The sequence below is a fragment of the Podarcis liolepis genome (genome assembly GCF_965112155.1).
Source record: "Podarcis liolepis genome assembly, chromosome: 7".
NCBI lineage: Eukaryota > Metazoa > Chordata > Lepidosauria > Squamata > Lacertidae > Podarcis > Podarcis liolepis.
The window spans coordinates 24377305-24447282 of NC_139561.1; the positions used below are offsets into that span (position 1 = coordinate 24377305).

General features: G+C 46.0%; 4 protein-coding genes across 5 annotated transcripts in view; 1 reads left to right on the forward strand and 3 right to left on the reverse strand.

Annotated features, from left to right (window-relative positions):
• The first annotated feature begins 1245 nt into the window (after positions 1–1245).
• Positions 1246–25123, forward strand: LOC310711306 (putative glutamate receptor). The gene is made up of 12 exons (XM_083513104.1): positions 1246–1586; positions 1863–1927; positions 5047–5154; positions 10326–10357; positions 12424–12486; positions 12711–12890; positions 14553–14779; positions 16272–16363; positions 16540–16757; positions 19039–19264; positions 21694–21941; positions 23713–25123. The coding sequence occupies exons 3-12, from the start codon at positions 5082–5084 to the stop codon at positions 23806–23808; spliced, it is 1455 nt and encodes a 484-aa protein (XP_083369230.1). The 5' UTR covers positions 1246–1586; positions 1863–1927; positions 5047–5081; the 3' UTR covers positions 23809–25123.
• Positions 23094–52968, reverse strand: PANK4 (pantothenate kinase 4 (inactive)). Of its 2 annotated transcripts, none has more exons than XM_083512986.1 (19): positions 52742–52968; positions 47063–47145; positions 46153–46361; positions 44452–44635; positions 43854–43946; positions 43429–43582; positions 42345–42526; positions 41353–41434; positions 40106–40206; positions 39661–39816; positions 38936–39048; positions 36839–36926; positions 35747–35898; positions 33660–33715; positions 31799–31848; positions 29469–29573; positions 29027–29127; positions 28425–28493; positions 23094–26406 (listed from the first exon to the last, which is right to left on the reverse strand). In XM_083512986.1, the coding sequence occupies exons 1-19, from the start codon at positions 52875–52877 to the stop codon at positions 26193–26195; spliced, it is 2328 nt and encodes a 775-aa protein (XP_083369112.1). In that variant the 5' UTR covers positions 52878–52968; the 3' UTR covers positions 23094–26192. The 2 variants fall into 2 exon arrangements, with proteins under 2 accessions (XP_083369112.1, XP_083369113.1); XM_083512987.1 differs by lacking the exon at positions 52742–52968 and adding an exon at positions 51193–51316.
• A 3308-nt stretch (positions 52969–56276) lies between these two features.
• On the reverse strand, positions 56277–58746 carry HES5 (hes family bHLH transcription factor 5). The gene is made up of 3 exons (XM_083511298.1): positions 58655–58746; positions 58205–58370; positions 56277–57868 (listed from the first exon to the last, which is right to left on the reverse strand). Exons 1-3 carry the CDS (start codon positions 58706–58708, stop codon positions 57612–57614), a joined length of 477 nt encoding a protein of 158 aa, XP_083367424.1. The 5' UTR covers positions 58709–58746; the 3' UTR covers positions 56277–57611.
• Positions 58747–68968: 10222 nt separating this feature from the next.
• The window catches only part of LOC310711757 (transcription factor HES-5-like), a 2569-nt gene continuing 1559 nt past the window's right edge, over positions 68969–69978 (reverse strand). The window contains exon 3 of the mRNA XM_083514006.1: positions 68969–69258. Coding sequence (XP_083370132.1) covers positions 68984–69258 — 275 coding nt within the window. The 3' untranslated portion in view covers positions 68969–68983. The remainder of the gene's footprint in view (positions 69259–69978) is intronic.

Genomic DNA, 69978 nt, shown 5'->3' on the forward strand with positions numbered 1-69978 from the left:
GCCTTCTTTCCCCTTTCAGCTTTTCATTTCATGAAAAATCACTGCAGACATGCATACTCGCCACCCATCTGTGAGCAGCTGATGCTTTGCATTATTATGTCAGTTTTTGCACACACATATTCCTGAAAAATATGTAACTGCCAAGTATTGAACCAGCCCATGCAGTTCAGCAACTGACCTTTGAGAGTCATGTAAAATTATTAGAAGATCATCATAACAAACTGGTCGCAAACCAAGACATAGCTGATAGAATTGCAGCACTAGTTGGAGGATTCTTCTGAAGTCTGTTACGTTTTAAAAGAAAAATTGTTGAACTGTTTGGAAATAGTGTGGGTATAAGTCAAAATTGAGGATATCCTTATTTGGGTGGGGGGAATTCTTTGTATTACAATAAGCCTAAAAGCCAAAGCACTGAACAGCAGGTCTTGCTGTATAAAATGAAAATGTCCTTAAGACAGTCAATCTAGAGATGGAAGTCCTATCCTCACAAACATTTCCAATACAAAAGTATTGCCTTCATCAGGCATAGGCAAACTCAGCCCTCCAGATGTTTTGGGACTACAACTCCCATCATACCTAGTTAACAGGACCAGTGGTCAGGGACGATGGGAGTTGTAGTCCCAAAACATCTGGTGGGCCGAGTTTGCCTATGCCTGGCCTTCATTGTTTAAAACACCTTTTCTTTCTTGTTCTCCATTTTTGGTGCAAAGTTTAGTTTGGTTTAAAAGCAGGACCAAGTTGTGTTGCAGGCTAGGAGGCCTAGAGCAATCGTGACCAGTGTGGCTAACTACATATCTTTCCAAGTACATAATCACTTTGGGTCTAGTTTTCTAGTTCAACCATTGAATGCACTTGCAGAAAACAGGGATCATGACATTTGCACTCCAGAAAGCAACCTTTCACAGAACTGGGAGTTAATTGCTTCAGCGGTTGGGGTCGGAGGAATTACGATACAATTGTAAGGGGAACACGGTGTTTCAGTGCTACCCACATAGCTAATACACACCATGTACAAAAGTCTAACTCCATTAACACCTGAACACAGTGAATGAAAAATACATTTCCCTCGACAGAGCATGGTTTTTTGAGACACAGAGGCCAGGCTGGTGTGGATGAACACACTCTTTGAAGCAACAGAGGTGCCTGTACTGTATATTGCACATGTATCTCAGCCTTCTTTTCTGAACTAACCGTTGGGGGTTTTGGCAGCATTTTTAGGGTAATGAGGCAATGTGTAAGCACAAGGAAGCCCCTCTTTCCCCATCACTGATTAAAGCCAAGCATCAGTGTTGGGGAGGTGGGAGAATCATATGGGTACAGAAGGATGCATGCCTCACTTTAAAAAATGTAATAAAATGCTCCTTGCATGTAGTAATTTAACATGCCAGTGATCAATCTACACCAAGATAATACTTCATGTTTTCGGCAACAACAGCAGGCAGTGTCATCGCTTTTAGCTGTTTCTTCCTTGTAAATTTGACCTTAACGAAAACCTGGAATCTCTAACACTGACTGAAGAGCAGCAGGAGGAGTCGGACAGAAGCATTAACTGAAAACAAGCGGTGCAATTAAGAAACTGAACCCAGGTAAACCCTCATCCCCAGGTACAGGAATGTGTTATGATTCCCTCTTTATGGGGTGAGCAGCTGTGGGGGTTCATCTCTTTCTAAACCATGCAGTGAGGTGACCTCAACTGAGTGTGAGTGATGGGGGAATTAAATGCCATGCAAAGTGTTCTCCCAGCTGCAAACTGAAACAGCATTCCCCCCTTTTGGACTTTTTCACTCCCCACTGGGGCTCCTCCTCCTCCGAAATGGGCAGGAGGGTCTGTGGTGTGGCTGATTTATGCAATCATTCCTCAGTTCCTTCTTGCTGGGCTGCTGTTGCTGAAGAGCTGTCCGTCCCGGGCCGAAAGGAGCCGCCAACTGTAAGTGAGATGAAACAAAGTCAGCTTGCCTTTTCTATTCCCCCCTTCATTTTTCTTTCCTGCCTGGACACATTTTTTTTTTCCTTTGCAAACATTCAGCACCAGATGCTGTGAACTTAGCAAGAACATAATCTCTTCTGCCTGGCAACACCCCCCCCCCCCCGGTTTCTATTCCATGCAATCTCTTTTCTCTTGGTAGGGGGCTAGAGTTTTGTCTTCACTCTTTCATGTTCCAGCTAATTTAACATTTTAAAAATGTGCATCTTCAATGCAAACTTGGAAGGGAGTTTGGATGTGCCTCAATGCTCACTCAGGAAACTTTCAGTTAGAGGCTGTGACAATATTCGGGTAGGATTTGATCACATGCTAGTAAATGCAGGCTGCATAATTCTTACCTGCTACACTCAAACAAGAAAGAGAGGACTTTGGGCAATAAGAATAAATTGCTGGGTAGCCTCCCTGGAAACAGCTTAGAATGGATGCCTCCTATATAGCCAATGGTGTCTAATCTTCCCGCAAACAGATCGGGATGAATGATGAGGGGTGGGGAGTTGTCTTGAAGTGCCTTCATTGCACAGGTTGTCCTATAAGTGCTTTAATCTACATTGGGGATGTGTGACAGGACTGTGGAAGCCTGATTAATTTGGCCTCCAGGTTAACAGTTGAGGGTAGCAAAGTGACCGTCCAATGTGACCCAATGCAAAATGTCAAGGTGGAATCTGCAAAGGAGGGGTTGAGTTTGGTTTGAAGCTCATGGAATCTCTTGCAGAGCCTGGATCCTCCCTATTTTGCAGGGTGTCCCAGGGACTGATCATTTTTCTGGACTTTACGCGTGTGCCGATTGCCTCAATCTTATTATTTAAAGCTCTGTGAGATTTCACATGTAGAGTATCATCCCCCCCCCCACCTGTACACAGTAGGGCTGGAGGGGTAAATTTGATCAAGTTTGCATTTCGTGATCTTCCCTAATCTGCATGTCGGAAGATGAAATGCAAAAGTGAAACAGATGCTTTTCTTTAAAATAAAAATAAAAATCACATTTCTCCAGATTCTGCGATATAGTTTTCCAGCCATGTGACATGTACACAAATGCAAGTTACTGAGCAAAGTTTTGCATAAAAACACATCTGTTTGTGATGGTAGAGTACAAAAAATGCACTGTACTGGAGAAAATTGCTTTGCAAAACTCTGTGTCTTAGGCAAACTGCATACAAAAATGTGTGCATCGGAAGAAATTCACACTAAAATGCTTTTGAATCTTCAAGAGGACTTTTTAATATGTACCGTATTTTTCGCTCTATAACACGCACCCGACCATAACACGCACATAGTTTTTAGAGGAGGAAAACAAGAAAAAAAATATTCTAAACGAAACAGCGGATGTATGATTTTTGTGGTTCATGCTGTGGCCACAGACATGTGGTGAGTTTGGGGTAGCCCAATGCAAAAATCCTGAGGATCCATGTGGATCCATGCTTTGTAACCACGTTTTTGCACCACTGCAGCCCCAGGCAACAGTGGGTGCGTGATTTTTTTGGTGCAAGCTGTAGCCATGGACATGCTATGTGATCTGATGGTGAATTTGGGGTGACCCAGTGCAAAAATCCTGAGGATCCATGTGGATCCGTGCTTTGTAACCATGTTTTAAGTGGGGAGGGAAGAAAAAGCACCCAAGGGACAAGGAACACGCGTGGGGTGGGTGGAGAAGGATGCTGTTAATAATGCAGAAGAGGGGTATAAGAGGAGAAGGCTCCTCTCCTCTCCTGCTTTGCTGTGTCAAAGCAAGCCACGGAGGAGGGAAGGAAGGGGAACCATGGAGCCTCTGCTCACGACTGCAGCAGATCCCCCTGCCATCCGTAGGCATTCGCTCCATAACACGCACAGACATTTCCCCTTACTTTCTAGGAGGAAAAAAGTGAGTGTTATGGTGCAAAAAATACGGTATTTAAAAAAATAGCAAACTGCTGTGTACATGTGCAGAACTAACCTTAAGATTGGAAAATGGGAAACAAAGGGCTGCATGCAACTAAATTCCAGAGTAGAGCCATTGAAATTAACAGATCCATGGTATAATAACATGCCCCATCTAGACCAGCATCCTGTTCTCACAGTGGCCAGCTGGGCGTCTGTGAGAATCCTGCAAATAGGACCTGAGCACAAGAACTCCCTCCTTGCAGTTTCCAGAAACTGGTAATGCAGAAACACTTTGGCTCTGACACTTCAGTGGGTCAACTCTAAGTTGGATTAGCATGGGACACAACCCTGGGAAATACAGTGGTACCTTGGTTTACGAACTTAACCTGTTCCGGAATTTCGTTCTTAAACCGAATCCATTCTTAAACCGAGGCGTGCTTTCCCTAATCAGGCCTCCTGCCGCCGGTGCCCTTCCACCACTCGGCTTCCGTTCTTAGACCGATGTAAAGTTTGCAAGCCGGGACTCTACTTCTGGTTTTGCAAAGTTCATAAACTGAATAGTTCGTAAACAGGGCTGTTCTTAAACCGAGGTACCACTGTAGAGAAATTGACAGGTTTGGCCATCCATACCTTTGCCTCTTTCTCTAACTCTCTTGCTTCCCTGAGTCTCTCTCTCTCTCTCTCTCTCTCTCTCTCTCTCTCTCTCTCTCTCTCCATGTACGCAAGTACAAATCATTTGAAATGCATGCCCTCCTTCTACACAGATCATAGTTTTGGAAGAGGACTGATGTGTAACTCCCAAAAGTAATTTCCTTCCAGCAGATCACCTCATCCTGCTGTGACATTTCCCAAGAGAGACTCGCATAATTCTGGGGGTGCAGGGGAATCTTGTAGTACAGTCCTGCTAGGACTTTATCGCTTTGGAGATCTGTTCAGACTCACGACTGAATACCCTCCCTGAATATTAACAAGACATAGAGACGCAAAACTTTCCCGCATTTAGAAATGAGTGAGTGAGAGAGAGAATGCTAAGGCCAGACCCATCTTCCTTGGTGCTTGATTTCCATGGGGATTATTTTGGGGGGAGAGGCATCCTAGATTTCATTCCGTTCCGCTGCAATGCTTATCTTTCCCTGCACCAACAGATATGCCCTAGACCTGTGCAATAAATTGCAACAGCCTGATTTGCATTTTGCTGCCAACAGAGGCTCCCCTGATCAGTAGCAGTGAAGTTGAGCTGATGGACAAAACCCTCCGAGTCGCCTTTGGCGTGTGCACCACTCTGCTTTTGCTGGGGAAACCGAACTGGATAGGTGAGAAAAGAAAACTCTTCTTGAATTCTGTGACCCAGTTTACAAAAGCTCTTCCTTTGCGATGCTGAAGGCCTCAGGTTCAGTCGGAAGCCTCTCCTCTGTGTGTTGCACGCTAAGGCCAGAAGCTGAAATGGAGGTGCAGGAGAGGAAGGTGCCAGGCATGATGGGTAATAGAATTGTAGCATTGGAAGGGATCCTAAGGGTCATCTAGTCCAAGCTGGGATGGGTCAGGACAATATGGGATTTGGGGGAGGCAACTCCCATCTCTTGCGGGGGCACAATTCGTGCCAGCACTGTCTGTTAAGAATTTGGGTGTAATCTTCGACACCTCCCTTTCCAAGGAGGCGCAGATTGCAGCTATAACAAAGGCATCATTTTTTCATCTCCGCCAAGCTAAGCAGTTGGCTCCTTACCTCTCCTGCCCTGACCTAGCCACTGTGATCCACCTGACAGTCACCTCCAGACTTATTGTAACTCACTCTACGTGGGGCTGCTCTTGAGACTGACCCAGAAACTCCAGCAGGTGCAGAATGCTGCGGTGAGACTCCTTACAGGGTCCTCGCAGCAGGATCACATTCACCCGGTGCTATACCAGCTGCACAGGCTCCCGGTGGAGTAGAGGATCAGGTTTAAGGTGCTGGTTTTAACCTTTAAAGTCCTATACGGCCAAGGACCCTCGTACCTACGGGACCACCTCTCCTGGTATGTTCCACGGGGGACCTTACGGTCTTCAAACAAAAACATCTTGAAGGTCTCGGGCCATAGAGAGGTTAGGCTGGCCTCAACCTGAGTCTGGGCTTTTTCAGCTGTGGCTCCAATCTGGTGGAACGCTCTGTGTCAAGAGACTAGGGCCCTGCGGGACTTGACATCTTTCCGCAGGGCCTGCAAGACAGAGCTGTTTCACCAGGCCTTTGGCCAGGGCATAGCTTGACCCCATCCTTTGGCAATCCTCACAGAACTCTAGCCCAATGGTTGCCATTAATCTGATTTGAACTGATTTTATAATGAAATGATTTTAGAATGTTGTATCATTTTACTGTTGTTAGCCGCTCTGAGCCTGGCTTCGGCTGGGGAGGGTGGGATATAAATTATTATTATTATTATTATTATTATTAAGCCCCAGTAATGTGGCAATTCTCCTGCCAACCATCAGTTTGAAAGCATGAAGTGCAAGTAGATAAATAGGTACCACTCTGGTGGGAAGGTAAACAGTGTTTCCGTGCACTGCTCTGGTTCGCTAGAAGCGGCTTAGTCATGCTGGCCACATGACCCGGAAGCTGTACGCCGGCTCCCTCGGCCAATAAAGCGAGATGAGCGCCACAACCCCAGAGTCGGCCACGACTGGACCTAATGGTCAGGGGTCCCTTTACCTTTACCTTTAATGCGGCAATTGCAGCTAAAGAATCCCAAACAAATGGTCATCCAAAAACACCCAATGAAGGAGAGCCCATCACCTCAATGTACTCTAATCATATGGAATTTCCTGCCACAAGTTGCATCAACAGATCCTAGTCTGACTCAGCATCCTACGTCTTAAGAGATGGGCTGTAAGTCAGTGGTTAGCACATCTGCTTTGCATGCAGAAGGTCCTAGATTCAACCCGCCAGGCAGGGCTGAGAGAGAGACAGAGTCCCATCTGAAATTCTGGAGAGAGCTGCTGCCTGTCAAGGTAGACAACACTGAACTAGATAGACTAAAGGTCTGACTCGGTATAAGGCAGCTTTCTATGTTTCTGAGCTCCTGGAGCCTCCATATCTGACCTTGTAAGCAGAATGTTGGACCATATGGTGCGATTCAGGAAAGGGTTCCTTAAAACTTCCAGCTGTCTTTGGGAAATCCTCAGCACACCTGAGGCCATACCATATCAGAGGGCAGGTGGAGGGCCGCATACCTGTCCCTGTGGCACAAAAGAAGGAAGAAAATGTACCTCCCTACATGCAGAATATTAGCACCTCAGGGTGAAGGGTGCGTTAGAAACCTTCCACAATCAGGGAAGCTTTGAAATGTGGATTATTCAGATCCTATTCACCATAAAGGTAAAAGGTAAAGGACCCCTGGATGGTTAAAAAAGGTAAAGGTACCCCTGACCATTAGGTCCAGTCTTGGCTGACTCTGGGGTTGCAGCGCTCATCTTGCTTTACTGGCCAAGGGAGCCGGCGTACAGCTTCTGGGTCATGTGGGCAGCATGACTAAGCCACTTCTGGCGAACCAGAAACACCGTTTACCTTCCCACCAGAGTGGTACCTATTTATCTACTTGCACTTGACGTGCTTTCAAACTGCTAGGTGGGCAGGAGCTGGGACTGAACAACGGGAGCTTACTCCATCGCTGGGATTCGAACCACCGACCTTCCAATCAGCAAGCCCAAGAGGCTCAGTGGTTTAGACCACAGTGCCACCTGCTCCCATGCATGACCAACATGAATAATAACAAAAATATGCTGTGCTTTAAAGTCCTAGCAATTACCTTGAAGACTGACTCAGATATTCTGTTTGCAAATTCAAATATAAAGTGTTGTTTATCTTGCCGAAAGCAAAGTTTTTTTTCTTGGGGGTGGGGTGGGGAGTGAAAATCTGATTTCAATAACTGTTTTGAGCAGATCGGCTTAACAAAATTATCTTTATTAACTTCCCTGCCACCCCCAAGAGAGAAGGTTTTGATTTATTGAGGCAGGTTTTGCGAAGCTCATTTCCACGCAGCTGCAGTGAAAATGGTACAAAGTGTTTTACTTTGATCTAGTTGTTCTGCGGGAAATTTTCATAATTGGCAGCTCCACAGATCTCTGGGAAGTTTGAACTTTGAAGAATTTACAACGCTGCCATTCTAGGGGTAAAAGTCCAGCTTAGTTTGCTATTCTCCCAGAATTAGAAGGCTGCTCTGTTGTTTTCCTCTGTGTGCCAAAATACGTTTTTGACGCTTGGCTCGAGAGTTTACTTCCCAGAGGAGCTCCTCTTGCTGTTTGATGGATGGCATTTGCCAAAAACATTTGAACAGAGGTGGGAGATCTGCCAGGAAGGGGCTAGGGAGACTGGGAGATGGGGAGAGGGCCGTAGCTCATTGTTATGGCACCTGCTTTGCCTGCGCAAGGTCCTGGGTTCAATCCCCAACATCTCCAGGTAGGACTGCGAGAGAGACCTCTGCCTGAAATACTGGTGAGCTGCTGCCAGTCAGTGTAGGCAGTGCTGAGCTATGTGGACAAATGGTGTGATTCAGTACAAGTCTGCTTCCTATGTTCCTGTTCCTTGGACCAGGCTGGTTGCAGTATATTGGCCTGGGCACTTTCTTCTTCTGCATCCTCTTTAATAAGTTGTAACCGTACCGATGGATAAACGAACCTCCCTGAGATTCCATAGGCAATAACTAGCTCAGTGGTGGAACACACATTGTGCATGCAAAATGACCTGGGTTCAAATCTGGAATCTCCCATTCCCAAACCCTACAGCCATGTAGATGCTATTGATGGGTCTACTATGGTACGACCTGGAATAATATGGAAGATTTGTATTTGGCACCCGGCCAAGGGAGGTAGCTCTCAACTGGGAAGGAACACAGGGTGACCATTTAGGCGTTGCCAAAAATCAGAAGAAAGGAGAACGCAGATTTGCATAGCATTTGCATATGTTCGCTGCTTATGTATAGTTGGCAAATTTAGAAGCAGACTATAATTTAAATACATCTCACCCTGGTGGGTTAGGCTGGGAGCAAGTGACCCTATGCACCAGCTGAGTCTTGCTGTTGATGGGCCTTGTGATCTCTCCTTAGAGTTATTTACCTTAAATCAGCCTTGATCCCTCAAATGCATAAGGACACAGGAAGCTTATAATGAGGAAGTTGCCTTAAACAGTCGTATACCATTGGTCCATCTACCTCAGCATCATCCACACTAACTGGCTCTCTGGGGTTTCAGACCAACATATCCCTCAGCCGATCTGGAGATGCCAGGGCTTGAACTTAGGAACTTTGTCACGCAACACAGATGTTCTGCAGCCTTCCCTTTTGCAGGACAGTCCTCGGCAAAACAGGACACATGGGAGGGGGCCAACTCTGAATCAATCACACCTTCATTCCTTGCTCGTGCAAAGCTCCCTGATAGGCTACGATCTCTCAGACACGGCTCCCTAATTGGCCAGGACATATGACACACAGGATGGCCTGCGGCACAGTCTCATAATTTCATATCAGCGCCCCCCCCCCGAGAAAGCTGCACGGCGTTATGCTCTGCGGCTTCTCCTGCTTTGTGAGGTTTCCGCTCACACATGCCACCTTGCGCCTCCTTTCTCCACGGTGCTTGTTCTGGGATCCCAGCAGAAAAGACCAGCGTTTGGATTTGGGCGCTGTACAAATGTCCCTGTCACGAACTTTGGCCATGGCTGCCATGCGATTATTTATGGCTCCTTTCAGGACGTTGCCTTTTTCTTTAAAAAAAAGCAACAACTAAATAATAAAAAGCTTGGAGGCATTCTTCTTCTTCTTCTCTACAATGGTGCTTTGAGCGCCCCCCCTTCCCACAGTGGGGGGTACTGAAGGCTTCAATGAGGCCACTTGTTCCCATCCAAGGCCCCTGCGCAGGTCTCGGAAAAGGAGCCCGAAGGAACTCCTGCTGGCTCAAACGAGCGGGTGCTGAATGGGAACAAGGGGGTTCCTTTGAGCCTTTCTGTAGCTCCATGGAGAGCTGTCGTGGTGTGAGTAAAAGCCCCTTTTGAGGAGGCGTAATTTAGAGTTCAGTCCAAGATGGAGGAGGCAAAATTGATGAACCTTTTCTATAAACAGTATAAAAAGAGAGGCGGGAGGGGTAGGGCGGAGAGGGAGATTTGGTCCCCAGGATTCTGGAATGTCCTCATCTCTCTGCCAGGCAAGCTGGTATTTTGATTTCCTCAGGCCAGAGTTGGGGGAAGCTTTTCCAGCTCAGGGGCTGCCCTGCCCTATGGACAGCCTTCTGGAGGCCACATGCCAGTGGCACACAGGTGGGAAGATGTGCAGGGCATCAAATGCAACATTCACCTTGGTGCAATGGGGAAGTTTTTACGCACACTTTCTGTCCTCTGCCCAGGCAAGCGAGGGGCATTATCAGAGTTTGGTGACCTTCCGCTTGCAGGATGGCGGACCTCCATTGATGGTTGCAAGAATGCGATAAGTTCACTGTTCCTTTGTTGTTGTTTTTTAATTCACAGGTGCTGCGGAGGATGGGGATTCTGTCAGCAGGGTACGTGTCTGTCCCTTTGGGTGCGTGTGGATTGTCTGGGGTAGGAATGGATTTGAACGCCAGTGTTAGATGCTGAGCCAGGTTATCCTTTTTTTAAAATAAATATTTTTTATTAGATTTTCCATTAAAAAATTTTTTTTACAAAATTATACATCCATTTTTAACTTAAACCCTTTTTTCCAGAACTTCCCTCAGCTTGTCAGATAATTTTCCGTTTATTTTTTATCCTCGTCTCACATTTCCCAATATTATATTGCACTCAAATACTCTTAATCACATCATATTTTTTAAACAATATTTCTAACAGTAATTTCACAGAGCTTCTTGAAAGCCAACAAACGTTATTTGCTCATCACAGAAATTTTTGATATACTCTGTAAATTTCTTCCAGTCCTCGGAGAATCTCTGGTCACGTTGGTTCCTAATTCTCCCCGTCAATCTGTCCATTTCTATGTATTCCATCAGCTTCATCCTCCATTCTTCTTTCGTGGGCATCTCTTCCTGTTTCCATTTCTGTGCCAGCAAAATTCTGGCTGCTGTTACTGCATACAAAACTAATTTCCCATCTTTTTTACTAATTTCATTATCCGGTATTCCCAACAAGAGAGCTTCTGGTTTTTTAACAAAAGTATATTTCAGCATTTTCTTTAACTCATTATAGATCATCTCCCAGAAGCTTTTTACCTTCTTACATTCCCACCACATATGGTAAAATGTTCCTTCTGTCTCCTTACACTTCCAACATTTATTACACACTTTATACATTTTACCCAGTTTTACTGGTGTTATATACCATCTATATAACATCTTCATAACATTTTCCTTAATCGTTGTACAAGCTTAAACTTTAACCCATCCTTCCATAATTTAGTTCATTTCTCAAATTCAATATTATATCCGAAATCTCTAGCCCAACTAATCATAACAGATTTAACCTCTTCGTCCACAGTATTCCATTCCAACAATATTTTATACATTTTAGATAAAATTTTCACTTCATTGTTTAAGATTTCTTGTTGAAATCTAGATTCTTTTCCAGAATATCCCCTCTCTAAAACCTCTTTTTTAAACATTTCATTTAACTGAAAATAATGCAGCCAATCCTTAACATATTCTTTTACTTCTTCATATGGTTTCAATTTCCACTTATTTCCTTCCTTTTTTAATAGTTTCTCATATGTTATCCATCTCCCACTCATATTTAGCTTTTTAATACTCATAACCTCTAATGGTGATAACCAATGTGAGCCAGGTTATCCTGTGGGGCGGGAGGGATGGTCCCATGTATTAACAGAAAGAGATGCAAGTCTTGTCCAAGTCTAATGCTGGTGCCCATAGCCTTGCTCATGTTTGATGTGAGAAGAACCAATGACCTTTCTGATCTTGGAGTTTCGAACAGTGCTGTGTGCGTGCAGCTTTCTTCACTGTTCCAATGACCTATTTCTATTTAAATCCTCATATTTAAGGGACTGCCCCTCCTGGTATGCCCCACAGAGGACCTTACAGTCCATGAATAAGCATAGTTTAGAGGTCCTGGGCCCTAAGGAAGTCAGACTATCCTCCACCAGGGCCAGGGCCTTTTCAGTGATGGCTCCGACCTGGTGGAATGCTCTGTCCTATGAGACTAGGGCCCTTCAGGATTTAACCTCCTTCCGTCGAGCCTGTAAGGCAGAGCTATTCTGCCTGGCCTTTAATTTGAATTCAGCCTGATCTTTTATTTCCCTTCTCTTCCCTCCCCCTCCCCTTTTATGAAGATCACCCTCTCTGAGACCCCACAACTAATTCTCCCCTGGCCTCCTCGCTGGCCCAAGTAGGACTAATTCAGCCAGCTAGCCCTGGGGATTATCTAACGCTTAGTAGATAGATTTTCTCTAAATTGATTTCTGACCTTTGAATTTTATTGTTATTCATGTTTTCATACTGTATTTTATGCTGCTTTTACAATTAAGTGTTTTAAATTTGTCGTTAGCTGCCCTGAGCCCAGTTTTTGAACCAGGAAGGGCGGGGTATAAATAAAAATTATTTTATTATTATTAGTAGTAGTAAACAAATGATTTCGTTTGCAGGACTCTGCCTCTGCTGGGGAAGGCGGGAAGGACAACCCAATGTTCTATGTCACAACCATCCTGGTAAGGCGGCTTGGCAACTTTTGCAAAAGATGGGACTCCACAGTGTTGTGGTGTTATAAAGCATATCAAAAGTTTTTTTCTTCTCTTTACTAATGTAGCTGAGTTTGATTGCCCCCAAATACCCGTTGCTGGAAATCCCAGGTTGGCAGAGTGCTGTTGCACACGATGCAACAACCATGTGCAGACATGCCTTGTTAGCTAGGTTCTCCTTGCCTTGTCCATAGGAAAAGCCTTATGTGATGGCCAAAGGTGCAGAGCTCGAGGGCTACTGCATTGACCTGCTGGAGAAGCTCTCCAAAATGCTTCACTTCAAGTACAAAGTGGGCATCGTCAAGGATGGGAGGTATGGAGCGCTGAGTTCCGGAGGAAACTGGTCTGGGATGATCGGAGAGATTGTGAGGAAGGTAAGCTTTCTCCTGAGTGTGTGTGTTGTGCATCTTTCCTGTTGAAAAAGACTACTGCCACTTTGCAGCACTTGTGGAAATTGATAAAAGGAAAACATCATCAGATGAACATGTTCTAGCCCAGACAACTTGGGTTTGATCAGTCTTAACTGGAGTCCAATATGGCGGCAGCAGCTATGCTATGACCCACCCGGCAAGGCCTCACCACCCGCCCGTGGGTCCTGACCCGCTGGTTGAAGAACTATGGCCTATACAGGTGGGCAGCGTTTCTCCAGGAACGGGTCATTTTTGACAAGGCTGTTGTTTACTTCTGCCAGCCATTCGTTTTGCATTAGAATCTCTGACCTCTAGCACCACAGTTGCAGATTTGGACTTGTACATGTGTGTCGTCTACATGTATAACTCTTGGGGAGCCATGCAATCTTGCAACTGGCTCTGCCCCCCTGCCAATCTGCTGTCTCTCTTATTAGAAAATATTTACTAAAAGAAACAGATTTCTAGTTTTGCCACAGACGCAGATTATGCTTACATAACTGCCGCAATGCTAAAAACATTCCACGAGTGGATATTTTCTTGATGTTTGTCATTCCAGTATGTAACAAACAGAGACCGTATTCCAATAAAGCTATTTGGATGGCGATTCCACATTTCTGTTACGATAAACTAGAATTTGTTAATCTGGTCTTAATATTGTCGGGGTATTACTTGATTCCCCCTCCCCACAATTTCTTTGCAATGCAGACTTTTGCTGCTTTTAACAGATTTGTTAAAAGTTCTAGATCTTCTTCTGGGAATATACAGGCTGTCTCTGATACACTCGTTTGGTTAGTGCAAGGATTTCCATTTGCATAACTTACTCTCCCTCTCCTCTCCCTGTGTGTTCCCCGCACCCTCCCCAAATCTACTCTGGAGGATGGAGGGTGGGGAGGACCCTGAACAAATTTAGGAGAGGGAAAGGCATAGAGAGGGTGTTGGCAATTTGCAGATTAGTTGAGCTGCAGAAGGCGTGCTGGGGAGACCACACATTACAAGGAACGCAAAAATAACTTTAGCTAGATTTTAATAACAAAACCCCTTTTACATTAATTATAATATATCAGTAAGCATGACCCAACCACCAACCCATCCCCCAAGGTACTGAGAGAGCTAGGTGCTGCTCTTTATATACTATACGCAACAGCTTAATTACCACACCTTAACAGCACTGCTTCACAGCTGTAAAACTAGGCCACGCTATTTGCTCTGGCCCTTCAAGACATACACATCTTGCGGAACAATAATGAACCTTCAAATTTAAAGAGACCATTCAACAGAGGGGAGGCTCTGTTGTGCAGGCAAAATACTTTGCACTGATGGAAGGAATGCATCGAATGCCGCTCTATTTTTTTTTTTTTTAAGTATCCCAAATATTTAGGATCGAATGACACATGCATGGGTGGATCCTGGATTTCTGAAGTAGATCCCCCCCCAACCCTGAGGGCTGAAAATCCCAATTTGTTGGACCCCCATTCTCAGTGTCATGATTCTACTTTGGGAAACTGTGAAATGCACAGCTATCGACTGGGAACGAAGATGGGGAACAGAGCTCTGTGCATGTGTGTGGAGTCTAATGGCATTGTATGAGAAACAGACCTTTGCCACCTCTCTCTACCCTTTCGGTAGGAAGCTGACCTGGCGGTTGCTCCGTTGACCATCACATCGGTGAGAGAGGATGTCGTTGACTTCACCCAACCTTTCCTGTACACAGGAATCGGGATCTTGCTTGAGAAGGACACTTCCCTTGAGGAGGCTTCCCTCTTCCATTTCTTGACCCCCTTCAGCAAGGAGACCTGGTGTGGCATCCTGGTGGCTTACCTGTTCTCTAGCCTTTGCTTGTTCCTCGCTGCCAGGTGAAATGTCTCTTCTCTCTTCCAGATGATAGAAAGGAAGAAGCAGGTGTCCCCCCTTTTCTTTTCTTTTAAAAATAGTGATAGTTGTGCTTGTAAGATGCTTTGAGTCATTATTATGAGTAAAGTGGCTTATTATTAAGCACAGTACATATATGCAAAGACATGATAGCCAGACATATGGGCAGAGATACAAAATATTACCAGTTTTTTACCACATATCTTCAGCTGAGGGAAATGGGGCAAAATTCTCTTCTCAGGTTGATAGAAGCAGGTGACCCCCCAACCCCACAGCCTTGATAATTTACTGCATGTCCCTGTAAACACATCACAAAGCCCAGACACATCAGTGGATTCATAAAATATTATTAGTGATTATTATTTTTTTACCACACACCTTCATCTGAGGAATGTGTGGTGAAATTCTCCTCTCAGGTTGACAGAAGAGGCATATAACTTAAATAAAAGCAACAACAGCTGGGATGTTTTACCACAGTATGTGTATTAAAGCACACCATAGCCCAAACATATTGGCAGATGCAGGAAATCTCAGTGATTTTTACCACACATCTCCACCTGATGTGTGCATGATTATGTATTTTTCTAACCTGTCTTGGTATGGACTGTCTATATCCCAAAAGATGAGCCAAAAGTTCAGAAATGACTTCACAGCTTTGTTTTATTTATTGCTTGGTCCACCTTTTGGTATTCTAGTGCAGAGTTGTATATTTCATGTTTCATGAAATACTTAAAAAAACCAAAATGAAAAACAGACACAGAAGGTGATACATTTTACTGGGGTGGATGCTTAAGTTTTTCCCTTCTCTGGTAACAACTGCCCTCCCCAAAGGTGCTTTTCCACCTGCAGTTGCCCACAGAGAGGGCAATTTTAAGTGGAAAAAATGGCTGGCACAGAGGAAGATGGCCCATTCAGGCTCATGGGGCCCTGCTCCACCAACTGCAGCCTGCCCCTCACCAGCTGATCCTTCTTACTCACAGCCAGTCCAAAGAGGCTTCCTGGCTTCCTCCTTAGTCTCAATTTTGCCTAACAGGGAGTAGGATGGAGGCAAAAGATATAGGAAATAAATCAAGCCTGCTGGATCGTTCTGCCCACCTCTTATAAAGCCATCCAAATTGGTGGCTGTGGGGGTGAGTTCCATAGTTTAGTTCCTTTCACCTGCCATTGGCTGTGGCTGTACCTGTCCTTGATTCTGACTCCGCCCACTGCTGGGCCTTCTGCCCTATTGCATCCAGTGGGCACCAGTCACTGCTGGGCTCGAGCAGAGTTTGGGGGTGTGTGAAGCTCCTCACTTTCCTTGCTCCTGAATGCTGCACAAACCCAGAGTCTAGGGACAGCCTTTTTCATCTGAAAAGAAAAGGAACCACCTGTCCTCTTTTGCAAGATGCACACAGCTTGTGTGCTCCTGTGTTGTCATCCATGTGTCCACCAGGGGCAGGTGAATGACTGTCTTACCTTTCTGCCTCCCCCCTCCAGAATGAGCCCTTGCGAATGGGATGGAAACGAAGAGACCAGCTTCACGCTCATGAACAGCCTGTGGTTTGGAGTGGGGGCATTCACCTTGCAAGGTAGGCCATATCAAGAGAGGCACTGGGAGATTCTCCAAAGTCCCATAGTTCCAACTGTGCATGAAGAAGTCCTTTCTTTTAGCTGTCCCAAATCTTCCAGCATTCACTTCCCTTGGATGTTTAAGCACTTCTGATGTGCTTTTCGATGCTCCCACCCTCTTGCTTCCTCCCTGCAGGTACCGTGCCCCAACCCAAGTCTCTCTCCGTACGGGTAATTTCTGCCATCTGGTGGCTGTTCAGCATTGTGCTACTGACCGCGTACATCGCTGGCTTCAGCTTTGTTTTGGAGTCGGGCTCTGAGCAGGTCTCCATCCAGACCTTTGAAGACCTGGTGAAGCAGGGGCATCTGGAGTTTGGGACCATGGAAAGCTCTTCGACACTTCAGTATTTCAAGGTGGGCTTGGCTGTTTGGCTGCCTGGGATTTCAACCCTGGGGTAAGACAGCAAAAACCAGTTGTATGGAGACCTTGGCGGACTCTATACCAAATGCGGTTGGTACAGAACAGGCATAGGCAACCTCGGCCCTCTAGATGTTTTGGGACTACAACTCCCATCATCCCTAGCTAACAGAACCAGTGATCAGGGATGATGGGAATTGTAGTCCCAAAACAGCTGGAGGGCCAAGGTTGCCTATGCCTGGTATAGAACAAGATTTCCCAGACTTGGGTCTCTAGCTCTTTTTGGGTCTCCAGCATCATTCCTGACCACTGGTCCTGCCAGCTAGGGATGGTGGGAGCTGTAGTCCAAAAACAGCTGGAGGCCCAAGTCTGGGAAACCTTGGTGTAGGATACAAGTTTCTGGAAATCATGAGTGCTGTTGCACTCAGGTCCTGGTGACAGGCTTCCCAGTGGGGCAACTGGTTGGCCAAAATGGGAACTGGATGCTAGACTAGATGGGCCTTTGGCCTCATCCAGCAATGCTCTTCACAGGTTCTAAACTGGAATAAATTTGGGAATCTAGAGGGCTGCTTTTTTACCCGTCAGTGCACACTGCTCCTTTGAAGGGCTCCTTCCACTCGTCTATGCATCCCCCAACACAATTTATCATGGTAACATGTTGCTGTTACTTGTTTTCTTCTTTACCTTTCGTGGCTCCTTATTTTACTCTGTGGAGAGTCGTGCCCATTAATGGCACTATATAAATGGACTAAGCAAATGAACAATGAAAAATTGAATGTCATTTTGTAGGAGGAGGGTATATGGTTGGTCTCAGCCGTAGGAGCCAACTCCTAGGGGCTCAGTTCCCTCTGCCCCCCCAATAAAATGGCTGGGTCTCCCCCCCCAAAAAAGTTGACGGGCATTGCCATTCAAATGGTGTGCATGCGCCATGTCATGTGATTGGTTATGCAGGGTGGGGCTCACGTGGGGTTATGCAGGGTGGGGCTCACGACTTTATTCAAGTCGGCGCACCTAGACTCAGCAAACCACTTGTGGTGGACTGGCCCATCCAGGTCAATTCATCAGAATTAAAATCTCAGACATCTGGTGGGCCCCATTTCTTTGTGAGTCCCATGCATGCTCTTCATAGCACAGAGGTGCCAATTTGCACCTGCTCGCTTTTCCCTGGGGATCTGGGTAAAAGTATAAATAACTGTAGCCTCAAAAAGCATGTAGAGCTGAAAGGGGAAGTAGGAAAGACTCTTCCAAAGTCCTCCTTTGGCTCTGTGTAATTTTCAAGAGAAAAGAAGGTAACTTTCTGCATCACCTCGTGATCAAGTGGGGCAGGAATTGGGGTCTGTGGGTGCCAGGGGAACACCTAAATGGTACCATTGTATGCATGGGTGCCTTGGCGACCCCTGACATTATTGAATACCCTGTGGCTTCTTCGAATTACAAAAGCTTGTTTGCACACGCAATTGACACGCTTGTGCGAACTGCTCAGTACATGCTTGTGTAAATGGCAGCTCTTTTTCATAGAATCATAGTGTGCTGGTCCCGTGGGTAGATCGAGAGGCAAGGCCCAAGTCCAGTCCGAGGTCGAAGGAGCAATATGGAGGCAGACCGTAAAAGCTGAGGCTGGGTGCAGGGCGTGGTTCAGGCAGGAACTGGTGACCAACAATGTTGCTCCTGCAACCTGGGACTGGGGCTGGCTGGCTTTTATCTGCCCCGAGGCATAGGGCGGCCCCGGTCCACAGGTGACTCGCCTCTCCTGGCCTGGAGGCAAGCACACCTCCTGTGGGAACTTAGTTCCCTCTGCCTCTCTGCCCTGAGCCTCTGAAGCCCAGGAGAGGCTGGAGGGTTACCGGACCCAGAGGCAACCTCAGCTTCCTCTGATGGGGCTGAGAGTGGAGCACCTGCAGGCAATGGGTTCTTCATCACCTCAGGAGCCAGAGCAGACTCAGCTGGTGCCTGCAGCTGAGGATCCAGCACAGGTGAGGACCCTTCAGGCTCATGCCCCAGTCCCGGCTCAGCTGGTTCTGGAGGCGGGGAATCCTGTGCAGGCTGGGATCCCTCAGGTTCAGCATCCAACTCCAAATCCCAGGCCACCACACATAGAATTGTAGATTTGGAAGAGGCCCTGGGGAACGTCTGGTGCAACCCCCTGCAATGCAGGAATGAATATGCAGCTGTCCCATATGGGGATCAAACTTGCGACCTTGGCGTTATCACCACCATGCTCTAACCAACTGAGCTATCCAGGAAGCCCTTCCTAATGTGATCTTGTTGTGGCTGCAGAACTCCAAGAACCCGATCCAGCAGCTGGTCTATGAGTCCATGAACAAGAAGAAGGACACCGCTTACGCAAAGAGCTACCAGGAGGCAGTTCAGCGCGTGCTGGATTCGAATTATGCTTTCATTGGAGAGTCCATCTCTCAAGACCTTGCTGTGGCCCAGCACTGCAACCTGATCCGCTCTCCAGAGGTCATAGGGGCAAGGGGGTTTGGCATCGCCACACCAAAAGGTAAGCCACCAAGAACCAAGAATTGGACCTGAGATGTTTCAGATGGCAACCTGATTGTCTTAAGGCAGGGCTAGGGCATCTTTTTCAGACAGAGGGCCACATTCCCTCCTGAGCAACCTTCCAGGGGCCACATGTTAGTGGCAAGTGGTGCCAGAGGCCTTAGTGGGCAAAGCAAAATGTTCCCTTTCTAGAGTAGGCTAGTTTTACCCACACACATACACATTTCTGTTCCCTTTCCAGGCAAGCAAGAGGCACAATCAGAGTTCAAGGACACATTCCAGCCAGGCCAAAACACTCAAGAAGGGTGTGAGTCAGGGCTGGTAAAGGATGTTGCTAAAAAAGAGGTATAGCCTGGGGGGAATCCAAGGGCCTGATAGCAAGGCTTGGAGGGCCACATTTGCCCTGTGTGCTAGGGGTTCCTCAACCGTCTTCAGCAGTGATTCTGACTTTTGTTCTTGCAGTGTGTCCCATTTCTTTGGCATTTGCCTACCCAGTCTTTGGGTGACCTTCCAGTCCCTACTTTGAAATATGTAGCGAAGGAGTGTCTACCACAGGCTGCCCTCTAAATGTTGTTGGACTACAACCCCTCTGCCATTCCTGACTGTTGACCCTGCTGGCTGGACTGATGGGAACTGGAGCCCAACCAATATCTAGAGGGGACTTCCATCTTCCAAGAAGCATAATCTCTGCTTCTACTGTTGGAGGCAACAGCCCTCTGAATGCTGGGAATCCTAAGTGGGGAGAGTTGCTATTGCACTCAGGTCCTGTTTGCAGGCATCTCAGAGGCATCTGTGAGAACAGGATGCTGGGCTAGTTGGGCCACTGGCTTGATCTAGCATGGCTTTTCTTATGTTCTTATGGCAGTCTGTTCCACGGTCAAACACTTTTCATACTGCCAGGAAGTTCTTCCTGATGCTTAGTTAAAAACCCCTTCCATGTAACTGGAATTTGTTGGTTCAGGTCCTGCCCTCTGGAGAACCACAATTTTGCTTTGCCCATCGATGACAAAGCCCATCAAATGCTGAAAATATCAACACCAGCACTTATTTGTATCTGCTTCAAGCTCTAATTGGAACACATGGGAATCTTAATGGAACACCAGGAGATATTCTAAGGGTGGCTGGCCTTTTTTTTTTGCTGAGCTATAGTCAACCTTCTGGATGTCAAAGGAGGCTTGGCAAAAGTGATGAAGTGGTTGTAGAGAGTTAGCTTGTTGTCTGCTTGACACCTTCTAACCACTTAAGTACAGAATTGGGCTTTTTCGCCATCTTTTTCTCTCCCCTTCTTGCCCCCACCCTTTGGCTTATCACCCAGTGTAAATGAATAATTGACATAAAACCCAAGGCTTGTTCTGTGTTTTGTGGCATTGGAGTTGGGTCTTGCACTTCCAGTACTGCGTAGAAAATGACACCGAGTTCTTCATCCCGGTTCTGCTTTCACTTTTTATAAAAGTAGCACGAGGATAATTTGGGAAAAAAGTTTGGGGGCAATACCTGGTAAAACCAGTCGCGAGGTCTATGGCTAGTAGTTGAACATTGAAGAGCGTTTTTGCTGGAGATTAAATAAACCGAAACCTAAGGGGGGGGGGGGATAATGGGTTTAGGGTAATGAATGCAAACTAAACAAGTGCTGCATTTTATTATTGACTTTGCATTGCTTACTCTGTTTCCAAAACCTCTCTTCCGCCCCACCCACCCCCTATCTCAAAGAGTGGGGAATTTGTATCATGAAAATCAAATGTGACATGGAAGGAACATAAAGTGTGGAAGCTGGGAGTAATAGGGCTATAACAGCTGCGGGGCAATAGCTATGGGAGTGTTAGGAGATGACCTGAAGGCAAAATCCCAGACCGTGTTACTCAGCCTTGTGATGGCCATCACAGCTGGCATTTTCAAGCAGATGTCCACAGTACTCAGGACTAGTAGCCTGCCAAGGCATGGTCAAGGAAGCAAAGCTGCTCAACGGAGCCAGTTTTGAAGCACCTTAGAGCTAGACATCCTGTGGCAAAGCCACCTTGTGTTCAAGAATTGGGACCAAGGGTTGCATAGGGCTAGACTAAAAGTGTGCCACAAACTCTGAAAAGGAGCAGCCATCTTTTTATGCTTGCTGAGTAAAGTGCTTGAGATTTTCTTGAAACGGTGGTTGTTGATGCTACATCTAAAATCCTTGTGTGAGTGGGAGAGCAGACTGATAGGACGTATACCTTATCTAGTTTCTAGCCTGACATTTGGGTGCACGTAGCCATCTTCCAAGCTTTGCCTGTAAATTGTTTAAGGCTGGGCTGGCCTAAATGGTGACTGCAGACATTGCTGGATTTCCATCAGGTCAGAGGTGATGGGAATTAAGCGTCTGGAGGGGGCACCAGGTGACCTACTCCTGGGTTAAGCCAAGACGTGATGACCCTTCTACTAATCCGTGTCCACTCCTAGGATCCCCCTGGACTAACGAACTGTCCGTGGCCATCTTGAAGCTCGGAGAATCTGGCGATCTTGACTACCTCAAGAGCAAGTGGTGGGAGAGCAGCTGCTCCGATGAAGATCACGACAAGTGGAGCCCGCTGAAGCCTCAAGCGCTGGGAGGGATCTTCCTCTTCCTTGCCCTGGGCCTTGCCTTGGGAATGGTCATCGCTGTGGTTGAGCTATCCAAAAAAAGCCGGCACACTGCAGATCAGGAGAAGGTGAGTTGCACGCTGGATTTCTTGCACTGAATATCAGTGCAATGCTTATCATCCATTAGGATGTGGTCAGGGGCTCCGTATATTTGCAGGGTTACCTGGGAGAACGTGTTTTACTTATGCGATGTGGGTGGCCAATAGGTTTTCCCCTTGCCTTGAAAGAAACTGAATAATTTAAAGCCCTGGGGGGCTTCCAGGATATTCTGTTGTGCGTAGGAACCATTTCTCTGCACTTTTCTCTTGCCAATGGGGAGGGCTTAGAGGAAAGGAGCAGGAGATGTTCCTGAACAACTCCCATCAAGCATAGGCAGGGATGATGGGAGTTCCAGTTCAGCAATGCCTGGAGGGCCAAAGGTACCACACAGCTGCCTCGGAGGGCTGGAATTGACCCTGGGGGTCTTCTGTAGATTTCCTCTATTTTAAACAAAGTTTAAAGGATGCTTTTAAACTGGATCCTTTACTAATATCCTTCCTAGCACATTTTCCAAAAATTTCATTTTAACTTCAGGAACCCCTCAACTGGACAGGTGAGAAGTCCTTGTATGTTATCGAGCATTTGGGGGCAGGTTCTAGAGCAGGAAATCTTCAACTTTTTCAGACACAAGCTCTACCTCTAACTCCCAAATGTAACTTGTTTTTGTTTTTTAAGAACATATATTTGCATGGCAGTAGTGCTGCTGTTGTGAGCAGATCACCTGATTCAATGAGACAAGTGCCGGGAGCACTGGTAAATCTGATTTTCCCCAAACTCCCTACCACTAGGAAAGCAAAATTTCCCAGTGCTCCTGGTGCTTGGTTCACATCCATAGTAGGATGCTTTGTGCCACAAGCAACATGGGGGGGAAGACTACCTTCCAGCTCAGGAGTGACCCCTCTGATCTCCCCTGGGTGTTTCCCAGCCTTCCTACCTGATATTGCTTTTGACAAGATGGCAGGGATTGCACCTGGTGGCTTGCTCATGCAAAACATGCCATCTTACCCCTGAGCTAACTGCCCCTCCTCATCCCCCAACTCTACCGAATTCCCGCAGTGTTTCAGCTAAGTCACACAATGCACAAAGATGTGCATTGATCTGTTGCTCTCACAGAGTTTCCTGCGAGGCTTTCAGTGCTTGCCACATACCCAGAAAAACAACATTCCATCACACGCTAAGGGTCATGTGAACTGACCTGCCGCTGCGTTTTTATTTCCAATGAAGGTGCTCATTAGGGAACATTGCGACTTTTCTTCTACTTTTTTTTAAAAAAAGAGATTTCCTGCAGGACGCTCTTTTGCCAATTGTGGGGTTCCCTTGCGAAATGTTTATTACGAACCGTTTTTGTACCACCATCAATCACCTCCAACTGCTCAGCAAACCTTAATGAGAGTTTGCAAAGGAAATCAGCAGTTTCTAATTGACAGGCCTCCCAGCCTCCTGTTGTCACAGTGCCCTTCCCTCTAACTTTACAGATGTTCACAGTTAGCTGATTGCGACACAGAAATGTATCATAGCCCACTTTTCTTGTACTAGAAACTTAATGGCTTACCAAAAGAAAAGAAAAAGTAATGCACGTGTGGAATTTCCGATTTACATTTAAACTCTTTGAGGTGGTGCTTCAGTCTGTGGGCCTCCAAGGTCTCATTGGATTTCCAGCCCCGATCAGCAGGCCTAATGGTCAGAGATGATGCGAGTTGGGAGACCAGCAATATCTGGAGGGGCACATATTTCCCCATCCTTAAGGGGAAGGGGAAAAAGCACAGCACTATCATTCTCTCTGCCTTTCCTTGTGTTTAGAAATCTTGCTGCGCCGTGTTCACCAAGGAGCTGAGCCAACGCTTCCGGCCGAGAGAAGGGACGCCGCAAGAGAGCGCAGGGAAATCGAAGCCATGAGTCGACGTAGGAAAAGCAAAAGGCCAAACCTTAATGAACTTCTTCCCCCCTTTTTTAAAAGCAATTCTCCTATGCATTACTTAGTGGTGCTCGCTTGAGAGCTCTTCCTAACAATAGAGGGGGTGTCTGGCTAAAATCTAGCGTAGGTTCTCTGTAATAACACAAACCCTAAAACCCTCTTCCCATATGTAACGTTGCAAACTGCAGGCGACTGAACCAGTTTGTTCGGGGGCTTGCTAGCGCCTGGGTCCTGGGTGTTTTAACATTTTCACTCTTCCAGAGTACATGTTACCGGTGTCTGTAAATCACAGCCTTGGCAGGATGACCAATGCTGATAGCAGTTGTTGGAAGAACCTTAGTGAAAGCTATGCAAATAATTCATTTGGAAGTCTAAGGGGAAGCAGCAGCACCGTTGGGCTTCTAGGGAGTTGTGCGGGTGGGCAGACACAGTGGCGAGTAAAGTGCAGTTCTAAGCTCCATAGCAAGCTTTTTTGAGAGCAAGTTGCTAGTCTAATGAAAGAAGGAAATGCTGTAGACTGGGGGGGAGGGTTGCATGTGTTGTTTCAGGTGCCTGCAGATCTCCTCCCTTACAAGAAACATAAATCGTGGAAGTGTGCTCAACATGCAGAACAGATGCAGGTAGAAAGAGTTTCTTGACCTTTCCTTGGCCCAGAGCATTATTTGCATTTAGTGCTGAGTATAAGCAGCCTTAAATGGCACTCCTGTGGACCTGTTCAGCTGTGTTATTGACAAGTTGCTCAGAAGGAGGTGGTGTTTTTAATCAAATGCTTAGCGGAAGCCTAGGTTTTGCAGATGAAGCTAGGAAGTGCTTCCATCGCAAAAGAGCTGGCAGGTGCCCCCAGCTGTAGTAAGGACTAGTACCAACTTTCCCAAATGCCTCAATGCAGCACAGATTTGCATGTGCTTAAGCTCACTGAGATCAGTGTCCCTGACTGTGTTGCAATCTAGAGTTCCGACAGCTTTTCCTTTTCTGTGTGTGCGTTCAAGCTTGCTTACAAACTGCAGTAGCATATGAACATCTGGGAGACAGCAGCACTGGCCCAGGTTGTAACAGCAGAGGGCACAAAGGTCTGCCACAAGTTACTTTTAATATGTGCTGGGGATTTAAAACGAAAGGGTAGATTAAGTTAGGATACAAGCTACCGCTACACAGAGCTGTCTCTCTCTCCCTGTAGAAGTCTCTTCTAAAACCCTCTCTTCAAGCCAACCACCTTGCCTTACAAACGGAACAAAAGAAATAGCAACATTTTTATGTATCACAAAAGTCATCTAAATAAAAGCAAGTTATGACCAAGCTGCCTCCTTGTATGTATATCTACACATCAAAGTTTGTAGTTTGCCAAGTGTGTGAGAGAGACAGTGTCCTGCAGTGGTTAAGGGTGTTGGACTAGGACCTGGGAGAACAAAGTTCAAATCTGGGAGCTGCTAGGAGAAAAAAGTGGGATATAAATGCATTAAACGAGAAAGCAAATTGATTTGTTTTGGGAACAGGGAAAAGGGACAAGATACTTTCAACTCAAGTCAGCTTTCTTAGAAGCTTTCTAAGTTTCATTTTTAGATGTGATATGCAATCGGTTCACGAGCAGCTGCCAATTTTGCCTGCTGGTTCAGGCTGGCTTTGCAAACCTTGTGAATTATTTTAACCTGTGGGGCTTCAGATTTAAAGAGTGAGGTAGTGGTAGGGGAAGCTGAGGGCCACAGTCCCTTGGAGCTAGTTTTCCTGCTTCACATTTCTAAAGCAGCTCTTCCAGGCCTGAAGCCTCTGAGAAAATCCTACTGAGTGAGGGTGGGAAATGGGAGCGAAAGATTTGGATCAAAAGCAAAAACAGACTTCTCCTCCAGCTCTTTAAAAACTCTATTTGGTATCTGCCAAGTAAATGGCTGGTGTATATTTAGGCCAAAATATAAAAAGAGATTCTTCACTGGCATTTAAATATTTCAATATGAATGTCTCACAGAAGAAAAAAATCAAGTCTTTTCCCATCGCAAACACCACAGCATTAAGATAAGCACTTACAAAAAAAAATGAAGAGAAAACCCAAAACAATATGAGTGAGATACATAATCCATTACACACACAAACACATATATATCTATATAAAGATATATATATATATATATGAACAATTGTGTGTGTTTGTGTGTTTATATATATATATATATATATATATATATATATATATATATATATATTGAATCATATTGTCGCTTTCCTTAAATCATAAAAGCACAATATAAATACGGAATTGTGTGAACTCATTTTCCCTGTGGTAATAAAAATACATTCTTTACAATTAAAGTAAAACTAGTGCAAGTCCTGTTTCCAGCCGCCGCTCACCCCCTGGAGTCTCTCCTCGCCCGGATCATTTGAGGGGCACCTCGTACTTGAAAATGACGCTGAAGATCTTCCCACCGAGGCGATCGGCCAGCCAAGAGTTCTTGATGACGGCAAGCTTGAGGCTCTCGCATTTGAGGGCTGCATAGTAGTTGGTGTGGATGGCGCGGCCCATTCCTTCAATGATGACCAGGTCGGTCTTCCGCTCCCGGACCAGGTTGGCCAAACCTTTGTCTAGACGGCTGAAATAAGATGCGGAGAGCTTGGTGAGTGCGGAACGGGAAAGTGCTCAACTCCATGAAACCTGGGCAAGCCTTCTCACACCTAACTGGGTTTGTGGGGTTTTTCCTGTTCTTATTCTGTCTCTCACAGCTACAATAAGGTAAAGTTAAAGAGACCACTGACCATTAGGTTCAGTCATGACCGACTCTAGGGTTGTGGCGCTCATCTTGCTCTATAGGCTGAGGGAGCTGGCGTTCGTCCGCAGACAGCTTCCGGGTCATGTGGCCAGCATGACTAAGCCGCTTCTGGTGAACCAGAGCAGCGCACAGAAACACCGTTTATCTTCCCGCCGGAGCTGTACCTATTTATCTACTTGCACTTTGACGTGCTAATGAACTGCTAGGTTGGCAGGAGCAGGGACCGAGCAACAGGAGCTCACCCCGTCACGGGGATTCAAACCGCCAACCTTCTGATCAGCAAATCCTAGGCTCTGTGGTTTAACCTACAGCACCACCCGTGTCCCACAGCTACAATAAACCTACCATTAAAATTATGGACTGGTCATTTCTTTGTCAGAGGGCAAACGGGCAAATTTAGCAGGGGGATCAAATACCTCCCCCCCTCACTGTATCACATGACTCCCAGGAGAGGTTGAGGGGAAGACAGGTGCTGTACACCACAGTGAAAAGCTAATATCGGATTATATACCAGGGATGGGGAACCTTCTTTCCCCATTCCCTTCTGGTATCAGCAGTGAGCCAGCGGTAAATCACACTGTGGCAATTGGAGCTAATAGTTGTTAGCAAAAAAACCCCCCACCACAATCTGCACAGGAGTGCCAGGCCTAATGGGCACAGCAGCTCATCCCCGTTAAGTATTGTTCCCATGAAGAAGTTGCTGAGACTGAAGGGCCCCACAGCTGCCCAAGTCTCTTCCGCTCAAGGGCTTTTTCCAAGCAATAGGAGACTGTGCCTGCAAGCCGCTCCATCTGTTTCAACTCTGTTCTGGTTCTGGGAGACAAGGACGGGGGGAGGAGAGCTTGTCACAGCAGGAGGGGGAGAACCCCCCCCCCCACATGACTCTACACCAGCCCGACTCATTTGTGCCTGTTGGCCTCTCTCTTCCCATTTGCCTGCTTCAGCTTCTGCCTCTGATTCTGGACTGCTCTATACCATGGACTCTCCCAGCTCACTAAGCCCTGTTGCCTCTTCAGCTTCCAACACCTCCTTCTCCTCCCAGTCTTCTCCCTCTGGCCACTCATCGTCATCCCACCACCAATCCCTGGGCTCTGAGCCTTCTTCCCTTGGGGGTTCCCCAGCTGGTGCCTCCCGACATTCCTCTGTCCAGCTAGTCCATGGTGCCTTGCAACCTTCCGAGGGGCCGCAAGTCAGTGGTGGGTGGAGCCAGAGGCAAAACTGGGCGGAGCAACGAATGCAAATGTCACCCTTTCTCCTGTAGGTTAGTTCATCAGTATCATCAGAATTCAAGGGCCTATTCCAGCCAGGCAAAAACAAGCAAGGAAGCTATGAAGCAGGGAGTTTTTGCAGGAGGCAGTGGGAGACAGGAGTGCCTGGCGTGCTCTGGTCCATGGGGTCACGAAAAGTCGGACACGACTAAACAACAACACGAAGCAAGGCCGGTGAAGTTTGTGGCCCTGCCCCTGACCTAGACAACAGCACTTTATACAGGCCGCCCACGGTTTGCCTGGGTTAAAGGCAAGCCCAGCATTATGGTCCCATTCACAAAGCTCTTATGTCAGTGACACTTCATATTGGGGCAATGCATGTCAGTTTCACGGCTGCCCCATTCTGCTTCTGGGTTTCTTTGCAAGCGGCAGGAAACTGACACGCATCATCTAAAGGCTTTGCTTTGGCCGTGCTTCTGGAAACTCAGAACAACTTGGTGGAACCACAATGCTCTATAGACCCTAAAAAGCAAACACTTGCTGCCCCCTTGTGGTGAGAAGGAGGACTTCCCCCCCGGACTGTTATCATCTGAGCTTTCTGTGCACGCAATATACAGGAGGGAGACCTCTTACCTGAGGTCCAAGCAGGGTGAACTTGAGCCTGTCTGTACCAAGAGCAATTTCTCTTCCTTCAAGGCATCTCTAAAAGGAGGCAGATGCATAATTTTAAGATCAGCTTCAATGTTCACATGCTACGAATATGCCGGGTCTTGGGTTTAAAACAATTCTTCAATATTATGCAAAATTAAGAGTCGTACTCAACGAGGCCCTACATAGAGCAGACCCAATGAAATTATGAACCTAAGCTGGTCACGTTCATCCATTTCAATGGGTCTACTCTGAACAAAATCAGGATTTGGAGCAACCCTTGGTCTTAACTAGGTGTGGAGAACCTTTGGCCCAGCAAGATGTTGCTGAACTTCAACTCCCATCAGTCCCAAAAAGCATAGCTGGGGATGATGGGAACTGAAGTTCAGGAACATCTGGAAGGCCATCTGGCCTCGAATATCACAGCACAAAACCCCAAAACCTTAAGCTTTTATTTAGCAGAGTTTCATTCAAACTCTTTGCTTCTGAACTCTCAACAAACCACCAGCAATCCAGACTTTGTGTTAAGTCTCAAACCTTCTCTTTTAAGAGCATGCCAGCCCAAAGAGAAGAAACACCATACTCACCGTATGACAGGATCCGTAGCTGCTATCCTCTCTGTAACAAGCAGGGACTCACTGTAGGTGACATCATTTAGCGCAGGCCCAGAATTGCAAGCCAATATAACCTGTGAACACACAGAGAGAGGAAAGGCAACTGTCACATTGGGCCAAGTGTGAAAAGTTCAATGTACACTTCTGTATGTGAGTTGAAGTGAAGATATAAACTGTAGGAGAGCACCAGGAGGTGGGATTAACCTCCTACTCCAATAATATAGCCTCCACTAGAGCTTTCCAGTCACCAAGTGGTTCAGTATAGGATAGTTTCTTCTATCCGATCCATGAGGAGCTAAGGCAAGTTTGCTGAAATAATCTTTCCCCCCAGTTACTTCTTCTCAAATAACTACATCAACAGTGATGAGCTAGCTTGAGGCAGTTTACCTTAGGCTGTCACCGTAATTCAACTGACCTCTGTGCCCCTAGAGAGCAGCTCCCTGACAAAGGGGAAGACGCCTAATATGATGTCTATTCCACTGTTATCTGCAAAAATTAAGGCACATTTATGAGGGGAGGCCTGTAAAAGAAAAAGAAAAGTATCATTCAGAGAAGCACCGACAGGCTGCAGGTTAAAATATGTACACGGAGTTAACAGTGCGACCCAAACCATGTCTATTCAGAAGTGAGTTCCATTGAATTCAGTGGATCTTACTCTCAGGTAAGTGGAGTTAGGACTGTAAGCAAAAAAACACTTTTGCTGGAAAGTCTATAGGCTACTCTTTCAGCTCAACAGATTCTGCCTGAGAAAATGACCTCCGTAGGAAGATGCAGTATGTCTGCCCTAGAGCAAAAGATGTCCATCGGCTGCTCTGAGTTTGCCTGTACCTCGAATTCACAAAACGTAACTGGCTGTACTTTTGAATAAATAAGGTATACTATTCATTGTATCAAATTGTAGATTTCAACGGAAGTCTCGTAAAGTTCAACGAAAAAAGCAGAAGACCCAGTGGATCAGTTCATTCTCTAGTCAGTTCATGCATAAGGTCCATACATGTAAAAGTATCTATTCCACCTGTCTGTTCAAAGAGTCCAGTAATCCATATGAAGGGCTGTTACAGTTCTACAGAATCCTTTAACAGAGTCTAAGACAAGGATTTCCGGAATATTAGCCTTGTTTCGCCACCCTAGGCTTCATCAGTAGAACAGGCTCATATGTAATATTACAGGATAGTGGATCTTATAGCATGGTAGTGGTTGCAGTCCGTTGAAATCTACAATTTGATACAATGAATAGTATACCTTATTTATTCAAAAGTACAGCCGGTTACGTCTTGTGTGTTTATTATGTTTCACGTAACCATAGGTTTGTTGTTGTTGTGTTGTTCCTCAAATTCAACAAGCTTAAAGCTATGGCACAGCCTGAAAGGCAGTTGGCACCCACATCACCTTCCTTTTGGCTCTATATGAAGGGATCTCCAATCCAAATCTGTGAGGGTGGGGCAGAGGTCACAATAATTAGTTGTTGTTTTTAAGGGTGTAGGCCAGTTTTCCCTCAAACTACTTGGGTCAGAGCCCCCTTGGACACCAGCACATTGCAAAATCCAGAGTTCTTTCTATGGATTCACATTTCAAAACAGTGTTTTGGTAGTCTTTGTAATGGTCTGGGCCAAGTCCTGTCTCCACTGGGGTTTTCTAAATAGGCTATTTTATGGGATTCCGTAGGCTTGTGGCTGGTGGCCAAGTGGCTGAAACGTCAACACAGGAATCTCAAAAAAAGCAGATGCTAAGCAGGGACTACGACTGAGAAGATTTTGGATTTTGTTAATGTAAAGCAAAACCCAGAGATTCTACCATAGGTAAAGTACAAATGACTTTTTTTTTTTAAAGTGGCTTCCTTTCTTATACAAAGCAGCTGTTCCAGAGAGGAAATCAGAAATCTAGGGAGAATCTTGTCTATCGTCCTCTTCTAATATCACATTGTTTGGGTTTACACTTGGTCTTACTTCATAAAATGCATGTTCAAAACCATTTTGCTTCTATATTTAGAGGTAATCATGTATTATCCTGCAAACCCCTTTTGCTCCATTTTGTTTCACTTTAGTACTTGAGTTACTTCTCAGCCTTCTTGTTTATTGCGGAATGATGTATTCTTCTGCATCCTTCTTTTATGAAATTAACTTGTCTTAAAATAAAAGTAAAGGTAAAGGGACCCCTGACCATTAGGTCCAGTCGTGGCCGACTCTGGGGTTGCGGCACTCATCTCGCTTTATTGGCCGAGGGAGCCAGCGTACAGCTTCTGGGTCATGTGGCCAGCATGACTAAGCTGCTTCTGGTGAACCAGAGCAGCGCACGGAAACGCTGTTTACCTTCCTGCTGGAGCAGTACCTATTTATCTACTTGCACTTTGACGTGCTTTTGAACTGCTAGGTTGGCAGGAGCAGGGACCGAGCAACGGGAGCTCACCCCGTCATGGGGATTCGAACCACCGACCTTCTGATCGGCAAGTCCTAGCCTCTGTGGTTTAACCCACAGCGCCACCCGCATCCCTGTATGTCTTAAAATAAGGAATATTAAAAGGGAGAGAGAGTTTTTTAGTTTCAACGATCTGCAGCTGAAAAGGAGAGACACACACACCCCTTTCTTTTGTCCAGCTGCATTATATTCAGTAGTTAAGAGTGACTGCTTGTAGCTTGTTGTAACCTGCCTTGGCACCTTGGTAAGTAGTAGCAGTAATAATAATAATAAATAATAATAATAATAATAATAATAATAATAATAATAATAATAATAATAATAATATACCTTGAGTCGTGCCAGCCATTCATTGTAGGAATCTTCAAGCCAGGGGCGTTCTGTACAATGGCACAAAAACCAACACATTATCAAAACGTTAAGGACAGGTCAATCGCTCAAGAAAATCTGAAGGGAAGCATTCTGGGCTCCTCTCTTGGCCAGAGGTCTATAGAGCACTGGAGGCTACGACCCCTGTCCTCGAGGAACAAAGGAAGCTGCCCAAAACTTGTTGCTCCATCTAGCTCAACGCTGTCTACTACAGCGACTGGCAGCAGCTCTCTAGGATTATGGACAGGTGACATCTCCAGTCACACCTGCAGATGCTGGGGACTGATCTTGGGACCATGCTCATGCAAAGCAGAAGCTCTACTGCATGAGAAGATGCTTCACCCCCAGTGGTCCACTTAGCTCAGTATTGACTACACTGACTGGAAGCAGCTCTCCAGCATTTCAGGCAGGGGTCTCTTCCAGCCTGACTGGGAGATGCTGGGGATTGAAACTGGGACCTTTTGAATGCAAAGCAGGTGCTTGGCCATTGAGCTATGGCACTTGCCAGGGCAAGAGGGAGACCAGCCTGTCCTTATCTTTTGGCCAGAGGAGCAGCTAAAAGGATGCGTGTACAAGGGTTTGAGAGCACCAGATGTTAATGGACAGAGACTGCCCAACCGAAGGGCTTCTGGTGTGTACAAGTTGCTTTGATTGGCCTGGGGTGGAAGGTGGGGAATTTAGCCTGTTGCAAGTCACTTTGAGAAGCAATCAGTCCAAAGGGGTATTAATATTCATAGTAAATAAAATAATAGTGTACGCTTCAGGGCCACACCTGCACATTCAGAGAATGCTGAAGCTCCCGCAAGCTGGGAAAAGACCACTTGCCCACTTGCTCAAAGTAACACTTCTGATGGCAGAACTTAGATTGGAACAAGCTTCCTTGCAGTTTAACCTTTTCCAAGACGAGCCTGATTTCGTTGGCTCGGGCAAACTCTGGACAATGGTTTGTTGTTCAGTAAGGCTCTACTCTAATCAGAGTGAGTTATATCCATTCTTTTCAATGGGTCTACTTGGAGTATGACCAGTGTTGGAGGTGACCCCATACTTTCAGCACAGGACACGAGGCATGGGTAGGAGTTGGTGTGGGCTACACTTTGCTATCTGCAAGAGCCCAGGTGGGCCCTACCAACCACTTTGAAGAACTTTTAAATTCTTCTGCTCACATAATTTTATTTTGTTTTTTAAGACGATGCAGCCTTCAGCACTGCCTCTCCCCATATAAACTGACCCAGATGCTGTGCTTGTTATCTGAGGCCCTTCTCTGAGAGAGGTTCGGAGGTTGACAACACGACAACGGGCCTTTTCTGTGGTGGCTCCACATTCATGGAATGCTTTCCCCAGAGAGGCTTACCTGGCATGTTTCTTACATATATTTAGGTGCCAAACAAAAACATTCCTCTTTACCCAGGCTTTCGGCCATTAAACAATCTGTGGCCTGTTTTTTTAAAAAAGGGAGGGGTTGTTATGATTTTTTTTAGTGGTTGTTTTATTGATTTTTTTATTATTATTACACTATGTAAATTTTAATGTACACTGCCCTGGGATCTTTGGATAAAGGACAGTATATAAATTGAAATAAATAAATAAATAAATAATGTCCCAACACTGTCTGGCAGTAGTACTTCAGAGTTTTGGACAAGGGTTCAGCAACACCCCCATCACTAGCCTAGAGGTTTTGACACAGCTATCTGCTCTTAAGGATACTCCGCATTCGCAACCAGCCATAGCCACACACCCCCGCGCCCAATGATAGGGATGCCCCCTACCTGATACATGCAGATATCACAGAAAGATACCAAAAGGGAGAGTTCCTGCCCAATACCTTGCAGTTTTTCCTTGGCTTCCTCAAATCCAAACTGCGGCTCCGTTTCAAGAACGCTGGGTATCAGGGAAGAGAGAGAAAGAGAAGGAAGAATGTGAACATTGGGAGTGGTGAGATTCTGCAGGGATGCTTGGCCCAGACAGCTCTGCAGCTGAACAAGGCATGTGCTACCCCTCCAGGATTTACTTTTTAAGAAATAAACATCTCTCAGTAGTGAGCCTGGATAAGAGGACAGCAGATGTACTGTGTCCAAATAAAATAATAAAAAAAAACGTTTAGAGAGACAATGAACAATAGGTCACATTTCAAGAAGGAAGAAGAGAGCCCCATTGCAAGAAGACTGGGAGGGAGGCACATGAAGGAGTCGCCTGCAGAAGCAGACCATCAGACCACCTAGCCCAGTTTGGCCTAAATCTCAACTGGCAGCAGCTTTCCACAGTTTCGGGCAAAGGGCGGGTCTTTCCCATGACTTGCTCTTTGTAGATGATGGGAATTGAAACTGCATGCAGAGGATTATTTCCTCTGCCACTGGACCATGCAACAGACATAAAACAGGAACACAGGAGGCTCCCTTATACTAGGTCAGAGCATTGGGTCCACCTGGCTCAGTAATGTCTACACTAACTAACAGTGGCTTCTCCAGGGTTACAGTCAAGAGTCCCTCCCAGCCCTACCTGCAGATGCCAGGGACTGAACCTGGGACCTTCTGCATGTGAAGCAGGGGCTCCAGCCACTGAGCTACAGTCCATCCCTAAATGAAGGTTATATCGCAGGTGGCGCCATGGGTTAAACCACAGAGCCTAGGACTTGCCGATCAGAAGGTTGGCGGTTCGAATCCCCGCAATGGGGTGAGCTCCCGTTGCTCGGTCCCTGCTCCTGCCAACCTAGCAGTTTGAAAGCAAGTAAAAGTGCAAGTAGATAAATAGGTGGGAAGGTAAACGGCGTTTCCGTGTGTTGCTCTGGTTTGCCAGAAGTGGCTTCGTCATGCTGGCCACATGACCCGGAAGCTGTACGCCAGCTCCTTTGGCCAATAAAGTGAGATGAGCGTCACAACCTCAGAGTCGGTCACGACTGGACCTAATGGTCAGGGGTCCCTTTACCTTTACGTCCCTTCCAGCTTGTGAAAAGGGCTGTGCCCTGCCAACCTCTGCCTGCCCTTCACCAGCATGCCTTCTTGCTTACATCCAGTTCAGATGGCAGCACTGGCTCCACTCCCTGTTTGGGCTTCCTGCTTCCTGCCCTACCAGCCACTGCCAGAGTTATTTCCACTAATATATAATTCATCCAGCCCTATTTATAGGCGCCAGTTTGAGAGGAAGCAGGGCTGGACTGCAATTCTTAATACTCCATTTCATCAAATATCAGTGTGTGTGCACACATACATTTCAAAAATCAGAGAGAAAGTCCACCTCTAAGAGGAGGAGACTCCCCACTTCAGAAATATGGCTTCAGTTCATCAAGGACTTTAAAAAACAGGGACTCAGATGTGTTGGAGGAGGGTGGGACATCCTAGCATGCCCCTATCATCATCACGCTAGGGAAACAAATGCTTGATTAGTCTTACAGCTACACTAGGGTTGCCATATTTCAAAAAGTAAAAACCAAGACACCAAAAAGTTCTTGAGTTTTTTTTGGTTTTTTTGGTTTTTTTTGGAAACCCCAATGATGTTGAGCCAAATTTTTTTTTTGATTGACTTGCCTAAGATCCAGCACAAAGCGCCACCTTTTGGAAAGCCCCCTCCCCGGTGAAATTCCAGTATGGCAGCCCTAAGCTACACATACTGCTAGATTCTGTATTTATCATGTCAGCAAGTTACCAACCAGGTTAAGTGCTAATGAAGCGACCTCTCATGCAATGAGGTGTGTTGGGTTTTTTTTAAGGGAATTAATCTGCCCACTTCAGTCATATGGGGAGAATTAGCCACACCCAAACACCATTAATGGAATGTAAAACGATTTGCAGATGGCAAAGCAGAAGTCATTAGCACACTTGCTGGAAAAAGAAGAAATAAAATACAAGGGCATTCAAAGTCTTTTGAGGGGAGGGGGGGGATGCAGAACTTTACAAAGACGGTTAGAACACTTACTCTGAGACTGCTTTTGCTCCCCAGTCAAAGACGTTCCCCGCAAGAAGTCCTTTCACCAGAGCGAACTGCCGCTCCTCCCAGCCTAGTGAATCCAAAGAGTCGATAACGCTCTGGTAACACTTTAGTGCGATGCCGTTTTCTTTCTGTTTTACCTGCAAGAAAGTAAGGCACAAGGTGATATGCACAGGGAGGAAGGATAAGGCTCAATTCCTTTAGAAGTGCCTTTTCCCTCCCCCCACCCCACACTGTCTGCTTTGTAGCCTCCAATGGGATCATTGAATAACCACAGCTGACAAGAGCATATAAAAAGAGCCATTTCTCACAGAAATTGCTAAAAATGCTCAGAGGTGGATGTTTCTAGAACCCAGCAGTAACGTCTTCATTACAAAGCAGCAATGTGAGTTTGGTGCTGGGAAAAACAACAAGTTTGACAGAATTCAGAGACGGGGTCTTTTTGGTGTTGGCTCCCTAATTATAGAAATCATGAAAAGCATTATACCTGGGCCCCTGCTGTACAGGCTTTCAAATGGAAATGCGCTTTTTTTTTGGACTGCCTGTTTTTTGGAGGGTGGGGAAGGGGTGTTGCCTATTTTATCTGTTGGTTTGTTTTTTTTAAAAAAATGTTATTTACAAAAACAGGTACCTTTCTTGTCTTACATCCCTGCATCTTGTGTTCCAATTTTTTTTTTTTTAAATCCATCTTTTAGCAACATCTCACCTCTTTTAGGTATCTCTTTCTCACTCCCAGAGTCTTACATACATGCAGGGCATCCATTTGTACATTTACAATTGTGCATTTAGAAATGTACATTTGTTCATTTACCCCACTACTCTGGACTCTTCTTTATCAACTGCTCTGAAGGAGAAATCCTCAGGGCAGGGACCCAAATCTACAGTTTGTCCATTACTGCTCATGGGAAAGAAAAGATTTGAGAATCTATGGGTTGTATACAGTGCTAGTTGTACTTGGAGTAAACCCAGTGATGTTAATACATCTGGCTGAGGTTCATTAGTTTCAATGGGTCTACTCTGAGTAGGACTTAGGTAAGGCTTACTTGAGCACAGCCAGAAGGTTAAGGAGGAAACACTTACCTTGGAGTAAGGATCTGGGAAGTTGAACTCATTCAAACAGTGCTCCCTTGTATCCAGCAGACTTCTAACAGTTAAGGTGCCGTAGGCACTGGGGAAGATGAAAGGGGAAGGACAGGGAGGACATAGGTCAGCTGAGAACACAGAAACCTTATACTGAATCAGACCACCGGTCTATCTAGCCCAGCACTGTATACACCTGGTCCCTACCGCCCACTAATGGGTGTTTCAGGATTCTAGGTGGGCGGTAGGGAGTTCTACAGCAGAAGCTGAATCCTCCTTCCGTCGAGCACTGGTGGGCGGCGAGGAAATTTTACCATCAAGAAAGATGCATTAGTGGGCGGTAAGTATAAAAAGGTTGACTACCCCTGGTCTAGACTGACTGGCAGAGGCTCTTCAGGAATTCAGACAGGAATTCCCAGTCCTACTTGCGACTGGGATTGAACCTGGAACCTTCTGTGTGCCACTGAGCTCTTGCCCTTCCCCTTTCTAGCCGTGCAGGGTAATTAAGGGCAACTTTTGCTCTGCTAGTTATATCCCTCTCTCATGCATCTCAAGATAATTAAGTGGCTTGCTCTCAAAAGGTATTCCATGGTTCTCTGGAATTCCCTTAGGAGTGAAGCACGCAGCCAGCACTGTTGTTCTCAACACGGGTTGAATACGTTCCTCCCTCCCTAATCTTTCCAAATTAGCCTGTTTCCTTCTGCACTTTTTACTTCTTGCTGGGTTTTTAAGAGCTTCATACTGCGTTTTATGATTGGCATCCTGCTTTATATTCCATTCTTCACTTTTTACGCCAGCCTGCTGTTCGGTTGTATCTTATTTTTACATGACACTGCGGCAGAGCTGATGGTGGTGGTTTTTTAAAGAGATCATCAGCTGCTTTGGGGAGGAAGTTATTCAAACAGCAAGGGACAGAGAGTTTCAAACACACATATAGTGAAATAAACTAAAGGAGGAGTGGATAGGAGCTGAACGGAGACGGGGGAAAAAAGGACAGACAAAAGGAAAGATTTCCAGCGCATATCCCAACTATGGAAGTAATTACCATGCAATGCGCTGACAGCCACTAACTGATTCAACAGTCATGGAGGGTAATTTATCAATGGCTACAAGTTCTGTTCCCCATGTACTTCCCTTCAGAAAGCCTTTGAATTAATAGTTGCTGGAAAATCACAGGAGAGAGGCGGCTATGGCCCTCGTGCCCTGCTTGTGGGTTTCCTGAATACATCCAGTTCAGGAGTGTGGAAACTCAGACCTGGGGGCTGAATCTGGCCCTCGGGACTTGCTTCAGGCCATACCCCTTCCCCAGTCGCACTGGCTTGAATGTGTCCTTGAACGCCAATAATTCCTCCTGCTTGTTTGGAGGACAGAGGTGTGCTTACAGCACAAAGGTGTTGGTGATTTTTTGCCCAGTGTGGCCCCCAGAAGGTTGAAAAAGCTTCCCTTTCTCTGATGTAGCTGGCCAGAGCAGAAAGCCCCAAAGCCCTGCTGGATCAGGCCAAATGAGGCCCATCCACTCCAGTCTCCTGTTGCCACAGCGGCCAACCAGAGGCCTCTGGAATGCAGGACATACCGTATTTTTCGCTCTATAAGACACACGTTTACCCTCCTTTTTTAGGGGAAATGTGTGTGCGTCTTATGGAGCGAATGTAGGCTGCGCAGCTATCCCAGAAGCCAGAACAGCAAGAGGGATTGCTGTGCAGCGATCCCTCTTGCTGTCCTGGCTTCTGGGATTCAGAATATTTTTTTTTCCTGTTTTCCTCCTCCAAAAACTAGGTGCATCTTATGGTCTGGTGCGTCTTATAGAGCAAAAAATACTACAGCCACAATTCTCCCAACTTGCAATTCCCAGCAACAGGCATTCAGAGGTGTTCTGCCTCTGGAGCTGGAACATGCCTATTGTGGCTAGTGGCCATCGATAGGCAGAATTCACGGAGGATAAAGACTAGCCATCTTTTAGAGCCATTTACAAAACTGGTGGGAATTACTCAGGATGCAAAAGTAGCAAGAAGCTCATCAAGACGCCCAGCGGTGTTTAAAATGTGCACAAGGTTCCAGCTAAGTCAACCCACTGCCGTCCCGCACGCACCGACTTACAAAGGCTGCTGCCGGAGCGTCTGAAGTTTGTCCCAGTACTTCTGCCGGAACTTCTCGGCTCGCTCAGCTGCATCAACAGACTCTGGCTGGCTGGCTGCAGCTCGCTTCGCGACCTGGCAAAGGAAGGAAAGAAAGCGGAGGGAGAGACAGTGCCAAGGGCATTGTTACTTGCACCTCCAAGACTTTGCGGCTTCTGTTGCTGTTAAATAGAAAACGAAAGCAGATGAAGCTGGAGGCAAAGATAAATGTCAGAACCGGGCCCTGGCAACAGCAAACCCTCTAGATTAGGCTAAATAGTTGCTCTAGTTTGAAGAAAGCAGCTGACCAAAACAAAACAGCAACACACATCTAAGATGCAAGAGGGCAAAAAAAAAAAAATCCCCTGACATATTTTTATTTATTTATTTAAAGAAATCTCAAGTTTCTCCAAGGGTCCACAAACACTGGCTTAGCTTACCAGCTAACCCAGAGATGGGAAAAATGAGGTCCTGGGGCTGGATGTGGCCCTTCAGGTCTCTCTGGCACCTTGGACCCTTTCTAGTCACACCCCTCACCAGCCCTGATTCGTAGACTCCTTGAGTCTATTTAAGCCCACTGGATTTCCGCAGACGCTCCTGTAGACTTCCGGTGGACTTCCATGGGCTTCACTTTCCTATTAGGAAATCTGCAACCCCCTGCAAATCCATGTGATATACGTGGCAACACATTTAATAGAAGGCCCTCACCCCGTCCAAGGCCTCCTCAAAGCATGAGAGCCAGTACTTCCTAGCCATGGCATCGTCGGTGAGGTCAACTGTGTCCGGGATGTAGGTGGATGGATCCTTCAGCAAGGGAAGATTGACAAGCGGTCGTTCCAGACGATCCATTTCCAACATGTCAAACTTGGGAAGAGGGGAGAAAAGTTTGCGATCAGTATAGAATGAAATTAGATAGGAGACCTGAACTAACACACGTGGTTTATGCCTGGAGAAACTTGGGGAAAGAAACGTGATGGGGACCTGTGCATCAGCGGCAATCTAGCATAACTACACGTCCTTTAAGTCCCAGGTCCTGCTGCCAGGCTTCCCATAATGGGCATCCGGTTGGCCACTGTGAGATCAGGTGGGCCTTTGGCCTGGTCCAGCAGCCAGCCTCTTCTCACCTGCGCTGCTCTATCCTAAGGAGACTCACCGTGCCGCTCCTTTCTCGCTGCATGGGGCAGATGTCCGGCGACGTGCTCATGAGCCCAGAACTGCCAGCGTAGTTTTCCCCCCAGCTGTACTGATTAGGATCTAGGAGGTGGTGGGGAGGAGAGAAACAGAACCATTAGCTGAAGGCAAGAACATACAAGAAGAGGCAAAGAGAGAGATTCCCACACATGCCACAGATTTACAATCTCTTGTACAAAGAATAAAAGCAAACAGCAAATAAAGCCAGGTGTTTGGGGAATGCAATAGAACTTTGTTGGATCATACAATTGGGTTTAAGCAGGCTTTCCCAAACTTGGGTCTCTGGTTTTTTTTACTATAATTCCCATCTTCCCTGACCACTGATCCTACTAGCTAGGGATGGTGGGAGTTGTAGTCCAACAACAGCTGAAGACCTAAGTCTGGGAAACCCTGGTTTAAAAAATAAAAAGGTTAGGGACGAAACGAATGAAAGTTAATTATATTTACTTATTACAACGTTCTGATGGTGAATGACCATAGTCACGGTCACGAAGGGTTGCATCCGACGCTAGGCTAAACCCAATGCAGGGAATAGAACCAACCAAGGTTAATTAATTTCACTGGGTCTACTCTGAGCAGGATGCAGCCCAAAGGAAATGCCCCTGACTCTTTGCCAGCAGTAAAGCTTTAAGCTGTGTGAAAACCTGGACTCCTACTGGTGAGTGCCTGGAAGCTTTCAAGCGATGCCTATGTGGTTTTATCGGGCTAGAAAACCACAAGAACAATTAAGCAAAAATTGGGGAAAGAAGAAAGACTTTTACCCTCTCCAATAATAAAACAGTGGGAACATGAGTAAACATTCTTAATACCCCGGGCGACGGAGGTGGGGGAGGAGAAGAAGGGAGAGACTTCTCATGGGCAGACGACCAAGTTGACAATCCTATGTTCTGTTGGCCGATTATCCTTGTCACAACTGGGTCTTGTTAGGGGAGAAGTCACAGTTGGAGGCTTGACTTTCCCCCTCCTTTTTCTAGGCAGGAGGTGGCGGCGGCGCCATGTTCTGGCACAAACAGGCGGGCTGAGGAGGAGGCCAAATCTCTTTTAAAACCCACCACAGTAAATGGAGTGAGAAATTGGGAGCTCCATGCCCAGAAGTCCAAGAATGGCTGGAACAGGAGACTTAAATCCCCACCCCGGCGGGGGGTTCAGACTCCCCCACAGAGGATTGTGAACTTTTTTCAGAGCGCTGTATTGGTGTTCTGTACTTACTGTCTTGCTCGGCTCCCTTCAGAAACGCCCCGATGGCTCCCAGGTATCCTTCGTGCCTCAGGAACAAGGCCTGAACCTCTCCCTGCCACAACATGAAAATGTTTGTGTTTGTGGACGGCCTCCAATAGCTTGAAAAGCTCTTTTTGCATTACTGTGTTTACAGCTCTTAACAAAAGGGCAAGCACAGATCATAAGCTGCAACCCTGACTTTGTGCAGGAATTCCAAGACCTATTTCAACGCAGAAATTCTGCAAGCGTAAACACGGCGCTTGAATTGGGCTTTTTGCTGCCTCCAGTCACATTTGGGGTAAACAAAGACAACGGGGGCAAATACTGCAGTGGATATTTTGCAAAAACGAACAAACCAGGCAGCCACTGAGGAGTGAAGAGGGCACGAATTTCCCCGTCACTGATTTTGCCTGACTCGCTCGTTTCTGAATTGTATCACATGCTAGTACTACTCAGATGCACAGAAATTAAGGGTCATCGTTTAGGGCTTCCAATAAATGACACATTAAAAAGAAAGCCATGTCTCTAGACTAGCATGGCTTAGATCAATGACTACCTGTTTCTTTACAGGCATTATCAAGCGTGACAAAGCTGAAAGGGTGGGTCGCAGCTATTAATTCTGTTATAGCTTAATTACTTTTTAACCTTTATGTTCTCAGCTATCTGTGTTTGTTTCAATTTTTGTGAGCTGCCTTGAGTCCCAGTTCTAGGGAAAAGGTTGGACACACACAGTGCTTTGCATAATCCAGGAATGGGGAGGTTGTGGCCCTGCAGATATTATTGGACTCAAAACTCCAATCAGCCCAGCAAGCATAACCAAAGCCCAGGGGAGACAGGAGCTGGAGTTGCACAACATCTAGTGGGCACCAGATTACCCACCCCTGACTTAATCACACAGCTGCAAACCAAACAAACACCTTTAGTCATTCCCTGAAAACTAAAACCAATAAATAAATAAATAAATAAATAAATAAATTCATTACCTTGGAGAAGAAATTAATACTGTAAGTAATTGTGCGCATGGTGACTGGATGGCCTCGAATAAAAAAGCCTCCAAAATAAATTTTGTTCAGGTTGTGGAGTTTGGCGTAGAGGCAAGCCAGCTGCCCAATATCGTTGCTGATCATATGAAGCAAGCTTTTTGCCATGTCTTCTTTGGAAAATTCTAAAAAGGAGAGGGATAGAGGGGGGAGGGAAAGACATAAAAGTATGGGTAAACAACTCATGGCCCACAGCACAATTGTAAAAGTCGTTTGCAAGCAATCAATTCAGGTCTCTGGGAAGAGCAGACAACCTGCTGGGTGAGGAGAAAGAAAGAGACAGAGAGAAAAAAGTGTGCCCCCTAAAAATTTGGCTCTGGCCCTGCCCCTACCTCTAGCATATGGCACCTAGAAGAAAATAAAAGACTGTCCCTTTAATCCAGGGATAGGCAAACATACCCAAGAGGACTCTTTTAGAGTCAGGAGTAGCCAACGCGGTGGTCTCTAGATGTTGTTGGTTTACAACTCCCTTCATCCCCATCTTTTGGGCATGCTGGCAGAGGCTGATGGGGGTTGTGGGTCAACAGGATCTAGTGGTTCTCAACCTGTGGGTCCCCAGATGTTGTTGGACTACAACTCCCATCATCCCTAAGGTCTGGCCTTGCTAGCTAGGGGTGATGGGAGTTGTAGTTCAACAACATCTGGGGACCCACAGGTTGAGAAAAACTGATAGAGGGTCACCCCATTGGCTATCCCAGTTGTAGATGAGTAAGAACGGGCCAGAATTTACTCTGGAGGGAACTCGGGTGGTTTTGTGGAATGAATCAGGGATGAAGCCAGCAGCAACTCTGGGGCTTGGTTTGGTCAATTCAACACTAGACCTGTAGCCTCATCAGAATCAAGTTACATGGTGAGCGCTGTCCATGGGCCTACTCTGAGTAAAACCTAGTTGGCTAGAGCCTTACACACACTTTGTTTGTTTTAAAAGACTGACAGAGCAAGGCAGCAACTCAGCAGACAAACCCATGGGTTCTTTCACAGGTTTTATCACCGCACCAGCACGACAAAGTGAATTTTCAAGTGGTACCTTTGTCTGCTGTGGCAGATTTCCCGAAACTACTGGCGATCAGGTTTCCACTTAGCCCCAGCGTCTGGTAGGCCCCACCATAAACATCCTTCACAAGCATATCGACGTTTGTGTGCCGTCCCTTCGAAGCGAGCTGCAGCAACTCATCAAATTTCTAAAAACAAACAAACAACACCCTGCAAACGTCACTTGAGCACCTCTTGACATGACGGATAATTCTTAGGTCCCGTGGACTCCCCACCTGAAGCTGTTCACTGCAGACACAGATTGACTACCTGCAGTAAGAACGAGGCCTTGGTCTAGGAAGCACCAACACCAATTTGTGCTTCTCACGCAGGACAAGAGGGGCAACCAAGGTGGCCAAGAGATCTTCCCTTATTAGCAACACACCCAAGTCATGACAAAATTGTAGCCTCTGGTATTACCTTTGTTTGTGTAAGCAATGCTCCGAGACCCCAGAAAGTGCCCCCTCCGATTGAGCTCCCTCCAATCCACTCAAATTTATCTTCCGTTTCCACCTATCAGGAGCAACAACAGCACACAGAGATTACAGCTATAATATCGACATGAACACATATCTCAGTGTGTGCCTGCCTGGACATGTTTTTTCCCTTGGGGAAACCCAGCTTTCAAATAACCAGGGAGAGAGAGAAAGGTGGGGATCAGTATGGGATGAACAGCCTAGACAGGTGACCGATGCAAACCATGCATGGTTTAACCAGGTGGAGCAGCAGCAGGAAGATCTTCAATTGCGAGACAAAAGGGAGCCATATTTTAGATGCATGTTTTAGATGAGGAGTGAGGAACCTTTTTCAGACAGAGGACCACATTCCCTTTTGCACAACCTTCTGGGGGCAGCATGTCAGTGGTGGGTGGGGCCGCAGGCAAAGGTGACAAGTGTCATTTGGATAGACAGCCACCAGCCAGATTCCAGCCACCAGGCCTTTCCTTCATTAATCTGAACTACACTTTCGATATCTGCATATGAATTATCAATTGAATTGTTAAGCGGATTTTACATACCTTCACTATGGAAACTCCCGAGCCGATATTGACTAGCAAATAAGGGAAAATATGTGGGTGGTTCATCTGAAACCGGAACTCTGGGTCTGCATCCTTCATGTATGCAAATGCCTCGTGGGGGATGTTCTTTAGCACAAAGTTGCACCCTTTAATTAGGCAGGTCATGACATCTTCTTTATCTAACCTAAAACATGAATAAAAAAAAGTAAAGTTCCTTTACTTTCAGCTCTATGTGCTTTACAAGACTCAGATTAATTCTGTTCACTTTAATTGTGAATTTTACCACAATGACTTCGAAAACTGAAGTGTGCAAGTGTTGTCTCTTTCTGTCTCAGGCGTGTGTGTGTTGGTGGGGAATGAATCTGGGGGAGGGAAGTGACTAGAAATGGGTGGTGCCCACAGCAACTTGCTCAAAACTCCAGAAGTACCCATAATCCTAAAAAAGTTCCTGCTGTGAAGTCTTCCCGTCTGATCACTTTAGAGAGAATTCTCTTCGACCGGTGAAAAAGAACTGTCCCTTACGTTGTGCTCCACTGATAGCATTAATCTTGCTTGGCCATTCTGAGAACAGGGAGTGGGTCACCCCACTTTCAGTGAGATCTCATTCTTTTCAAGCGACCTCACACACATTCAAATTGTATTGCAGGTTGCTCTGTTGCTTCCTCTCACCACAGGTGAACAAGGAAGCGGCTGTGTTCAAGTCTAGGTGAGGCATCACTCCTTCTGCAGCTATGCTGGTCTCTGTTTGCTCACAGACCACCTCCACATGCCCTGTTAAACCTACCAGCCTTCCCTCCACCCAGCCCATAAAAAAATTGAGAAGTCTATGCGGTGTCCGATTCTGCAGCCCAGACGCGGCCAGTTCCCAAGTTTATGTGCAAGTAAACAACAGTCAGACCACAACTTACACAGGGGTTACGTTCCGGGGATTGCACCTAAAGCCAAAATCGCATATAGTCAAAACAAATTGGGGTTCTATGGCAGGTGGGATTGCCAGAGTTCCTTTATCCTCCTGACACCCTTTTTATTTATTTGCCAAGCATGTAAGGCTGGATGTGCACAAGTTAAATGCATGTGAGTTGCAGGCTTACTGTAACAGATTTATTTAGAAATACAGTCGTACCCTGGATCCTGAACGCTGCAAACCCGGAAGTGAGTGTTCTGGTTTGCAAACGTTCTCTAGAACCTGATCATCCGATGCAGCTTCCGCAGGGCTTCCTGCAGCCAATCAGAAGCCGCACCTTGGTTTCCAAACGTTTTGGAAGTCAAACGGACTTCTGGAACAGATTCCGTTTGACTTCCAAGATACAACTGTATAACCAGATACAGTGGTACCTCAGGTTACAGATGCTTCAGGTTACAGACGCTTCAGGTTACAGACTCCGCTAACCCAGAAAGAGTACCTCGGGTTAAGAACAGTTTCAGGTTAAGAACAGACCTCCAGAACGAATTAGGTTCTTAACCCAAGGTACCACTGTATATGTGTATATGTATATATCTGTATGTTGCTACAGAAGCTTGTTTGGGGGTTGAAGAACTGGGTAAAAATAAGTCAAGAGAATCTGCCTCTCAAAGCAAGTGGTTTACTACTTCTTCATGGCAAGGCCTGCGCCAGTGCCAAGTGATCAAAGCATACAGCAGCCCATCAAAGCCAATAATAATAATTTCCAACACAAAGGATGCCTCTGCATTTCCACTTACTTTAGTCCCAGCTTCTTCTCAATAAGGTCTTTGAATTTGTACGCACCACCTCCTGTGGCTTTGATCACTTTCGTTTCCGTGTTGACGAGATGGTCTTTGATGAAGTCCAGACAGGTTTCAATATAGGCGTTCTCAAACTTAATGAAATGCAGCCGAGCTGTTATCTCCTCCTGCACCGTGATTTCGTAGGGCGATTCGTGTTCTACGTCCTTTGGAGAACAGCAACAAAAAGAAGAAGTGAACGACAGCCCCAACTCTAAAACGAAAAGCAAATTCAGAGGTTGCTTTCCTTTTTTATTTTTTTATTATTACTTGTCTGGAGCATTTGTACCCCACACTTCAGCCAAAAAGGCTCCCAGAGCTGCTTGCATACAATCAAGTAAAACAAGACAGTCCCTACCCGCAGGTTTCCAATTCAAAAAAAAATATGACACACAAGGAAACGGGGATAGGGAGGGAAGAGGAAAAGCAAAAACTCGGGCACCAATTTCTAAATAGTTGTTCCTATAAGGACCAGTTGGCACAGTTCAGTGGCAGGAGGTGCTTGATGCAGCGGAGTCTCCAGCAAAACTGATGAAATGAGCCCAACGCCTATCTCTCCCTCTGAGGAAGCCTGACGCAATGGCTGCCCCCAAGTGACAGTCAAGGGGAGAGGAGGTCTGATGGAGCTGGCCTGTCACAGCAGAACTGATGGGAGTAAGCTCCGCTTCCTCTCTCTCCCACTGAGGAAGTCTAAATTTAGCAGTCCCAATCTGCCGCAAAATGCCACTATAGCATGATTTAAAACTATTGCAATATCCACACATCCGTATATTTTGAGTATGTTTTTATTGTCGCTATCTTCAAATGAACATTAACAAAAACAGTAAGGATTTTGGCTGCACAGTAATAAAAATAATAGTAACCTTACCTTTCCCGACTGATCAAAAGATCGCACTCTCGCCACTTTATGCTGTACTGTTGAATAATAAGCCAATTTGGCTAGTGACCCACCTGCCAACAAAATAAAAATATTATAGCAGCGAGATAAGCATTGGGAGCAGCTAACACGGGGCCTCTTCGGAAGTTTTTGGTCTACAAATCCCATCAGCCTCAGCTAGCTAAGGACGATGGGAACTGTAGTCCAGCAACATCAGGAGAGGACTGCAGTGGTTACCTCTGGTCTACAAGATTAAGGCAGGGATAGCAGAAACCTGTTAAGTTAGACCAAGCTAGCCTCAGCTGGCATGCGTCCTAGGTGGTGACCCACCTTAAAATTAAGGAGATAAGGAAAACAGAGTTATATTGCTTGAAGATACAATGGATTTGCAGCTTATTTACTTGTGTAATCAGTTTTACATGCTTGGCCAAAAAAGGGGGGGAGTGAAAGGGGGGGGAATGTCGCAAGGGGGTGGGAGAATGGGGAAAAAATATTATCCTACCCCTCATTGCACTCTTCCTGCGAGAGCATTTGGAGGTTCAGGGAGAGTCTGTATCAGAATTGGGAGAGACTGTACAGTAGTACCCCAGTTTAAGAACAGCCCTGTTTACGAACTATTCAGTTTACGAACTCCACAAAACCAGAAGTGGTGTCCCGGGTTGCGAACTTTATATCGGTCTAAGAACAGAAGCCAAATGGTGGAAGGGCACCGGTGGCAGGAGGCGTCATTAGGGAAAGGCACACCTCAGTTTAAGAACGGTTTCGGTTTAAGAACGGACTTCTGGAACGGGTTAAGTTCGTAATCCGAGGTACCACTGTAGAGGCGATCAGAGAGTCTTCAGTTGCTTTGGGAGAGTTTTTTAAAGGGTTGCATTGACTATGTTCAATTCTGGCTTTACACGAACGGAACCCCTGCATAAGGTGAGAGTCAACTGCTTACAATATGACCTGTTTTTAATCCACGTTACGCCAGCTTGGTTTTATACAGCCTTTAAGTTGTGAGGTAATGCCTTAGTGACCAACGTAACATTTGTAAGCTTCTTTACGTAATATTTTGTGCTTTAGCTAATATCATTTGAACTCCAATTAACAGTAAACTGATTGTTGACCAGCTTGATCCTCCCTACAAAAACAATCAAGAAGCATGCCACAAGTAGTTTAAGTGCTTACTTTTAATTGAGCTGTGAGCAATGTAACTGTTGGGCAACCTCAATTATTTTCCCGTAACTTGCGATAATTGTTTTCTCTAGAAGTAGGGCGGTGGGGAAATCCATCTGTAGCAATATGCACAGAGCTAATAGTTCATGGGCAAGTTTGAAATTTACAGTAATGTTTTTTGGAAACTCGGGGGGGGGGGAGGTTTTCTTGCAAATGACATGTCACCAGCATAACATGGCAATTCACTGCAAGCACCCACAAATCATTGCCTTCAAAAGCAACACTGTGCATATGATAAAATTTTACTATGCACCCACAAGTGGCAGGTCAGCATCAAGTGGGGGGGTCTGACCCCGGCCTCCCACGTGTTAGTCCAACACGTTCAACCTAATTTCAAACCTGACCATAGAGTTAGGTACTGATGCTATAGGAGCATATTCATTCAGACACTATAGCTAGACGGTGAAAAGTTGCATATGTTATAACTGGAGAGTTCTTTTCCATCTAAAATATGTTGGGGTGTATCCAACAACACTTTACTCAGAGTAGGCCTACTAAAATTAAATCCAAAAAGGCCAGTCACATTAATTTCAGCAGGTCTCCTCCAAGGTGGGCCGACATTAATTTACGAACAGCTCACATTATAAAATATCAATACAGAAAAACTAAACATGAATATAAAATATGCACTGGAAGTAGCAACAGATTTTTTTTAAAAAAACCAATACAAACACCAAGAGGAAATAATTTTAAATATTAATCCTTTATGGCTGCACCCTCCTCTCTCTCTCCTGTGTGCACCAGAAGAGGTCCCCAAAAGGCTGAACTTGACATTTAAGCTAATCAGCAAAGGAACCAGGAAAGCGACAATTATTTTACAACCAAAGGATGTGCTTAATCCGCTCTGAGCGTTCCAAGCCCACCCTCGCCACAGGTTATTTGGTAGTTCCCACCCACAATATTCAGCATTGCCCAACGTGTAGTTATTTCCTTTTGTCAGGACTAATCTCCAGAAAGCTGCAGAAAATGCTGAACTGAAGCGTTTCCTCTTCCCCATTGAGATAAGGGAGTTGCAGCCTTCCGCAGGAAAACACGACACACAAAGGAAATTAATATTGCACACAGCGCATAGTTAAGGCTGTGGCATCCGCTCCCACAGGTCCAGCGGTGGCCACAAACTTGGATGCTTTTAGAAAAGGATTAGACCAACACAGCAGGATGGCTGTGTTCAGCTTCTGCTGTCAGAGGCATTGTACCTCTGCATGCTAGTTGGTGGAAACCACAGAAGGGAAGGAGTGATCCTGCGCTCAGGTCCTGTTTGTGGGATTCCCATAAAGGGCATTGCCAGGCTTGCCAATGGATGGATTACATATGCCTTTGGTTCCAGCTGGTATCTTCTTAGGTTCTCCCCTATTTTTATGAAATATGCTGCTCCAATACACTTTTAAAGCTGGCACATAGTTCCTTCCTAAAAGATTTAAAAATGAAAGAAACAGCATGCACTCCAGAATTTGAGTTGGGGTGAACAGGGATGCATCATAAGTCTGTTCAAGCTGCATGTGATCTCAGGTTGTTGTTGTTATTAAGTACATTTTAAATGTTCCCCAAGGAGGCGAAAGGCTTACATGTAGAAATGTCACACGAGAGGGAGAATGCAAGGACTTGCACCAAACACAGAGGCTGTTTTTTTAAAATAATAATCAGGGGAACGTTCCCACAAACTCCCATCAGCAACCTGGAGTCAGTGAAAAAAGTTGTAGCACTTGATTCTGAAAGCTGTGCGAGGCAGAAGATCTCCCAACATCCAATTTATACCAGATTCCACAGAAAATTCTGCACATATATCACCAGGAAAGACAGCCTGGGCATCTGAACCCAGTTTTACTACATCTGCTGAATTAATATACATACTCTTTGTAGGGAGTTTGCTTTTGTGGTTTTTTATTTTGTCTTTGTGTTTGAAGTGACAAATGCACAACAAACAGCACTGGATAAGATTTTATTAAAAACAAAGACCTATATTGATGTCCGCTGTGACACTGTTCTGAAACTGTGAGGGGGGGGGGGACTTTCTAGAGCGTAACAACATGTGATACCTGATTTATGTCTAATTGGCAGAGCTAAGTGGGTGTCCAAACACTGTTTCAGACACCCACTGTGGGATGCTCCTGTGTCTGAGGTTACAGCTAATCTCCTTGCTTTAATTCCACTCTGACCTAGTGAGAAGAAATCAAGCTCTAGCATTTAACCCACATTTTTGGTTAAATGTGAAAAACAAAGCTATCATCATCTCTTTTTTTGGAGAAGTTACACTCCACAAGGGGGCAGGGGATACCAGCTCAAGCTCTTAATGCAAACCAAATCCTTTGATTTTAATTGCATGGTATAATTTTATCTACTGTGGGACATGAATTGCAGATGATTCAAAATGTAAGACAAAAATGAGAACAGGAAACACCATCTTGTTCCAGCAAGACTCAGGTTTTAAACGACTCTTGAGGAAACACAACTCAGATAATTCTCCGAACAAAAAAGCAAAAGTTCGGCACAGGCACCAATGTTTGCTGAGCAGCAGTTCCAGGAACAACATGCAATGGCATGAGATGTCTAGTTCTTTATAAATCAGCATAATTATGTGGCAAAGGACCTCTTCTTGAAATGAGGTTTATGGCTCATCCCCACCCACGCATGATATGAAAATTGTCTCTTTTGGACAGGTAAAAGGTTCGAGTGATAGCCAGTAGTAGTCCATCTCAAAGCAGAACCACTGAAACCATTGACTTAAGCAACATTTAAATCTATTAATCTCAGCTTTAAGTATGATTTAGCTAGATGTCCCCCATTGACAGGGATGAAGCAAAATCTCCGATCTGTCCTATTCTCCTCACACATGCAAACATTCAGGGATGAAAAACCAGGGACAAATGCAAGACAAGTGATAAAGGCAGGTCAGTACTACTTACTCTCCCAAACCTAGGCCCACTGTCCATTTCCTGGCCTGCCTCAACAGGTGAAGAATCATCTGTCAATTTCAGCCACAAATTCCTTAATCCCACACTGTAGTATATATGAATATATGCAAAGCACTTTAAACACCAAAGTCTAATGGGGAGAAAGGGTGGGATATATTTAAAAATAAATAGATAGGATATAATGTTATACCAAGTAAGCAGTTTTTGTTTATTATTTTTTGTTTATTTCATTTGTATCCCATCTTTCCTCCAAGGAGCTTAAAATAGCAAAATCTCTCTGTTTTATCCACACAACAATCCTGTGAGCTAGGTTAGGCTGATATTTAGCACCTGGCTCAAGGTCACACAGCAAGCTTCATGGGTGAGGGAGAATTTGAACCTTGGTCCTCTAGGTACTATTCCAACATGCCACAACCACACTGCACTGGCTTTGAACATGTTTAAAGCACGTTACATAAAATGACCGTGTAATAATACACCTGCATATCAGCAGTGGGGAACTCCCCCCCCCGGCCGAGGGCCACATTCCCTCCCAGGTAACCTTCTGAGGGCCACATTCAAGCAATGGACGGGCTGAGGGAGCGAAAGTGGGCAGAGCAACGAATGCAAAGTTTAACTTTACACAACAGGTCAGTTTCTACACTGGAACGCACAAAACACCCATCCGCCTGCCCTCCGACAAGATGAACGAGAGGCGCATTTCAAGGGCACGTTTCCAGCAAAGCAAAAAACAGAACTCAGGATAGCTCTGTCAACAGAGCACAAGAGACTCTTCATCTCAGGGTTGTGGGTTCGAAAGCCCACCTTGGGCAAAAGATTCTTGCATCACAGGGGGGTTGGACTAGATGACCCTCGTGGCCCATTCCAACTCTCTGATCCTATGTGTGCAATGCTGGGCTGGTGGAGGGCTGAGGAGAGCCATGAGGGCCGGGGAGAAAGGCCCTGGGGGCCACCTCTGCTAACCTGCCCAATCCTAATTCCCCTTCCTCCAAGGGTAGCACATTTCCCAGCCCTCACTTGGGGAGAAAACAAGGTCAAACTCCTTTCCAATTCCCCCACCCCAAGTATGGGGGCGATACCCAGGCAGCCCCCAGCCCCAAACCCTGGGGGGGTTCCCACCCCTAATGGCAGGGAAGGTACAGCCAAAGCAGGCAACCTTGTTTATAGGTTCTCTTCTCTACCTCTCCCCCGCCCCTGAGCAAGGCACTCTGGTCTTCGTAGTTTCCTCTCCGCTAGCCAGCGCCGGCCGCGGTGAGAGCGGGGACTACACCTCCCGCCGTGCGCCGCGCCGCCCGCTCGGCCCCGGGGCACGCCGGGACTTGCCGTCCGCTTCTCCCTCAGCCGCTACGGGCCGCTATGGGAAGAGGGACTACCGTTCCCAGCGTCCCTCGCGCGGCGGCGGCGGCGCCTCAGCTCCTCCGCGCGTCCGCCTCCCTTTTTCTATCTCAAATGAAGATGGTGAAGTGGCCGTGAGGAGCAGCGTTGGCTGCCGCTGCCTCTCCGCCCTCAGCGGCGTCCCTCCCCTCCAGCCCCGGCTCACCGATGTCGATGGCGAAGCGCTTGGCGTTCTCCAGGTTGCGGAAGATCTCGTCCGGCGGGAGGGTGATGCTCTTGTCTAGGCTGCCGCTGACGCCGCCGCTGTTCCTACCACCGCCTCGCCCGCCCCGCTCCGCCATTTTGGACGCATCGACCCGCTCTCTGCGTGCCCGGCCTCTTTAGGCATGCAAATTTATGCGCATATGTTTTGCGTGCTAAATGCCAGGGAGGAGGAGAAAGAGGCTCCGCATACATCTAAAGGGGGGGGGGGAGTGGGCGGCGCTTTCCAGAAGCTCCGCCCACGCCTCTTCCCTTTCGCCATTCGCGCCCAGGGAATGAAAACGATTTAGGCTGCCTCCACTCCGAATGCGCTTACTCGGGAGTAGGGACAGATGGATCTGCCAGATTCCTTCAGTTCGGTTCTCCACGTTTCCACATTAGATTTGCACATCACCATCATTACTATTTTTAAAGCATTCCCGAAAATTATACTCAACTTTTTAGCGAATTTTTTCTCCATGCGCACACATTTATATATACCGTATATATATTGCAAAGCACTTTCCTGCAGCATGTTGCATTTTTGTATGACGTATGTGTTTTTAATGGAGATTTCAAGCTAGTTTCCCTGCACGTTACTTGGCTGGAGAATTGCATTTCAAAATTCAGAGAAGAGTTTTCCCAAGAAAAAAAGGGGCCTCCTGAATATTCATCACTATTTTAGTGTGAATTTGACCTGTTCTGCACATGTTTGTATGCAGTTTTTCCTAGCATACACGTTTCTACTTGTTGTTTGGGGTTTTTTTTGCAAAGCATAAGGCAGTTTTATATGTTTTCACAGACATGCATTTTAATGGAGAATTTAGAGTACCATATGCAGTTCTGTGCACGTTACTTGGTTGGAGAAATGCATTGCAGAGGAGAGTTTGGATTTGAAAAAGAAAAAAAGGCCTTCTGAATTTTTATGGAGACTTTATGATGGCATATGCACTTTAGCACACATTTCTTGGCTGGAGAAATGCATTACAAAATCCAGAGGAGATTGCATTAAAAAAAAAATGTAGGAAGCTGCGTTACACTGAATTAAACCACAGATCCATCTGGTTTATGATTGTACTTGCTGAGTGGCAGCAGCTCTGCAGGGTTTCAGACAGGACATTCCCAACCCTGCCTGGAGATGCCAGGGATTGAACCTGGGGCCTTCTGCATGCAAAACAGATGCTCACAGGGGTGGCCTGAAATGTTACGGCTCCTGAGGCAAGATGTCCCACGGCCACGCATGTGATGTGGGGGGCAGGCATGAGGCTCTGCAAGTACTTTCCCTCAAGGAAAACCCCTTGCAAATCCTTGCCAGTGGGTGGAGAAAGGGGTGAACACTGCAAGGATGTCTGGAACATCTCATGACGACTTGGCGATAGGGAGATGTTCCGGAGAGCTTTGTCAGGGCCTCCTGCCACCCCTTTGGGTGGGGGGCGACTGGTGGCAAAGGGGAGTGGCAGACTGCTCTGCCTCCTTTGCCTGGGTTGCTTCTCCAGTGACGACAGAAGCAGTGTGGCAGGTGGGGTGCTGTGTCTTGCGTTTGCAACGCCTGAGGCGGCTGCTCCACCCTACCTCACGGGTGGGCCGGTTCTGTCTAACCACCTCGATGTGGCCCTTCCCCTAAGGACTAGCTGAGCAGGTCTCTGAAAAATGAGGCATTTGAGGTTTGCAGAAGTATAATAATAAAGGGCAATTCCCCCGCCCCCCACCGGTAGAATGTATTTATTAACAATGCTTGTACACTGTCCAGTAAGTAATGTTCCCTGGGCCATGAACAATACAGAGTAAAACGCGTTAAAATATACAGTTGGATGTTCGCAATTAAACCCAGAGCAACAGTTGGAGTCAAGCATGCTCTATAGCCACAAAACGTTGACAAAGGAGAAGAGATGAGTGGTGGGAGGGTAGAATAAATATCTTGGTGGAGGTCACAACTGGCTGGACAACCTTGCTAGCAAATGACCTTACATTTCATTGCAGCTCCCACTTGTCAGGGTTGTTTTTGTTTTAAAGGGGAAATGCCCACAAGATGGCGCAATGTAGCTTGACAGTGTTGCTGTTCCTCCTTCCTGGGGGTGGCTGGTGGGTGCTTTTCTTATGTTCTTAATCTTACGGGCGGGCGGCTACCATTATTCACTCTGGGCAGCTAACAGCACATATAAAAACATAGTGATAGTTATTGTTTTGTTTCTTATTTTATTGTTTTGTTTGTTATGTTATGTGTTTTTGTGTTTTTATATTGTTAGCTGCCCTGTAATCCTCAGATGAAAGGTGGTATAGGAATTCAATAAATGAATGAATGAATAGATAATTGAAACAGATTACAGGCACAGGAATAAGGTGGGTCCTAAAAACACACACCTGTGGTTTCAAAAGGCAGGGTAAATCTTCTGCATAATCAAGATGCTCGACATACGTGTTTGGGAAGGGAATTACACAACTGAAAGGCTGCCACAGAGAATGCCTTGAGTGAACATGGAAGGCCTTTAACAAGTTTGGATTTCCAGATTGGATTATTGCAACAGGCTCTACCTGATGGGTGGTCTTGGGGGGGGGGCAGGGGAGAGCATTCTTTGTGGCAGTTCCAAGGTTGTTGAATTCCCTCCTTGCAGAGATGCATCTGCCCTGTGACTCTTAATTTGTTTTAAAGAATTTTCAGTAATGAATTTTAAATATTGTATTCTGTCCTGGGACCTTTTAGTGAAGGATGAGTAAGAAACTGAATAAATAATAAGTGAAACAGAGAGGTTTTTGGTTAATTGATTATTTCTTTTGGGTTTCTTCTTTCAGGTTGCAATTGGAGCCAGGCTTTCCTGGAGTCATAAGCGGGCTTTGCCCTAGCCTAGACAAGCAATGCAATAAGAAAGAAGGGAGAGCTTTCGTGCATGTGCAGAATGTCGTTTTTGCACCCCTGGGGAACCACAAACACCTCCACACATCTGGGATTAGGAGACAAGGGCTCCTCTACATCTACTCTGTACATTTAAAGCAGTGTCCTGCCACTTTAAGCAGTCATGGCTTCCCCCAAAGATTCTTGGGAGCTGTAGTCTTGAGTGTTGTTAGGAGACCCCTATTCCCCCCACTACGGTTCTTAGAGTGGTTTAACAGTCAATCTCTTCTCACAGGGAACTCTGGATATTGTAGCTCTCTGAGGGGAATAGGGGCCTTTCCAAACAATTCTCAACACCACTAACAAATGCTCTGTTATGTGTGCGTACAGTTCATTAAAACTGCTCTCCTAAGCAGATTTGGGGAGTCTGCTCCATTGAACACAATTGGATTAACAGTTCGGTCCTAGTAACCATGTCTCCTGGGAAGTAAGTCCTATTGAACTCGGTTGGGCTTTCTCTCAGGTAAGTGCAGTTAGGATTGCAGCCTTAACTCATGAGTAACAATCTGGCTGTAAAGCAAAGTGAAAACTCCACACTCCCTTGATATTAGAGGCCGATTGCTCAGAGTGTCCCATCTTAAATCAGAATAACTCACTGGATACACTGAAATGCATGTAAGGCAAGCTAGTTTTATTTGTTTCTCATTCACTGTGCAAAAGTGGTTTCCAACGGATTACAGATTTGGTGTGTCACACCCAACAACATTACATCATCCTCCAAGGACGGTAGCCAGCAAAAATTAACTTACCATAAAAACAGTTATGGTACCGAAAGAAAAGTAAATACAATTTGTACAATTAGCCTTTCATAAAAGACATCATTAAACAATTCATGTTATACATATTTCAGCACTCTGGGCTGTTACGTTCCTTCCTATGAGGATAGAAAACTATGTTTCTGCCTTTATAAAAAGCATTCGTTCAGCATCTCGAACACAAACACTCTGCCTTGGAGAGTCAACCAATTTGAAGAACATCCTCTACACATTATCGTCACAGGGTAACGCTTTTCTCTTGCCACACTCTGTACAGTCTACAAATATTATAGAACTTCATCACAGCAGCAACATTCAAAGGCCTTTTTTTTTTTCTTTTTTCAAAATAGCCTCTTGCATTTGTGGCCACAGCTAAATAGCAGCTGTTTCACAGACTACATGTGTGTTGGAAATCTACAAATGTTACAGAACTTCATTGCAGCCCTGCATCACACCTTCCTTGAGTTCTTTCATCTGACTGAAATATGTCCATGAACTCGTAATAGCCCTTCTTGGATGAAGCGTGGGGATATTTGCGTGTTTCGAAACCTAGTATTTGCAGGGCTGGAATGTAGCCTGCCATGCAAAGGCAACATTCACACCCTATTACTCTGCCTACTTCTGGCCCCACCCCTCACTGAATTGCGGCCCCCAAGGGCTTCCCATAAAGGGAAGGTGGCCCTGAGAATTGTAAGTGAAGTAAGCAAGCTGAGGATTTGTTCAGTTCCCTAGCCTTCATCAGTATTCACCCTGGCCACCAAAATCTGGCCAGTCTGTTGCTGTGGCTGCAAGGAAGCCACACAAAGCACAGAGACTCTTGAAAAAAGAAAACGGCCCAAAAACTTCTTAGAAGTTACTCTTTTTTTTTTTGCAAACAAAACAAACCTCAAACACACATCTCTGCACACTTTCTATCAATAATAAGCATCAAGATCCGAACACAGCACAATTATAATGATTTGTTCCCCTTGGGACAGCTGCTCGGAATTCTCCCAATAAAAGGATGACATTGGTTCATTCTCTCAGAATGGTTTTTCCTTTCTGAGCACTTTGCCTTTCTGAATGAGGAAGGCCTCTGTCAGTCAGATATCAATACATATTCTCCCGAGGAGCGGTGCAGGATTCGCATGGCAAATTGCCAACTCCTCCTGGATGTCTTAGAAACACATGTCGAGAATAAGAGTTCTCTCCTACCAAGGCCTCCACAATTTGTAGGCTGGTTTTGAGACGGCGCCTTGGGGTGACCCCTTCTGAAGCAGAGCGAGGGTAGAAAGTGGAGAGGTGTCCTTGCTAGCCACCTCCCAAGGCTTCTGGAAGTGACTTAAGAGCTTGCTCTGGGTTTCGGAGTTCGTTGAGTGGACGGCCAGGAATTGCAGAGTTTCCTTCAGGCAGGAGGAATAGCCTTTGCTGTAATCCTGGGTTCTGCTTACAGACGAAGTCGCCAGTGCTGTGAAGAAAGAGAGGTGGGATTTAGAGGTGAGGGTGCCCACAGTGGTGCTTTGACCTAACATACACTAGCTACGTAAAGGGCATAGCTACCCAACACATTAAACCTAGCTTAACAGCCATTTCTTCTCCCTAGAGAACCTTGGGGACTTGTCATTGTGCCAAGGACTCTAGGCAGCCACAGGAAATGTCATTCTCTGAGTGGCACATGGGATCTTCGCTGCAATCCTGACCAAACTACCCCTCCCAGAATTCAGTAGTGGTGAAGATGCATGCACTGAATATGGCATTAAACCGATACAGGTTTCTAGCATAAATAAACAAGACCAGCACTCACTTTGGCTGTATCTTAGGTAGCTGACGGTCATCTCCAGAACGTCAGCCTTCTCCAGCTTGGAGCTGGGCTGGTGTCTCTGGAATTCCTTCTCCAGAAGCAGTTTCAGTTGCTCGATGCTGCCGTTGATGCGGTCGCGGCGCAACTTCTCCACCAGCGGCTTCTGCAGCTGTGAGGCGACAAGGAGAGGAAAAGAGAGAGTTAGCAAATCGAACGTGGGGAAAGGCCATGGCTCAGCGATAAGAGCGTCTGCTTGCGTGCAAAATTTAACCTAGGTTTAAACATCCCCACCAAAGGTAAGTCTGAGTGAGACTCTTGCGCCCATTAGTCTGACTCAGTATAAGGAAGCTAAGTACAGCATGTCCATTTTGCTAGCCTTCCACACAACCCCCTCTCTCTTGACAGGGCAGGATCTGACCATTTCCAAGCAGGACAATAGAAGAAAACACTTACTCTGTTTTTCGCTTTGGATGGCTGGATTTCCAGCGAAGCGCCGGCTGTTGCCATGATTAACCCAGGAAAGCAAGGAAACTGTTTGGCTTCAGGTCTGCTGTGTGGAAGCAAAAGGGAGCGGGGGCCTCTATTTATACCCATCAGCCTCCTCCAAATGCCTGGGTCCAGAGCGTCTTGGAGTTTCCCACACTCCCTGGCCAATGGGGGAGTTTCTCCGGGACAATAGGGGAGGCATCTATTACAGCATGGTAAATTGACTGTGAATCGCTTTGGGATAATACCACTGTTCCCCAAGGAGCAGGTGGACTGGGGAGCTTGGGGTGGGGGGCGCGTAACAACAGAGACCAGTTTCGAGGAGGATGGGAATGTGGGAACAGCCATTATCTTCAGCCTTGGGAGCCGGAGGGACGTAAACATCTCAATATGCTGCCTTTTTCCCAGGATGCAGCGAAATTAAGTGCCAGGGAGCGATGCTCAGGAAGACTCTCTGTGTGTACACACCTTCCCCTCACCCCTTCAGCTTACCCGTTTCCAAAAGCTTCCCTTGAAAAGGGTTGTGGGGGGGGGGGCTAGCAGGATTTGGGAGACCCAGACCTTTTCCATTGACATCAAAGTGTGCTTGAATGAATACAGTGAGGTTGATTTTCAGAGAATAGCAACCAAAATGTAAAAGGGAAAACATATGTTCTGGGGAGGGTGCAGGGAGTTCTGGAACATAAGTTTGTCAGCAAAAATTATCTTCTATTAAAGGTGCACAAGGACTTTGCCTTTTCTTTTTGCATCTGGCTGACATCCACCCTGGATTATAGGCCTCCTCAGAGTAGAACCATTGCAATTAATGAACTTGACTAGTTTAGGTCCATTGATGGGTTTAGGCTGAGTGAGTAGGACTTGGCCGGGTACATCTCTCCCAGCCCCCCTCTCAAAATCACACATACCAGTTCTTGCATTTAGCTGTGCCTCCCTTCATCCCCAGGCCACAATGCAATGGGTACTTACATAGTGTTAAATCCCCACCCTTCCTCTGCGGAATTATTCAACAATTTCATTTTTATTTTTTTCATAATGGCTAATTAGCACAAGCAGAATCCCCAGCCATACTGCACGCTTACGTAGCCTTGCTGTGTCATTAAAAGCAAAGCAACCAAAGTCACCTAGCCTTAAAAACAAAACAAAAACAAAAGCCCACAAAGGTCAAAATACACCTATTTTTTCAGTTCCCAAATCAAAGAAAAGAGAGGAAAATACTCACAAAAGCAGCGGGAGGGAGAGACGGGGGCGGGGGGGGGGGGGAGGGAGTATAATGTGATCATTGCCAGTGATAAAAAGGTGAAATAATTCGTTAGTATCATGATATTTTAAGCAAGTAGCAGGAAGTACCATGTCCCTTCAAGCAGGTAGTCCTTAGTGAGGCACTTTATTCTCCTCCCGCCTCTCCCTTGGTTTCCACTTGGTTAAACGAAATCACCCTTCAATGTTTCTTCACTGTCTCTAGTACTTTGGCAAATAAAAGGTCTACCATGACTAGCAGCAGATCTCCAGGCCAGGAATCGAACCTAGGGCCTTCTGTGTGCAAAATAGATGCTCAGCCACTGAACTGCGTCTCTCCTTTGCCTGGGGTTGGACTAGATGACCCTCAGGATCCCTTCCAATTCGACAGTTCTGTGATTCTCTGCTTCTGAAGAGCAAAGAGACCACACCTGCCTCCCCTTTCTGAAGCGTCAGTTATAGCTGACAGGTTCTTAAGTGAAGGCAGTGGTGATGTATATTCTCGAACAGCTTCCGCCAGGAGTCGGTGAACTCTTAAAGCAGCCAGTTTTATTTCAAACCTGTGAGGTCAGGAAACCTGTATACCTTGGGGACTTGGCTGGTTTTAAAGAATGTGCGTCCCTCCTGCCAAATGGAGCAAAATCTGACCAAAGCAGGGTGATGGAGTTCTGTGCAACACAGAAGTCTACACTTCCCTAGCTTAACACATGCAGTTTCAACGCCAGGCCACCTGATGAAGAATCCTGTGTGGTGCAAAAGCTTGCATATGCCAGCACTGGCAGAAGCCTTTGCAATAACATTGTTTTACTGCTTCTGCCAGCGCAATTCTATCCATTCGGAAGCCAGTCCTATCGAATGCAGGCGGGTGCCTTACTCCCGTCGTAAGTGGGGTGAGGATTGCAGCCTTCGGACACAAACCGCTGCCTTTGGCATGGTGCTGAGGGCACACCAGCTGGGCAGGCAGGCTGCACAAAGTCTGGTGGCGATGCGGGAGGTTCGGATAAGAAATCGGATATACAGGGTTTTTTTTTTGGGGGGGGGGGAAATATGAAATGAGTGGATTTCAGCAACGACTGCCACCCGCATCACAAAGACCCCTAGGGACTCCTGAGCAGGGGGCAGTGCGTGGGTGGGTGGGTTCGCCCCTCTTCGTGAAATAACTCTCCTTCCTTCTCTCCATCATCCCCCCCCCTCCAACTCCTTCTCCTCTCCAAATCACTCCTCCAGAGTACAGGCCAGATGGCATGAAAGGACTCATGAGGCACACGTCTTTTGTCTGCAGTTTAACAGCATGAATGGATCAATGTGTGGGAAACAGGGATTTGCGGGCTCACACCATCTGAGGTGAACCAGGCAGTCATGCCCCAAACAGCAACCCCCTTTTTCGGGTGGGGGGTGGGTGGGTTGGCTGCACACACTCCCACCTAACCCCCCCCCCCCCCGCAATTCTCCCGCCACTGCAAAAATCTCTTCCTTTCCACACTCACTTTATAGGCCCATTAAACCAATGAGCTTTTCTCCTCTTCCATCTGCTGGCGGTTAATTCCCAGGGTATAAAAAAAAGCATCGTTTCCATCTTTTTTTGTTTTGCTTTTCCTCTTGGAGGGATTGCACTCTGCCCATGCTCTGAGGCACTGTTGTTATCAACTCGACCATTTTTTTAAATTTGTGTGACTGGATGTGGGTTGTATCCAACGAAGCCCTTCTCAGAGTGGACCCCCTCGAAAGTAACATGTCCAGTTCAGTGGGTCTACTCAGAGTAGGCCTGGCGTTGGATACAACCCTTTTGTAAAAATAAGCAAAAAACAACAACTGTAAGGGCTTTTACCTAATATAAAAAACATTAAAACTTATGGTTAAAAGAGTTAATAAAAAATTAACCTAAATTTTACAGGACATAAAAAGGTCAGTAGTTTAAAAATATTCATTATAAAATAAAATGGTATGTTAAAATAGATGTTCCCATTGTATATCTGGGTAAACTTACCTAAGTGATTAGCAGGCGTGCCAAAAAACAGACAGTGTGGGTTCGGATTCCCAACTCAGCCACTAAGCTCATTGGTGGAAGTTTGGATAAATTTGTTGGGTAAAGGCTTTATTTATTTATATTTGTTTATTTAGAGCATTTGCACCTTGCTCTTCAGCCAAAAATGCACCCGGGTGGCTTTTACATACAATCATTTTAAAACAAGGCAGTCGCTGCCTGTGGGCTTAGCACCTGAAAGACACGATATGCAAGGGGGAAAGGACAAGGAGGGAAGAGGAAGAAGAAAAAAACCCCACCAACTCGGGTGCCAAGGCTTAAACATAGCAATTCAGGGGTAGGAGGCACCTGATGCAGCTGGTCTTTCAGCAGTGCTGGTAGAAGGAGTCCTGCTCCGCATCCTATTTATTTATATAATTAAATGTTCAATTATTTATTTACGTAATTAACACATAAACATTTTAAGTTTGAAGGTTTTCGAACACAACTGTTCCTTTTGTTAGATAATTTATTTGGTGACTTTACAGTGGTACCTCGGGTTAAGAACTTAATTCGTTCTGGAGGTCCGTTCTTAACCTGAAACTGCTCTTAACCTGAGGTACCACTTTAGCTAATGGGGCCTCCCGCTGCCGCCGCACGATTTCTGTTCTCACCCTGAAGCAAAGTTCTTAACCTGAGGTACTATTTCTGGGTTAGCAGAGTCTGTAACCTGAAGCGTCTGTAACCTGAGGTACCACTGTATTGGGTTTTTTCTTTTTCTTTTTAGAAATACAATATGTAATGCTTAGGAGACAGAGGAAGTGAATGATAGGTAACAAACAAGCAAGCAAGCAAACAAACAAAATTATTCTTAATAATGCTGCCTTTTCCTCCAAGCAGCTCACGGTATCCTCTCCCCATTTTATCTTCACAACAACCCAGCGAGGTAGGTTAGGCTGAGAGGCAACGACTGGCTTGAAGGTCACCCTGTGAGTTTCATGGCTGAGTGGTGGCTTTGAATCCTGGCCTCCCACAGTCCAACACTCTAACCACTACACCACACTACTACCAGTTGTAGTCTGTACAGCCACATGCCTGCGCTGCTCTACATGAAAACAGTAATTTACGTACATATTACAGTCATATGCCTCTCCAAGGAACTCAAAGTGCTGCACACGGCTCTACTCCCAGCTTTTGAACCCTGGCCTCCCAGGTCACCTGATGCCGATTTTTAATCATTTGGATGTTTGCGGGGTGGGAGAGAGCTCTGACTCAAGCACACAGAACTCCGCTTACCTCCCTTCCTCCCTCTGCCCAAACTGTTGTGTGCTTTATGGAGCGATGTTGCTCAGATAGAAGTCCTAGTGACGTCAGTGGGACTGGCTCCCAGGTAAGAACATATAGGACTTCATCCAGTCTAAGTGAGTCCTGTTGAAGTCAATGGGGAAAGTCATTCCTGGCCCATTGATTTCAGTGGGGAATCAGCTCAGCTGGCTTCGACCCGATCCGATTCCTCAATCCCTACATTTCCCCAAGTATTTTGAGCCTGGTCTGAACCAGAATTTCCCCGAGCTGCATCCAACTCAGAGTAGACCCGCTGACTTTATCAAACCCAAGCTAATGATGGACATTCATTTCAATGGGTCTACTCTGAGAAGGGTTATCATTGACTACAACCCCACACTCTGGATTTTGTTTTCCCAATGCCTCCCATAAAGGACCCCTGGCCGTTAGGTCCAGTCATGGCTGACTCTGGGGTAGCGGCGCTCATCTTGCTTTATTGGCTGAGGGAGCCGGCGTACAGCTTCTGGGTCATGTGGCCAGCATGACTAAGCCGCTTCTGGCGAACCAGAGCAGGACACAGAAATGCTGCTTACCTTCCCGCCGGAGCGGTACCTATTTATCTACTTGCACTTTGACGTGCTTTCAAACTGCTAGGTTGGCAGGAGCAGGGACCGAGCAATGGGAGCTCACCCTGTCACGGGGATTCGAACCACCGACCTTCTGATCAGCAAGTCCTAGGCTCTGTGGTTTAACCCACAGTGCCACCCACGTCCCAAATGCCTCCCATAGATTCCGTCAAATGTACCAATATGGGACAAGCTGAACTGTAATAAAATAAAATATCATTATTATTCCCCTTCTCTGAGCCCCCTTTTTAACCCCCCCTCAATTTCTAGACCTTTTAAAGAGGGTTTGAAATGAGTTGGGAAGGCCTCCCCAATGCCAGCGATTTGGTGTCAGAGAGCATAAAGTTCCCAGCGTTGTTGTTGTTGATATATATAGAGAGAGAGAGTCTGGGGGATAATGCCGATCGCTCAATGTGGTCCCTGGGAAAGCGAAGCTCTCCAGATGGCCTATCAGGACAGAAATTGCCGTCCAGCACAATAGTGAGCTGCACAGCGGCACTAATGGGCGCTGTGGCCCAGGCACACTTCATTTGTCCTCCCCATGAATGTCATCAATGGGCTCGAAAGTGTGGGAAACACCGAGAAACCCAGCCCCACACTCTGGAGGTTAATAGGGGCATTGTCGGAAGAGTCCCCCTTAGCCGCAGGATCAACATAATAAATATCACCCCCACCCGAGTCTCCCAGGAGAAAAGCTGCCAGCACTGGGGAAAGCCATTCAGAGTTAAAGGGAACAACAACAACAACAACAACAACAACAACAACAACAACAACAACAGCTAACTATATATTTCGCAAAATGATTTGTCCGTTCGTTTGCTAGTTTTGTTTTCCTTGTGTTCAGAAGCCTCTCGATATACCATTGCCAAACTTGACATAAGGGTTCCTGGTGTGTGTGTGTGTGTGTGTGTGTGTGTGTGTGTGCGCGCGCACACACATTGGTTTTCATTGATGCTGGGCCGCCAGCTGCCATTTTGAAACAAGTTGGCAGACAGGAACTTGGTGTGACTTTGGTACGGCTTCTTCCTCTTTTTGGCATGGGCACAGCTGCCTTTTGACTGTTCCTGAGGTGGTGGTGGTCTATGTTGACATTTGGGTGCTGGGCGCCATTTTGAATCAAGATGGTGGGCTGAAATGTGACTTTGGTGTGACTGTGTCCGGGTTTTTTTGTCATAGGTTTGGCAACCTCTCGAGATATTGTTGCCCAGTGTGGTCAGGGCTGATGGGAACTTAATTATTGCCCTCGAAGGGAGAAGGGCTGTCAGGACTAAATGCATCTTACAATATAAGAAACCTAAGAAGGGAGAGCAGGAGAGCAAACCTTCAGTAGTTAAGCACCTTGGACAGCACACTAGACTGGTCACCTTGACCAGTTGTATTCAACCTTTTCAGACCAAGGCCTCACCTTTAACCCATGCATGCATTTGGGAACCCACTGCTTAATTTTCCGACATGTATATGTATGTTGGTAATGCTGCTGTTATGACCCAACTTAGGTTAGGCCAAGACCCAGCAGTGGGACCGACCCACCTACTAAAGACCACTGACTTTGATGTCCCCCAATCTGATGAAGTGGTTTGCTGCCTGTTTCAATTTTAGCAGCTATTTCTAATTGTGCATCAAGTATCAATATGTTTGCTGCCTGGGACTCTTTGGGGAGAAAGTGCAGGGTGGAACTACTACTACTACTACTACTACTACTACTACTACTACTACTGTGTCATATGCATTCTTATAAATAATAGCAAATGCAAATTTTATGCACATTCATTCCTTACTGTGCTCAAATAGAATAGATTGGGGTTGGAAACCTGTAGCCTTCTAGATGGACACTGCTCCTGGATCTGATGTGAGGGTTTTTTGGTTGGGGGGTGGGAGAGAGAGAGAGACAGTGCTTTCAGAGAGGGCAAGGCAGTGCGAACAGCCAGTGTCATTGGTAAGGAGTTGTTGCAAAATCTGCATGGATGGAATGTGTTACAAGAAAGTTAATTTTCAGAAGTTGTGCCTGAGCTTCCATTTTCCTCATGTGCCATATCTTGTAAGGTTGATTACTGAACCTTTTTTTAGGGCTAACGAGGGACGCAGGGGATGAGTGACAGGGGGTGTCCTGTAACCAAGTGGCTGATGGGAAAGCAGGAACTGGAGTCACAGGAGGAGGGAGAGTTTTCCTGCCCCTGCCTTCAGCTGGAAGTGCCTTCGCCCAATAGACATCCTTATCCCCTCTTCCACAACCACCGCCTGCTTATCAATGCTGGGATGTAACTCAAATTCATTAGAAAGCTCCTCAGTTTAAAAGTCTGTGAAAGATGGAACGAACTGGGAAAGCAATGAAGAAATACATCATCTAGCAGGGGAAAATGAAGGCACAGACAAGGAAGTCATTTATACAGTATGTGCCCATTTAATGGCCTTGTTAAAGGAGGAACAAGCTACTACAGACCATATTTGAGAAGCAGTAACTTGGGGCCATTGGTATTAGATGTTCCTTTGGTTGTAGTTTAAAGGACTGAGAAAATGGAAGGCGCTTCAAGCAAAGGACAGAATTCCTATGGATTAGACGTTATTTGTAAGGACAGGAGAAATTTACGCTTTGCCTTGAAACAAGATGGCCACAGCAGAAGAGATGGATTTGAGGTCCTGACCAAAGATGCTTTTCCAGGGTCATAACTCATATTTTTTTTGAATTTGCAAATGAAGATAGGTTTCTGAAAATGGCTTGCTGTCTTTAATTCCCATGGCTGAATACAGAAGACAAGGTCTGCCTAACAAACAGTGGAGGAGACTATTTCTCAATGAACGTTATGCACTGCGTGACATTTCCCCATTCCTCTTGGTAGTGCCATACAATGCCACAGATGATGATCTCAAGGAGGTTTTTGCTTTCAGATCCCGATGCAGAACTCCAGTATTGTAATGGCTCCATCCAGAACTATCTGTGATACAAGACGCAGGGTTAATGCTGCAGCTAATCAGGCAGCTGGAGGAGGGTATGAAAGTGATGATGAACTGATTTTCCCAATGCTGAACTGATTTCTCTAGATATGCATAATATTCATGCCACGCACAAATCCTTGAAAAAGCTGAAGGACACCTCATGTAGAAAAATCCCACTGGGTATCGAGTTTAGAGTCACCCCGTGAAATAGTGCAAGCTTTGATTGCAACAAACCCACTGGCTCAAACTTATCTAGCATGTTTTGACAGGTGCTATTCAGGTAGCAGACAAAGTATTCTCTGGAAAGAGTTCAGTTTTGGTACACTGCAAGGATGGTTAGGACCGCATGGCACAACCAGCCTCTCTAGACAGTTTGATGTTGGACAGATCCTTTGGACACAAGTGTGCTTGATAGCAATCCAGCTGCTGAATTCTGCGCCCAAATTGAACTATTTTAATACTTTAGCTAAGTAAGTCCATTCTGTCATCTTGGCTCTGAGCCTTGGAAGATCTGCTCCCTTGCCTTGCAGGCTTTTCCCCACCTGGCCTGGGAGGGACGGACTCCAGCTACAAAAGCTGAGACTCCTGGGCTGGGGTATTGCTGGGTTTTTGTTGTTGTTGGGGGGACATTGTTGGTTTTTTGTACCTTTATTTCAGATATTCTTATTAATGTGGAAACTTCAGATATTCTTATTAATGTGAAAATTGTTCAATTCTGTTGCGTATCTTTTAATGCTTTAGATATTGTTTATGATTACTTTTGTTAGGTTGTAGTTGTGCATTCTTTTTCCTGCCGTGAGCCACCTTGAGCATGGTTTGAATTGTGGAAAGGCAGCATGCAAATAAAATTATGTCTGTGTGAGTATAAATGCCATGAAAAAATAAAGCAAATATGAATGGAGGCAGGGCTAGCAAGTGAATAGCCGTGGTGCTTAATAGCAAGTGACCAGCAGAGGAAGGTATCGGATTGTGACCTACTCAGAGTAGACCCATTGAAATGAATGGGCTATGTTAGTCATGCAGATGAAGGCCAGTGGGTCTACTCTGAGTAGATTGTGGATTGTAGGAAAATGGAATAAACTGCCTTGTGAACGCAGCCAATGTATTATGTCCAATTAAGTTTTGCTCAGAATAGAACTGAAAATAATGGATCCAAGATAGTCAATTTCACTAATTTCAGTTGGTCTGTCTCAAGTAGAACTTAGTTGGATTACAACCCTATGATTATATAATGACTTATACCTAATGGGTTCATTACAGAGGTAAGATTTGAACAGGTGTGTGTTGTTTTCTTCTTCTTCTTCTTGTTGTTGTTGTTTTTGTTGTTGTGCAGCTTATTAATTATACTACTCCAGAGTTGAAAGGAAGGATTCATTCATTGTGGAAGAAAAAATGATTTCTTTATTAACATTTCCATCAAAGAAATTCAAATTGTATTCAACACCACATGGGGATGAATGCAACATCGCTTTATAAAAGCATTCCGATTCGTTCGTGTTCAACAAACTTACATACGCACATTACTTTCTCCTTATTAAAGATACATAAACATATGTTTCCTTCACAAAAGGCAGAAAACTCTCCCAAATGGGAGATGCATAAGACACAGAGAGTGAAACCTAACACAAGGCCCTTTAAGATGCTGTTGGAATGCCAACTCCCATCAGCCCCGGACAGCATAGCCAGTGGTATGGGAAACCTCTGAAATCTCCCCCCCACTCAAAGATTGGAGTGTGGTACACACTATCAGAACAGCAGGGGATTCTCAGTCAGTGGAGCTAGGTTCCTGGAAGGTTCACTCAGAAAATAAAGAAAGAAAGAAAGAAAGAAAAGGCTAAAGCACTTTGATACAAATTACAGGGTCGAAACAAAAGCACCCCTTCTCTCTGAAGGACAATATGAACAGAGAGTCAGGAAGTCTTTCAGTCTCCCAACAGATGCTGTTGGAAGTCCTCGGCAAGGCATCTCTATTGTCAGAAAGCTGAAACCACTTTCTTTCCTTTTCTAGACTGCCAAGGAAAAGACGCCTCCTCTCTGCCACAGGAGCCCATAAGAGCAGACAACTTCACGCTCCTTCATTGTGAAGGGAAATGACTTTGCAAGAACATTTCTTGCGACAACAAACAACCCAACTCTCTCCTCCTTGGAAATCAAATGCTTCCTACTTCTTAAAGAGGAATCGTAAAGATTCCTTTAGGTTTTATCTGAGCTTTTCTTTTTCTTTTTCTGTGTAGGTGGTCTATCCAGCTCCTCCTACCACGGTCTCCAGAGCACTGTGGCAGGTGCCGGGGGCTTCTTGCTGGCAGCTTGTTTCTTGGGTGGGGCACGAGGAGATGGTGGCAAGCAGCCCATGGCGGGAGTGCCTGGCTGCACCCTGTCGGCGATCACGTGGACTTTGCAGAAGTGCTTAATCAGCCGGGCTTGCGTTTCTCTCTTGGGCTCGCAGAAGGAGAGGAAATGCAGCGCTTCCTTCAAGCAACGCAGGTAGCCGGTGTTGAAATCAAGCTCTGGATTCTTCTGGCTCAGGGCTAGAGAGATGAAATAATATATTTTTAATTATTATATCAGATGCACAGATGTGAGCACAACTTAGGTTTGCGGTTATGGCACCTTCTTTGACTATTTCATACATTGAATGTGCATTGCCCCCCCCTCCAAAAGAAAATCCTGCTAGCTGCAGTTTGCCCCTCACCAAGCTATAATTCCCGGCACCCTTAACAAGCTGTGGTTCCCAGGATTCGCCGGGGCAAGCTCTCAGTATAGTGCAGTAGTTCAGATAGTTGGATTTAGGCCAGGGGTAGGGGTACCTGTGGCTTTCGAGGTGTCGTTGGACTACTTAAGATCCAGTTAGCATGGACAATGGTCAAGGATGATGGGAGTTGTAGTCCAACAACTTCTGGAAGACCACAGGTTCTCCAACCCTAGTCTAAATCCAACACTCTGCGCTACCACACCATCCAGAGGGACCTTCGGGCATATAACGCAGGAGAAGCATGCACCTGCCACAGGTCAACCAATCGTCCCTCCCTGAAGAATATATCTACATTTTCCCTGTGCCACATTTTTACACTTAAAAATGTGTTGTGCAAACTGGCCTCTGGACTTTGATCTGGGAAATCTAGCTAGGAAACAAATGAGCCCACAACCCACGGCAGGTTCTGGCTTTCCACAACTCTCACTTGCTCCTTGTATACAATTTTATTTTATTTTTGAAAGAAAATTTTGTCAAATGAATAAGATGCTACAGG

Coding starts and splice junctions, on each gene's coding strand:
- LOC310711306 (XM_083513104.1), top strand. CDS start 5,082: ATGGACAAAACCCTCCGAGTCGCCTTTGGCGTGTGCACCACTCTGCTT. Junction 12,487..12,710: donor TCTATGTCACAACCATCCTG/GTAAGGCGGCTT, acceptor CCTTGTCCATAG/GAAAAGCCTTATGTGATGGC. Junction 14,780..16,271: donor TGCTTGTTCCTCGCTGCCAG/GTGAAATGTCTC, acceptor TCCCCCCTCCAG/AATGAGCCCTTGCGAATGGG.
- PANK4 (XM_083512986.1), bottom strand. CDS start 52,877: ATGGCGGAGCGGGGCGGGCGAGGCGGTGGTAGGAACAGCGGCGGCGTC. Junction 47,146..52,741: donor GCGCTTCGCCATCGACATCG/GTGAGCCGGGGC, acceptor TTTTGTTGGCAG/GTGGGTCACTAGCCAAATTG. Junction 43,947..44,451: donor CGGGAGTTTCCATAGTGAAG/GTATGTAAAATC, acceptor TGCTCCTGATAG/GTGGAAACGGAAGATAAATT.
- HES5 (XM_083511298.1), bottom strand. CDS start 58,708: ATGGCAACAGCCGGCGCTTCGCTGGAAATCCAGCCATCCAAAGCGAAA. Junction 58,371..58,654: donor CATCCAAAGCGAAAAACAGA/GTAAGTGTTTTC, acceptor GTCGCCTCACAG/CTGCAGAAGCCGCTGGTGGA. Junction 57,869..58,204: donor CTACCTAAGATACAGCCAAA/GTGAGTGCTGGT, acceptor CTTTCTTCACAG/CACTGGCGACTTCGTCTGTA.